Here is a 72,089-nt window from a genome sequence, read left to right on the forward strand (position 1 = left end):
GACTTCATTACTTAACTAACTGAAATAGAAAATATTTCCATTTATTTTTTAACATCTTCTAATCTAATAAATTGCAATAAATAATGCTCTTCGTTCTAAAGATTTACTGATGTCCAAACACTATAGCTCATATTTTATTGAAATTGTTTTGTTGCTACAAATTACGCATAAAAATACGTCTAGACAGACATTTTAACCACAATAAAATAATATTATACTCTTTAGAAAACATATCCATTGCAATCTAATACACAGTTTTAGGTTTAAAGCAATATACATTTCAATATTGGTGGATATTTTTAGTTATAAGCTAAAATTTTATGTTCATGTTATCTTCTAAAGATAAATAGATATTATTTTCTTATATTTATAGTTTACTCTCAACTGACACTTATTTGAAAACTACTCTTAAAAAGGTTAGCTCCGTGAGTTTAACATAATTTGTGTTAATGATTCTTCATAAAAGAATAGAACTCAGTTCACGCATTGTGAAAAATTGTTTCGAATACAAATTACCGCTGTTTTATTTGACGTAAATTTCAGTAAATGCTGAATTACATTAAAAAATAATCCCATGCTCCGATTTTTAAACTTGATTTAGCAGACGCTTAAAGAGACTAAATATTAAAAAGTATTTTGTAAAAGCTGCTGTAAGTAAGAATGTTAGTAAAATTTAATGTAATTGTGTAGACTTTATACTAAAGGAATAGTAAGTATTAAATTTTTAAACATTTTTGATATTACAGGGTGCGGCATATCAAACTCCTGTATTTAGAGAGGGCGCTGAGTGAGGTTGTGGTAAGAACACGGTGGTGGAAATGGCATCGATAAATAGCAGTGTACGTGCCATTTGCAGTAGTATACCGATGCGATTCCTCCAGTTGTTTGCTATTTCGATTCAGTGTGGGGTCGATCTAGAAATTCATTTTTAGCTGTACCGTTTCCACCTCTTGTGTAAAGATAACAAGAGAAGCCATGGTCTTTTATAGACGTTTAATGCGATCAATATTTACAGCTATATTACAAATTACAGATTATTTAATGTTACAAAGATATTTTGAACTGCGAGAGCCATACTCCGTGACTTCCAGCTCTTTGCTCTTCGAGTGTCCCCTTTTAACCTCTTTATTTTTTCTTATATACGGGGATTCGTTTGGCGGGGAATGCACCCCTGTTTACAACAGTCAGACGGTGTTGACAAAATGCGTAAAGATCTTCTCCTTCTGCTGTCTGAGGTTTCAACTGCGTTGACAGGGTGGTTGAAAAATGTTCCCTATAGTGTCACAGACATCATCACACCAAACGGAGAAATTTTATGTTCACAACAAATGTCCAGCTCCGGATAAAGTTCAGCTATTTTGAAGATCTCATTTCGAATATTTCTCAGAAAAGGGGTAGCAATGTCATAGTGTAGCAGCGTCGTGTGTTGTGGGGCAGTAAATTCACAACACACACAGTAATGTTTTAATTACAACTCATCAAGCATAGCACACAAGGCTTTAACTCGGCAAACACGATACTGTTAGGCTAGAAAATCTTTCCAATTTGTTAAACTCACTCTGAGGGACTTTTTATTCCTCTTTTATCAGTAAATCGCATGGCAATTTCTGGTTTATGATGACATATGCGCATTGGGGAATTCTATGAGAATGCTCTCAAATACGCCACATTTTTCAGCTTTGTTAAAGTCTGAAGTTGGCCAAGGGTTTTCGTTTCTTGTGTTACCTGTGGCTTCTAAAGCTTACTATCTAAACATGATTGTTGTCTCTCTCAGACCTGATTACGTCAGCCAAATTGGAATGGGAACGTGAAAATATTGCTGCGCGGTAAACAAAAAATCACTTTGTCAACAACTCTTACACAATACACGACAACATTCAAGAAACCATGGAATTACTACTCATGTAGATGGCATACTGCAATGCATTAACAACACTTCTACCATCTTATCCTTATTCGTCCTCCTCTTATCCGTCTGCTATTTTTTAATCGTGTACACTACTGGCAGTAAAAATAGCATATTTTTATCTCGCTAGCTATCAAAAATATATGTAAGACGCAATGCCTTTTGTTTTCTTCTGGAAATATTTTTTTTTCCTTTCTTTGTATACGATGCTCCTTTTGCAGAATAAATTTAATTTTTGCACTTTTTTTTGGGGGGGGGAGCGATGGATAGTTTTCAAAATGGCTGAGGTTCAATACTGAATCTTATTGAGTCGACTGCACGCAGGGTAATGAATTAATTGATTCGGAGCCAAAATTTGTGTAGCAGTCTAATGGATTTAATTCTATAAGAATATCCATGACTTTTTTAGCAAAATATTGCAACAAAATATCTGCCTGTCTTGAGGAAAAACACGTCGCAATATAAGTCTAAAAATCAAGAAAGGCCTCGTTTCAGAAAATACTTTTTTTCTGCAAAAAATATCCTGTGTTCTATTTTGAACCCCTGACAAAGTGTACAGAAAACATAGATGTTATACTGCATTTATAATACAAAATTTAATCTTGATCGATTGTGTATTTAATGTGTGAAAACATTGCAAACAAACAAACAAATGAACAAACTCAATTTCGCATTTATAATATAAGAAAGGCTTCACTCGATACGCTTTTCTTTGTCAGGCTCTTTCATTTCAATGAAAGTTATAGTATGAAAGCAAACAATCAAACAACAACTCCGGTCAGAGTCCAGCAACATCTGTGGGTTTTTGAGTAAACTTTTAATTATATAAAATCAGATAATTTTTTTGTGAAAGAATAATTCGTAAATCAGTTTAAAAATGTTTAAGTTAATTTAAAAGTGGATTATTTTCCTCCTCACGAAAAGCGTTTGGAAAGATGTGTTAGGCAAAAAGTTATTAAATATAAAATTCTAAAAAATGTTGATTTCTCTGAAAATATTACGGTTTTCCTCAAAATCTCTTGAGATAAACTGAGGAAGATGTTTATCTCCTATTAATTAAAATTATTAGTGGAGAGTATTAAGACATTTTGGTGCAGCAGTTAAGTCAAACACTCCAACTAAAATGTCAAACTTTGGCCAAAAAAAAAAAAAAACATATGTTTCTAAAAAACACGAAAAGTTCCACAAAATTTTACGTAATCATAAAAAAAATAAATTTTATATAAAAAAAATTAAGTAAAATTAAAAGTTCCATTAAAATGGAAAAGAATAATGTGTCATATAATTGAATAATTATATGACTATGTAATCCGATAAATAATTTAAAAATCATGCTAAAATAAAAAAGTTCCATTAAAATGTAAAGGAATCTACCAAACTAAATAAAACAACATAAGGAAACATTCAAAACCTCATAAGACGCGTATCAAGAGGAACCTCGATACAGTGGTGGTCAGAATTGCAAGGATAACCGAAATTTGCACAGTAAAGAAATATTCCTCAAATAGTTCAGTGAATTTTATGCACAAAATGGCTTTTTATGATAGAAATCATTGTGGAATGCAGAATATTTGAAAATACGAAGCATAAATGTTTAACCGTGATTAATAAAAAAATGTCATTGGTAAAAAAATAGGCAAAATTATAAGGACAACTAGCGTTTTGCCCTGAAAATCATTAGTATATCAATAATATCCCTTTTTTTCAGTCACTTTTATCAGTCTTGATGACAGTCTTGATGGAAGTTGAAGAACGTTCTTGGAAATTTTTATCCTGACTTTTTCGATGGAGAAAACGAGTTCTAGTTTGTTTTGAAAGTGAATGTCAGTTCTTCACGCTTTGCGTGCCAGAATGCGTCACAAAGTTTCTATTAAACTTAGATCTAGCCGGTCAGTACAGTAATTTCACGAAATAAGCAAAAAGTATTCATTTTGAGGTTTGAGGATTATCCTGCTGGAACAAACTGCTTAAACTCGTAATCAACGTTGATTTTTGTTTAAAACATATTGCTCAGTACATCAACATTACTCTCAGAACCCATTCTGCCCTGCACGAAAAATATTGGTGTAGTTTTCGTCTGTTGCAAAACTTCCTCAGACCATTACTGAGCCGCCTCCAAATGTAAGCATTGAGATTTGTTTTTTCATTCACAGAGCTCGTATCGGAAGCAGCAAGAACCATCTACACAATTTTAATTAATGTTTTCTCATCAGAAAAGATTACATTATCCCAATTTTTATCCATAACAATGCATTTTTAGCACGCTCAACTCTTGCTCTCTTGTGAACCTTTTTCAGAGTCACTCGTGACATTAGTTTTACATCATGAAACTTTTTCTCTTTTCGTAAAACATGTTGAATAGTTCGAGAACTGTATCGTAACTTGAATTCCCATTTAATATCTCATGATGTTTGTTTTTGGTACAAGCTCCTCTCTCTCTTATTATCATGTGTTCCAAATATGCAGAACCAGAAGATTTCCTATCTGTTTATCTTTGCCGAGATAATTAGAGACCTTATTTGCCGAGATTTTTGAGAAAATTCTAAATCGCTAATATCTAAGTTTTCAGATTTGTTGTTATTTGACGTACAGTAAATCGTGAAGTTTTTCAATCGGCCCCTTTCCTTTTCTCAAATTCTTTAAATTTAGTACCTAGCGGCATCACTGTAAAAATAGAATGTGACGACTGCAATCTATTTCTAAGAATTTATACCGTTATGAAGTGCAATCTGCGGAACACAAAATAAGCAAGTTTTGTTTTCTAAAACACACAAATCTAATTGTCCTCTGAACTTTGTTCATATTACAGGGATGTGTAAATTCAAACTTCATTTTATAAAAACGAAATTCCCATGCATTTCCAATAAAAGTAGTTAAAAATGCTTCTTTTAACATTAGTTTCTAGTCATAAAATTTGCATAACTTCCCGACCAAACACTGTCAGGATTTTTGGGATTTATCTTTTGTCCTTATAATTTTGACCACCACTGTACTAGTTAGGATCGAGGTTTAGCATTCTCTAAGCAAAAAAGGAGAGGGATTTCTATCGAAAGAAACAAATAAATAAAATAAAGTGTTTTGACTTCGTCCGAAAATGTAGAAACAGGTAAGCTCAAACTTATGTAAAAATTTGAGAAATAAATAAAAATGTTTTTAATATGTATGTTTCTTTCATGTTTTATGTGGATTCTTCATTTAAGAAAAGGTGAAAAAACGAATTACATTAAAAAATAAAAAGAGGGTGTTTTCTCTTTTTGAACAGTGCGAAAAAATATAAAAGATTTGGAAAAAAGAAATTTCCCTTCGTAACGGCTTCTGTGTAATTGCAGTTGGTTCAAACGTAGCTAAAACTCTTTTACTCGTTAAAATTCACCATAGTTCTATTAAGATTTTTCCCTGAAAAAAAAAAAGAAGTTTAACGGAAGTAAATTGTTTAACAAGTTCTAAAATTGAATTTTAGCTCTAGAGCCGCTGTGCATAAATTTTTAATTGAATTCAATTTAGAAGATTTCTTTTTTCCTTTCAACTATAATAGTTATTATTCAAACAAGTAAAAACATCATGACAGCAAAACAAAGCCATTCTTCGTAAAAAGATTTTTTTTTACCCAAAACTGTCTCACTTACAAAATACTTTTTGTATGCGTTGTAAGTAATCCGATACTCAGTAATTGGACATAGTTAACGTGAATGCTTAAAGAAAAAGAACAAGCTTCCTTTTTTTTTTCTTTTTCGATAAATACATGGCTGAAGAAACAACGTGTTTAAAATACAGAGCAAAACGTATACGCTGCTCTGTTTTATTTCTCATCCTTAACGATTGCGTCTTTACCCACAAATTGAGGAAAATAGCTCAGGAATGAATTACTTCACAAAGCAGTTTTATGCGATAGTTAAAGAGTTGAATAATGCTTTTTGTGTGCATAGAAAGTTTTTTTTCCGATTCTACAAGCTTTTGTAGTGTGTTTTTACTTATCATTGCATAATATTTACATTTATTTTTCAATAGCACCTGAAAAAGATAAATTATTTAGTTTTTTTCAGCAGTCACGATTGCTTATTGTTCTCATTTGACCGTTTTTGGTGTCCGTGCCTTTTTCAACTTGGACCAGAAGCCTTTGCAGCACCACCGCCCACCGTCCTCTGCTGGCGGCGCGGCTGCTCCAGTTTTGAGCTATCCGCTTCTCCTGGTCGGAGGCGTCCATGTCCTACACACACGCACGTTCACACACACACATACACACACACACATACACACACGACTTCACACACATACACTCACACACACCTACGTGCATACACAGGTCTACGCACACACAACTATGCGCAAGTAACCGCCCAGGAGGAGAGGGAGACTTGGGGGGAACAGGAGCCGTTTCTAGAAACAATAACTCCAATGAGTAGGGTCCTGTCTCATTTCGTGATTGCGAAAAACATAATTTGAATTCAAAATTTCAGAATTCAAATTAATTTTCTTTCTTTTTTTTTTTATTCTTTTTACTTAAACATACTTGGGGAAGGTGGGGCACAGTGAAGCAAATTTTAATTCTTTTTATTTCTAATCGGTAAATGATGATCGATACTTATGAATGTACCGTAATTGGCTGGGTGGATTCTGGGATATGAAGTATCTGCGTGTGTTTGTAATAAAATGACTGTTATTTTTCTGATATCAGTTAAGCAATGTTTTTTTTATACACTTTCAGGCGTACCTTTTCAATGTGAGGTCACCTGGTTAGATTACGGTCGAAAGTTATGCCTAGAGCCGCTATATAAATAGGCCGTCGCATCACCTCAACTTAAGTTGAGTCATTTTGGAACAGATTTTTCATTGTTGCGCTGCTAGGGTTACCACAGTAAAGTTTCGGGTTTCATCAAATTTGCCGAAAAAAATATCCTCATATATATTATAGCCAATGATCGAGTAACCCGCGAGTTTCAACAATGAAACTCGTGCCACGGCATGATAATTTGATAATATGTTTTGGGTAATGTTTAACGTACAGGGAATGGCTTTACTGTGACAAGGCTAAACTCGATCCGTTTAACTTAACTGTTTTACTGGTAAGACTCATTTCAGGGGATTGAAGAAGCGAAAAAATGGCCAACAATGAACGCTATATACTGGAGATTAGGGTTAATCCACTGGAGTTAGGGTTAAAATTGTAACTATTAAAATATCTCCAAACAGGCAATGGCTATGTTCAAATCTGGAAGCCATTTTCACTCTTCATACCTTGACGGGCGATTTTTCAAGTTTCATTTGATTAAAAATTCACGTGCCGCTAATAATTGTTTGCGGGGAAAAATCACCCAACCCGATAACTCGCCAGAAAGGACAACCACACAAACACGTGCTCCGATCCAAAAAAGCGGATCTTAAGATGCTGTGCCGGCTCATATATATAGGGGGCTTAGTTATGCTTAAAGGCAATCCACTGGCGGCCTGAATGTTCACGCTTGCTGTCCACCGCGTTTCCAGGTAATGATAATTGAGAAGCGAATCAAATAGTGCTCTCTACGCTTGCTATCAACCATATCGTTGCGACTGCATATGAGTAAAGATGCGAATGAAATATTGCGCTCTGCGTTAATGGCAACAGTGAGTGGCATTTTATCACTTGTAATGTCATGTGCAGGAGCGTAAAAGAATAAATTGAATCAGCGCACCATTTAATTTTTTTTTTAAATATTAAACTTTAATATTATTTAAAAAATGGTCATCCTTTGTTTTTAAGTATTTTCTTTCAGAAAAGAAATGCTTTTTAACTTTCGGAAATGACCCCATTGATGAAATTTTTGTAACGCTGTAGGCTGCAAGTGGATACTTTAATCCTATTGGTCTATGAGTAGTTGAGATGAGCAGGTTATTTGTTATGTGCAAAAATACGAATTTTATACCTTGCGTTTTTGCACCGCCTTCAAATTTTTAAGCAAACTTTAATATTACTAGTAAAATAAATATTCTCCCAAGCACAATATCACTAGGCTAACTAATACTCTTGGCCTCTTCGTAATCGCATCTTGCAAAATAACACGTTCTATATGTCATTTAAAGTTGAAAGTTTAATCATATTTTCAAAATCTATTCAAGTAGTTCATTTCAAAGCCATCCTTGTTCGTAAGTGTAGCTATCCATATTTTAACATCACTATACTGAAAAACAAATTATTTTAAGTTTTTCGAGAAATTTATTTTAGTTTTTTGTTTGTGCTCTGACAACGCAGCTCTTAATATATAAAGATTTGAAAGCTGTTAATGAGATTTTAAACCTTTTTTGTTTGTTTGGCGAAACATTTATGGGGATATTTCAATAATTGAGAATCTGGCGATCTTTCTTCATTGGCGTCAATTTTTAGCTCCAGCGCCTGCGCGAGAGGTATTTTTCTTTGCAAATCAAAACTAAGAGATCGGAAGCATTTATGCAAATAGGGTTACTACAAATCAGCAGGGTTACCAAAATAAAATTAATTATACCAAAAATGGGTAGAATTACGGTAACCCAGTCGCGGAGATAAATATTTCATTCTGGCAACCAGCTACCTTACCTCGGCGACCGAGCAATTTTGGCAACCCTACACCAAAGCTTATTCGCTATTCGTTTGGCCAATCAACCGTTTCAGAGTTCACTACACAAAATTGCAATGTATTTGTTTAAGAAATCTTTTTTTTAATTCCATAGAATAAGATTTTTAGGTATAACTTTGATATATCCCCACAAAAATTCGACGCCAAATCTGGCACTCCCTACGAACTTATTAGGGTTACTGTTTCTTATTTTGGTGTTGCCAATTTAGGTTTTTTCAGCATTTAGGTTTTTGCTGTTGCCAAATTTAATATTTTCTTGTATTTTGTACAATTTTTTGAGTGATTTTTTTTTTTTTTTTTTGAAAGTTTTGTGGCAACAATTTTTGGATTTCATATATGTTTTAGCGCCATTTCATTCATTCGCCATTTCATTCATTCGCCATTTCTTTGTGAAGTGATCAAGCAGATTCTGACTTGCTGTATTTTGCCGCAAATCTGGTTGTATTTTCCAATTATATTTTTTTTCTATTAATTATTTTTATCTTTTAGCTTTCAATATGCCTACTGTATATAGTGTTGTTGAAAACCAGGTATTTTGCGCCAACGCCAAATACAGGTATTTTGCTTGGCGAGGAAACAAAGTCGCCATATTTCCGATTTGAGGGGGTATATCAAAGTAGTTCCAATGTAGGTGGAACTACTTTGATATACCCCCCCCCCCCCCAAATCGGAAATTTGGCGACTTTTGGTAAAATTACGGTAACCGGGTCGCGTTGGCGTATGTTTTCAAAAACAGCCAAATTTGGCACCTAAGACGCAATGTAAACAAAGTACTACATTGTAAACAAAGGAAATCATCCAATGGGAATAGACTTAAAGAAAAAGAGTGGAGCTTTGAATGGCTCCAACTGTCACCTTGGTAACTAGAACTGTTTATTAACTTTCTCCTTTCTTTGATTATAGCCGTAAGGAAGCAAAAAAAAAGTAATAAAACATTTCCTTTTGTAATTGATGAATATATGCAGAAATATATTATTAAGCCTACTTTTTTTTTAGAATTTTATTGCTTTTCTTATTTTAAAATTAAGTTTGCAGAAAAGAGAAGTGATATGTAACGTTTTCCAACATGTTAACATAATGTGCGTGGGAATATAAAGCGCATAAAACGAAATGGTTCATGACAAAAATGATGTTACACTTTTTATGTTTAATTTCCTAAAAAACATTAAAATGAAACATACATTTCTACCAAATTAAACAACATTTAAAGTTTGATAAAAAACGACATTAGTCTGTAATAGTTTGTTAAGTAATTAGAAAAAGCCCTTACGTAGATTTAATGTTCAATTAAAATTTGAAACGATCTACTAAATAAGTTAAATCACATCAAAAGATCCATTCAGAGAACATTATCATAACTAACATTTTAGTTCAAACTTATTGATTAAGTTATTGCAATAAGTAATGAATTAAATCAAAGACGGAGCAGTAAAACACAAGGGAAATTACTCACTGCGAACAAATTTCAAAAACGTATCCAAAGATATGAATAACTGATTTTTAAATCCAACTTAAAATAGTGACAAACATTCTGCGATGTAAATTTTTGTAAAATGTTTCAAAGATCTAAAAATTGAAGAAACGCAATACATGTTGTCATTTTCTGGAAAAAAACTTTGAGAAAATTAAAAATCTTATTCTATGGAATCAAAAAAAAAAAAAGATTTATTAAACAAATACATTGCAATTTTGTGTAGTGAACTCTGCAATGGTTGATTGGCCAAACGAAGAGCGAATAAGATTTGGTGTAGGGTTACCAACTTACCAACATTGATCCGTCGCCAAGGTAAGGTAGCGGGTTGATAGAATGAAATATTTATCACCGCGATCCGGTTACCGTAATTCTACCCGACTTTTTTCCTCGCAAAGCAAAATACCTGTTTTTGGCGTTGGCGCAAAATACCTGTTTTCAACAGCACTATATACAGTAGGCATATTGAGAGCTAAAAGATAAAAATAATTAATAGAAAAAAAATATAATTGGAAAATACAACCAGATTTGCGGCAAAATGCAGCAAGTCATAATCTGCTTGATCACTTTACAAAGAAATGGCGAATGAATGAGATGGCGCTAAAACATATATGAAATCCAAAAATTGTTGCCCCAAAACTTTCAAAAAACAAATCACTCAAAAAATTGTACAAAATACAAGGAAATACTAAATTTGGCAACAGCAAAAACCTAAAAGCTGAAAAAACCTAAATTGGCAACACCAAAATAAGAAACAGCAACCCTAAAAAGTTCGCAGGGAGTGCCAGATTTGGCGCGTAATTTTTGGGCGGGTATATCAAAGTTATACCCCATTTCGTTTTATGCGCTTTATATTCCCACGCATATTATGCTAACATCTTGAAAAACTTTACCTCGCACTTGTCTTTTCTGCAAACTTAATTTTAAAATGAGAAGAACAATAAAATTCTATAAAAAATTAGGCTTACTAATATGTTTCTGCATATTTTCATCAATTACAAAAAGAAAAGTTTTATTACTCTTTTTTTTTTTTTGCTTTTGGCTATGATCCAAGAAATGAGAAGGTTAATGAACAGTTCTAGTTATCAAGGTGATAGTTGGAGTCATCCAAAGCTCCACCCCCTTTTCTTTAGGTCTATTCCCATTGGATGATTTCCTTTGTTTACAATACAGTCTTTTGTTTACATTGAATCTTAGGTTCCAAATTTGGCTGTTTTTGAAAAAATACTCCAACGCGACCCGGTTACCGTAATTCTACTCAAAAGGTAGAATTACGGTAACCGGGTCGCGTTGGCGGATTTTTTCAAAAACAGCCATAGTTGGCACCTACGACTCAATGTAAACAAAGTACTTTAATGTAAACAAAGGAAATCCACCAATAAGAATAGACCTCAAAAAATGGGCGGAGCTCTCAATGACTCAAACTATCACCTTGGTAACAAAGAGTCTGTTAACTTTTTTCTTTCTCTGAACGTAACCGCAAAGAAAAAAAATATTAAAATTCTTTTTCCTCTTTCAAATGATAATGTAACAAAATATACAAAGAAACATATTATTATTAAACCTAATTAGGAAATCATAGAGTATAGCTAGCATTTTTTAAAGAGAGAAAACAATTAAATACATGAAAGAAAAAATAAAGGGTGGGGGATTCGATATTTGGAACTGATAATTTATAGTTTTCAAAAACATTTAATGTAAAAAACAATAACTTCAGCTGTTTTTGGCAAGCGTGCACATTTTATTCGAACAAAATACATAACTAGCAATAAGCGAAATAAGCAAAAAGGAAACGAAACATTATGTAACATTAACATTGTATTAAAATTCAAACAAATTGCTAAATAAATTTAAAACACTACAAAATGACGTTAAAGCTCTGTTAAAATGTGAATTAACATTTTAATTAAATGATTCAACAACTCCATTAAAATTTAAATTACTCTACCAAATCACATTGAAACAAATTCAAGGAACAAAAAAATGTAAAATAAATTCTAGCAAAATTTAACAACATTTAAATTTGGATCGAAAACAACATTAAAGTATGAAATAAATCGTCGTCAACAGATAACGCCATTAAGTACAGTTAAAGTGTAACAGTAAAACGAAAATAATCTGTTAGATAAATTAAACTACAAAAAAAGATCCAGTCAGAGAACGTTATCATATAACTGCAAATTTTAATTTTACCTTACTGAATAATTGCAATAATTAATAAATTTTAAATTAAGGATGGAACAATAAAACATGAAGGAGAGCACTTAGGGCGAGCAAAATCTAAAAAAGAAGGTATCCAAAAGACATGAATGACTAAATTTTAAATCAACAACTTAAAATATATAAGAGTGAAAACATTCCACGATGTAAAATTTTATAAAATGTTTCGACGATATAAAAATTGAAAAGATACAGTTTACGTTGCCAATTTTCAGGAAAAAAATCAACTTTCAGAAATTTAAAAATATAATTCTATTGAATTAAAAAAAAACAGATTAATGAGAAAAGTCAATTACAATTTTGTGTATCGCCGATTGGCCAAACGAATAGCGAAACGAATAGCGAAAAACGAATACCGTAATTCTACCAATCTTTTGAATTGTTTTTATCCGAGTGAAATGTACGACATTTTTTTCTTTTCTTCTGACGATGATTTTTGAATTTTCCACTGTATTTTTTTTTTCGTTAGACGCATGGATTCGTCTAACGAAATCGCCCCAGAGGGAGGCGGACGTTCCCCGCCTCCCTCTAGGGAGGGGGAAATAAAATCATAGGAACGCCATTCAAAGGCCAAGTGAGAACAATAAGCAATGCGATTGCTCAAAAAAAAAATTTTGAATTTTGACATCTTGAATTCAAATTATGTTTTTCGCAATCACGAGTGTGTGTATGTAGGCGTGTGTGCTTGTGTGTGGGGGGTATGTGTGTTTGTGTGTAGGGGTATGTGTATGTGTGTGTAGGCACGTGTGTTTGTGTGTGTCTGTGTGCTGGCATGAGTGTGTGGGTAGTTGTGTGTATGAGTGTTTGTGTGCGTAGGGGCGGGGTATGTGTATGTGTGTGTAGGTATATGTGTTTGTGTCTGTGTGCAAGCATGAGTGTGTTGGTAGTTGTGTGTGTATGTGCTTGAGTGTGTGTAAGTGTCTGTGCGTGTGTATATATGCGTGTGTGTATGTGTTTGTGTGTGTGTATGTGTTTGTATGTGTGCGTGCGTGTAGGATATGAACGCAACCTGGAGACGGTTTTCGCTATAGGAGCAGCATCGTGAGGAGCCGGTCGACGGTGGTGCTGGCAGAGGGTGCTGGCGAGAAAATAAAATGAAAGCACATCAAAACAGTCAAATGAAAGCAATAAGCAATCGTGATTGCTCAAAAAAAATAATTTGAATTTTGACATCTTGAATTCAAATTATGTTTTTCGCAATCACGACTATGTGTGTATGTAGGCATTTGTGTTTGTGTCCAGGCATGAGTGTATGGGTAGTTTTGTGTATGTGTGTTTGTTTGTGTGAGGTGGTATCTGTGGGGGTGTGTATGTGTTTGTGTGTCTGTATGCATGTTTGTATGTGTAGGTGTCTGTATGTATGCGTGTGTGTGTGTATGTGTAGGTGTCTGTATATATGCGTGTGTGTGTATGTGTTTGTGTGTGTAGGTGTATGTACGTATATATGTGTGTGTAGATGTATGTATGTATATATGTGTGTGTGTAGCTGTGTGTATGTATGCGCGTGTGTGTAGGATATGGACGCAACCTCGAGACGGCTTTCGCTAGAGGAGTAGCATCGTGAGGAGCCGGTCGACGGTGGTGCTGCAGAGGGTGCTGGCGGGAAAATAAAATCAAAGGAACGCCAAAAACAGTCAAACGAAAGCAATAAGCAATCGTGATTGCTCAAAAAAAAATAAATAAATAAATTATTATTATTATTTTTTTTAGCAATCACATTGCTTATTTATTGAGTAATCACATTGCTTGTTTCGCTAGAGCACCACTGTCGACCGGCCCCTCCCGATGCTGCTGCTCTAGCGAAAACTGTCTCTAGGTTGCGTCTATATCTTATACACTCACCTACACACACACGAATACATACACACACGCACACACACATAAAGACACCTACACACACACGAATACACACACACACATAAAAACACAAGCCTACACACACACACACAAAATACATACACACTCGTAGTTGCGAAAAACATAATTTGAATTCAAGATGTCAAAATTAATTTTTTCCCCTTTGTTTCTTTACGGTTGCGATCAGAGAAAGAAAAAGGTTAATAAACAGTCGTAGTTACCAAAGTGAGCAATCCAAAGCTCCACCCCTTTTCTTTGGGTCAACTCTCAATGTATGATTTTATTTGTTTACATTGTAGTACTTTGTTTACATTGAGTAGATGCTAAATTTGGCAAATTTTGAAAAAATACGCCAACGCTACCCGGTTACCGTAATTCTGCCATATTATTCCATTGAATTGAAAAAAAAAATATATTGGACAAATAAATTACAATTTTGAAAAGGTGAATTCTGAAATGGTTGATTGGCCAAACGAATAGTAAATCAGCTTTGGTGTAGGGTTTCCGAAACTTCTCCGTCGCCCAGATAAGGTATCGGGTTGCCTGAAGGAAATATTTATCGCCGCGACCTGGTTACCGTAATTCGACCTTAATTTAAAATGAAAAAAAAAAAGCTTAAGCACGGAGATGTTGACAAATGACTTGTTTATTATTACGATAATACGTTATCATCAATTAAATCCAATAAAGTGAAATTTCTTTAAAAATACTTTTCGGGAAGATTTTGATAATTGGTATTCTGTCGATCTTTCTTCTTTGGTGTCAATCTTTGGTTTCAGCGCCTCTGCGAAAGGTATTTTTCTTTGCAAATCTATACAAAGAGACCAAAAGCAGCTGTTCGCATAGGGTTACTATAAATCAGCAGGGTTACCATAATAAAATTACTTGAGCCCAATGAGACGACCGCACCAGATTCCCAATTATCGAAATATCCCCAACTTTTGGAAAATTGTTGTATGATTAGAAAATATCTAACTGCTTAAACTACGTTCAAATTTATTTAATATTTTGTTCTCTTATAATTGCATTAATCTTAGTTAGCCCAATAAAACCTTTTCAACTTTATCTGTAAATATCCTTAAGTTTTCCCGTTTGTTTACGTTTTCAAAGGAAAACTTTTCTTCCTGCATTCATTGGCGCCAAATATTTGACGCCAATTTAAACGTATTACAAGATTCCCAATCATCGAAATCTTCTCCAAACAGATGGCTTGGCGTTAAACACGATCATTGCCATACAATTGTTGAATCTCGCGAATTATAAAATGGGGTCGTTTCCAAAATTTTAAAAGTATTTTTTTCTGAAAGAGCATGCTTGAAACCATAGGATCTGACCATTTTTTTTGATAAATTTGTTCACTTTTAATATTTTTTAAAAAATTACTTACATCGAAGCGCATTCATTGTTTACGGTTTCTGCCGATGAAATCACAACTGATAAAATGCCATTCCGTGTTGCCCTTCACAGTGCAAAACATTTAATTCGCATCTTTACTTACGTGTATTGGCAACGAAATGGTTGACAGAAGTCTAGTGCGCAATTTTAATTCGCTGCTTGATTATCATATCATAACGTTGACTCAAAAGCGGCCTTAGAAGCAATCAAAAACGGAGCAACCAACATCACCTCTGCCATAAATGCCCTACTCGAAGACTTGCACGGCAATGGAAAATCCTGCATGCTGCAATGGATACCGGCACACGTGAATATTGAAGGGAATGAGTGTGCGGATTCCCTAGCAAAAGAAGGCAGAAACATTGGCAAACCTTGCACCACCATCACGCTAGCAGACTCATATGCTGTCGCAAAACATAGACTTCTGCCACATACCTTTAAGAAGCCCCTCATCACCGACTTTGATTGCCCCAGAATCCTAACATCTACAATTGCAAGATTAAGAACAAACCACTATAAAGGGATGAAAATTCTTCCCGACAAAACGAGAACTTATATCCCCTGCAAGAACTGCACCGATGCCCAACTGACTCCGGATCACATTCTTGAGTGCCCGGCCCTTATCCCACATGTTCTGCAGCTGGGTATGGTGCCACTGGCTTCAGAACTTCGAGAGGTCCTCTACAGCACAGATGCGTTGCAGCTAGCGGGCGCGGTCTTGAAGACACACGGAGCCATTTAATTGTCCATGGACACGACAAAAAAAAAAAAAAAATTATCATAACGTGGAAACGTAGTAGAAAGGTGCGGCAAAGTGCATCATGTGTGACGTCATCAATACCACGCCTTGTTTGAAAAAAACGGACGTTTTAAGAAAAATAATTAAAAAATACTGTTGGAAAAATGAAAGGATTTTCTGTGTCCAAGTTTTTTTTTTGTTAATTCTATCCTTTTTAATGACTAAAAGTAGTAGTAGTTTGTAACAGCTATTATCGCGCACGAAAGTTGCCCAGTTTGAAAATGAGCTAAGTATAGGATCTATAAGAGGCGGCGCAGCATAACTAATTTAAGGTTTTTGCACCAAAAAAAAAAGGAATAAAAAGACACATACACAACTATCAACTATACAACAACTGAACACGTAACCGCCCAAGAGGAGGGACAGGAACCGTTTCTAACAAGCGAGTGGGGTAGTAACCAATGAGTAGGGTCCTGTCGCAACTAGTGATTGCGAAAAACATAATTTGAATTTAAAATTTCAGAATTCAAATTAATTTTGAAAATTCAAATTTTTTTTTTGGTGCGTAAGTGTTAACGCAATCGCTGCAGAAGTTACGCTAATGCGTCCTTAAAAATTAATCATTTGGCGCATTCGTTGTTCGCACGCTCAAGCAGTTATCATTCGGATTCCTTGTTGACTTGTTTTGACAAAAAAAAAAAAAAAGAACCGTCTAATCTGTTAATATTGTGCGGCTCTGACAAATTGAGCTCCGACTCTGACAATGTTTACCTCTGTTTTGGAAAATAAGGAGAGTAACTGGCGCTAAGTTGAGTTGAGAAGCTTTCTTAGTAGTTTTTCAAAAATATTCCAACTAAAATCCGAGCCAATAACACGATTATTTTCCCCTAAACTCCCCTAAAACAAGTAAACATATTCAAAGTCACAGCTCCATTAATCAGAGCTGCACAATACGTAAGTACCATTTGTTTAACTCCATTTTGGTGGTAGATACTTCGGTAGAGACTGATTTTTACTTTCTTCTATATTTAATACATAGAAGAAAGTATTGGATTCGTGCAAATTTTCGAATTTCGAATTTTGACGGATTCGAACGTTTTGAGGTGTGCTGAGTCCATTTCGACTATTTTTGGAAAATGTCTGTCTGTCGGGTTGTGTGTATGTATGTGTGTGTGTGTATGTATGTATGTGTGTGTGTCACGTCTGTGTGTGACCAGTTTTTTGTGGCCGCTCTACAGCAAAAACTACCGCATGAAATCGAACGAAATTTGGTACACATATGTGCCCCTATGTGAACTTGTGCCCATTGGTTTGTGGCGCGAATTTCTCCAAGGGGGGTGGAGCAATGGGACGTTTTTTAACTTACGCGTGCTTGCTATTCCTCAGGAAGTAACTGGCGAAATCAAACAAAATTCGGTCCATATGTTGCCCTTAACAGGAGCAGGTGCAGATTCAATTTTGGTGTCAATAGCTCAAACGGGGGTTGAGTTATAGAACGTTTTTTGTCGTCGATTGTGACTGCTGTATCTCAAGAAATAACGAACGGAATCAAACAAAAATTTTTTGACAAGTAGCCCTTAGTGGGTATAAGAGCTGATTTTATTTTGGTGTCAACAGCTAAAAAGGGGGGGTAGCGCAATCACCCGTTCTTTTTTCCTATTGTGAGTGTCCTATCTCAAGAAGTAATGCTACGTTCTGGTGGAAATTTGGAATATATGTGAATCCATACGTAAACAGGCTTTGGTTCAATTTTGACTCCAATCGCTCCAAGAGGTGTTGATTTTTTTTTTTTTTTTTTGCGAATAAAAATAGCTTTATTAATGCAACAATAAGAAAGATAAATCGTAATAGATTGTCGTCTGCGTATTTCTCGTGATTTTAATTGTATGGAAATGATCGGAAATATTATCTCAATGATTTAAAATTTTTAACTGTTGCCATCTTATGTTTGTTAATAAATAAAATATTTGTAATTAATTCAAGTAAGGCTTTTAAAGTAACTTTCAATTTTCGCTCTTTGTTTTGTTTTTACAATAATTCAGACATTGGGATGGTCGTCAAGTTTTTGCATATGTAATTTTGTTTTTGGTAGGAATATTGCTTCCTCGTCAAGCATGGGGAGGGATCAGAAAAAGGAAAAATATAGAAGAAAGTTTCGTGATGGCCACAACATACTAGTTCGATTTAGCGTGAAAATTTCCTCATGAAAAGTCTTAATTCAAATTTCGACTAAAACCTGAATTTTGTTGATTGGTAATCAAGTGAGCTATATTCCCCAAAAAATGCGTCTCAAAAGGAGAAATAATAGCAGAGGTAAACAAAGAGGGTTGCTGTTTGGCACCAACATTTGCTATCTTTGTGAGTTACGCATTGGATTGGCGATTCTGTCTAAGCACTGTTTTCACCATCACTGATTGGCACTGTTTTGACTATCCCAACGCCAAGCAGACGGCGGATTTGCCAATTGTCTGTTGATATGTTTCCTTCCACCAACACTTCTCGCTGAATGCACAAGAGATATTTTTAATTTACAATTCCTTCCCCTGGCGTATTTCCTTAACTTGTTGATTATTTACATTTTGGCTAGATCAAATAGAAAGTAGGAATACATCGGCGATGTAATGTATTTATCGCCAAAATAAAGCGCAAAAATTTGATACTTCACGACATTATATAACTGCACGACAGTCCTAGTGTGCGCTGCGTAGCCTTTCGCGAATTTTCTCTTGCATTCGTACGCCATACGCTATTTTCCCATTTGATCATTTGCTTCTTGCCATACCATGTCTTTTGACGCATTAATGTACATTATAGTGCAAAATTCTTAGTAATGCTGTGAAATTAGTGTACCTGTTGAAAGCACGTAAAAAAGCAAAAATCTTGTGTGAGGTAGCGAGGGGTGAATTTACCGTAGGAAATGATCAGTAATTACCGGATTTGTATTGCACCAGTAAACGGTGTGCCTATTATTGTATCAGTGTTGTAAAAAATACAAATGCATAATTAATATAGGTAGTTTTTTAAGCAATCACGAGTTGTTGAATGTCCTTCACTTGACCAATATTGATATTGCTCTGATTTTTCAGATTTCCATGACGACGGTTCTTTTTTAAATAAACTTAGAGAGCAGAGTTTTTGTCGACTCGGCATAGTTACAAATCGTCTGTGGTTTGATTTAATTCACACTTTAAAGACTTAACTGAAGCACATTTTGCATTAAAAAATTGTTTTTTTCTTGTAAAATTATGTATTAAAAAATATAATGTGTGTGCGTGTTGTGTATGCAGTGCTGTGTGTGTAAGCGTTCGTGTGTGTATGTAGGCATATGTATTTGTGTCTGTGTGCAGGCATGAGTGTGTGTATGCGTATGTGTGTGTAGGAGTGTGTGTTTGTGTCTGTGCGCAGGCATGAGTGTGTGTATGTGTGTGTAGGAGTGTGTGTGTATGCGTGTGTGTGTAGATATGGACGCAACCTGGAGACGGTTTTCGCAGGAGGAGCAGAATCGTGAGGCCGATCGACGCGACAGTGATGCTGGCAGAGGGTGCAGACGGGGAAATAAAATCTTAGGAATTCAAATCAGTCAAATGAGAACAATAAGCAATCATGATTGCTCAAAAAAAAACATACTTACTAGTAGATGAACTTAAAAAGCAAAATTCATTCAACTACAAAATTTCCAAATCCTCTTCTATTTCATTCCATTTGTCGAAACAAGAAAACCATCGAGTAGGATCCTATTGCAATTTGTGATCGCCAAAAAGCATAATTTGAATTCAAGACGTCAAAATTCAAATAAATGCTAGACATTTTTTTTCAAATTTCTGTTACTTTTCTTTTTTAAACGACATTTTTTACTAATTTGAATATGTTTTAAAATTTTAAGTTTAACTCCAATTCATTTTTACAGGAAATTAACTAACAACTTGCTGTGAAATCCAATTTTATCATTCTCTCACGATGGAACAAATGTCAAAATCACAAAAGGCAGAATTAATAATGCCTGTTGCAAGAGTGAAAGCCATGCTGAAGGTTGGAAAGTTTGGTAACCGAGTCAGCGACAAAGCTGCCGTTTTTATGACCGCCACTCTTGAATACTTGATAACAGAAATACTGGAACTATCGATAAATTGCGCTCGATCGGATGGTGTAAAAAGGATTCAGCCTCGTCACGTGAACATCGCTTTAAAAACTGATCCAGAGTACTCTGCCATTTTCAATCACGCAGGAATTAAAGGTTCTACCATGATTCCAAAGCAAATTAATAGTCGGTCCTACACTTCTTCAAATGGACAGATGGACTTAGCCGCAAACCCGGATTTAGAACCTGGACCTTCACGAGAAAGTAACTGATTCTGTGTGAGATATAAGTTTCTAAGAAATCCTATCCATGTAAAGGATGTAAATACTTCAATGCAAATTGCTGAGATCTATCTTAAAAAGAAAAAAGAAGAAAAAAAATATGCACCAATATGTCACTTATTTTTCAATTTAATAAACATATTTGAATAATCAATAAAAGATTAACAGAATGTGATATTGTCACTTCATTGAATGAAAATATACAATTATAGTTTCACTGTGTGCTCCAACAAAGGTAGTATTAACTAGGTGCGCTACCAGAAACCGGTTTCATGGGCAACGAGCTCTTCTAGTGTAGACGGGTAAATGTCCGAAAAGCACATGCAAGCAACAACTTTTGCGCATAGCACTGATCGGATAAAAACAGCATTGATCTGCATGTCGGCTACGTTTTTGCGCTTCTATTTCAAGTTTCGCGCGTTTAATTGCGGCCATTGGCTTTCGCTACGGAGCTGTGCATCTAGTTATACTACATCTATTGTCTATCTGAATGAGGGGGGGGGGATAGAAATCAGATGTTCGTGATCATTTAGTTCGAATGTGATAGTGCTAAGAGGCTACTGTACACTGCAAAAGGCTGGCATATCTGAAAACTAATTTGTCCATTTTCGCTTGCAAACCAGATGATAGCCTTTCCATCTCATCGGTGGTCAGACTGTATATTATACCAACGTTTGAAAATTTTTAATGAATCGCACCGTTTGGTATGAAATGGGTTATATTTACAGCAGATTTCTTCTGGTAAAGCGAGGTAATGAAATACCACACATAATAAGATGTAAATTCAAAAACAAGCATAAAACTGTTTTTAACCGACTTCAAAAAAGAGGCGGTTATCAGTTCATACCGTTTGTATGGGTTTTTTTTTTCCACTCACAGCGTCTCACCTAGTGAACCGATTTGGGTGATTATTTTTTTGATGGATAGGGGATGGCTCAACTTAAGTCCCATTACTTTGTTTGACCACATTTGTTCTTTAGAAAAAATGTTATGGGCAAAAAACAGTATATTTCATTAAATTGCCTTATTAAATGATTAAATATAAAACCCCTTGTTACAAAAATTTGGTGCCATACATTCGTTACATTAATAGTAATTGTACTGATAATTTTGAATGAAGGCTTTTCTGAAGCAAGCACCAAGTTTCTTCAGAGTCATTGCCCTATAGTGGGGGTAAACTGAACCTGGAAGCGAAATAATGCAGTGATTAGGATCTGCTTAGCCTTCACAATGCCACCAGGTTAGGTTTGCCTCAACTATAGTAGTATTTTTATCGTTAACAACTAGGCCAATTACAGATAATCTGGGCAAAGTAAGGAGATACAGAATTATGTCACAAGCAACTTGTAAGCTCTGAAATGTAAATTAGTGGGGGAAAACGTAATATATAAATGGATATAATTAAATTGCCACACAAATGAACAAAGATAAATTTTTAGTGCCAACCCCTAAAGTTTAAGGCGTGTTTATAGTTCATTTTTAGTCTGGAGCATGTTTATGAAAAAAATAAGGTGAAGTTTTGTGATGGTAACTTTTTACTTTTTCTGAAATACATTTGCACTAAAAAGAATGAAATAAAAAATTTTTTGAAAAAAAGAAAAAAAAATAGAACAGACTTCAAAATTGCTCTAAAAAGTGAAAAATAATTTTATTCTTTAAACACTCTTGATAATACTTTTAAACATACTTTTTAAAGTTGGCGCAAAAACGAGCCATAACTCAAATACAACTATACATTTAACCACGCCCAGTTTTTTCACTACCACATACATTATGCATTGATGACAGCATATTTGAGTAACGATATAAATGCTTTGTTCCTAACTTTAGATGATTTTCTGAAAAAAAAATAGGAACGAAACATGGTGAGAGTGTTGTGAAGGTTTATAACAACACCCTAATTTTGTACAAGAATTTGACTCCATTATTTTATAAAAATCGACAAAACTTTATTTACATCACATATACTTCAAGAAGTCGTCATTTTTTATTTTCTCAAGACCAAATTTTTTGGAACACGATCTCGTGCGTCTTTTTCACTTTTTTTAATTACGTGTTGCCATTCGGCAGTTTGTGTTAAATAGAAATAAAATAATTAAATTTAAGAATTAAAAGACATTAAAAATATGGATGAAAATATAATACTAGAGAATTATCATTACGTGGTAATAATTTTGACTGAGAAGGGCACTTCAGTACCCCCTTCCCAGTAATGATGATAATAAATGCGTTGCCGAAAGTCACGCATTAACCACGAATGACATGTCCATAATTCTTTGGGAAGTGAACTGTTCGTCCATATTTTGTCCTATATGAAGTTTCTTCATCTTTTTTACGCATTTCTTCTTCTGGGGGGCTGGTTAACATTGTCCTTGTCAGCAGACAGAAATGCTGGTTTTAGCCTGTCTACAGACACAGTGACATTTTTGCCTTTTATCATTACTTTGAACACTTTCGCGCCGCGCTTGATGACTGCATAAGGTCCGTTGTATGGCGGCTGAAGACTTTTCCGCACCTCATCACTTCTGATAAAAACATGGGTGCAAGTTTTTAAGTCTTGTGATACGAAAGGCTTAATATTAGAATGTGATTTTGTCGGTAAAGGAGCAAAATCGTGAAATATATCTCTTAGCTTCTGTATCATAGTTTCAGGGCTTTTTATAACCGAATGTTCATCGAAAAAATCTCCTGGAAGTCGAAGTGAAGTTCCATAAACAAGTTCGGCTGGTGAAACATTCAGATCCGTTTTAATTGCTGCACGGAATCCTAGGAGTATGGTGAGAAGAACTTCGGTCTATTTTTCATTTCGTCGAGCTTTTAAAGCACATTTTAATGGTCGATGCCAGTTCTCAATAAGACCATTTGATTGAGGATGGTATGGTGAAGTTCTTATCTTTTCGGCACCAATGAATCGAATTAATTGTCGAAATAGCTCAGACTCAAATTGACGACCTTGATCTGATGTAATTTTTTCTGGACAACCAAATCTTGAAATCCATTCAGACATCAACGTCTTAGCGACAGTTGGTGCTGTCATATCACAAATAGGATATGCTTCTGGCCATCGCGTTGCCCTATCAATTACCGTTAAGCAGTAATTCTTTCCTTCAGATTCTGGTAGTGGTCCTATTAGATCAACGTGTATATGGGCAAACCTAGATGTGTTAATATCAAATTTTCCTTCTTCAGTTTTAGTGTGCCTGAAAACCTTTGATCTTTGGCAGTTTAAACACTCTTTAACCCATACTTTGATATCCGTAGCCATTGAAGGCCAAACAAATCTCTGCTTAATAAGCTTAGTCGAACCTTTTATACCTGGGTGTGTTAAATTATGTAGGTTTAAAAAAACTTGTTTACGAAAACTTTTTATTAGAAAAGGTCGTGCTTTTCCTGTAGAAATATCAGAAAATATTTCAGTTTTTGAATCAGGCGTAGTAAGTAATTTTAATACTAAATTAGATTCCTTATTTTCTAAAGCAGATTTAAGTTCTAAGTCAGATTTTTGTTCAACACCTAACTTAGCGTAATCTAGCGAAGTAGGAAATTTAATTGTACTTATTCGAGAAAGGGCATCGGCTGCTTCATTTGAGCTACCTTGCAAATATTCAATGTCAGTTGTAAACTCAGAGATAAAGGATAACCATCTACTTTGCCTATTTGTGTAGGTATCTCGTTTCTTTTGAAAAGCAAATTTTATTGGTTTGTGATCAGTGTATTTTATACATTCTTTCGCCTTGATGAAATGTCGAAAATATTTTACTGATTCATAAATGGCTAATAATTCCCTATCAAAAACCGAGTATTTTAACTGAGCAGTATTCAGTTTTTTTGAAAAAAATGCTATTGGTTTCAACCCTTCTTCAGTCTGCAGACTTAAGGTTGAACCAATGGAGAAATCACTAGCATCAGTGTGTAATGCTAACTGCCCATCCTGCGAGGGAAAGACCAATGCAGCGCCAATCAAACTTTGTTTAGCTTTCTCAAATGCGTCATTCAAAATTGGAGACCATTCAATAGGAGTGCTATCATTCTTTTTACATCCTCTTATTTGATCTGTTAAAGGTGTAAGCAGTCTTGCTGCATGTTTAACAAATCTTCTAAAATAATTTATTAATCCAATGAATCGTCGAAGCGCTGATATTGTTTTTGGCTTAGGATAATTTTGAATGGTTTCAACTTTTGATTTTGAAGGTTTAATTCCTTCAAAAGAAATATCATGTCCTAAAAATGATACTTCAGTTTGAGCAAAAACACTTTTGGAAATATTCACATTTAAACCATATTTGGCAAGCCTACCTAATACAATTTTCATGTGTTCTAAGTGTTCCGTTTCATTTTCGGAAAAAATTAGTATGTCGTCTAAATAAGCAACAGCGAAGTCTACATTTGAAAGTGCCTCGTTAATAAATCTTTGGAACGTATTTGCTGCACATTTTAAACCGAAATTTAAATATAAGAACTCAAAACTACCAAACGGTGTGGTAACTGCAGTTTTTTGCAGTTCTTTGAAAACTGGAATGTGAAAATATGCCCTAACAATATCGAGTTTAGAGAAAATTTTCTTGCCGTGTAAAATGTTCGTTACATCGTGTATGTGTGGCACAGGGTAACGGTCAGGCACAGTGACCGAATTTAACCTTCGATAATCACCACAAATACGGTAAGATCCATCCGCGTTTGGTACCACGTGAATAGGAGAAGCCCAAGGAGATTTTGAAGGACGGCATATTCCTTGATCCATAAGGTATTGAAATTCTTTTTTAACTTCGATTAATACCTTTGGATGTAAACGTCGGGGCTTAGAAAATAAAGGCGGTCCTTTTGTTTCTATATAATGGACAGTATCGTGACTGACTGGTTTTTTGAAATTTGGGATAGGATTCAATAACTCGGGAAAATCTTTAAATAATTCTTTGTACACCATATTATCCGAGACTAATTATTTTCCACTATATTGAGTTTTAGTTAACTCTCCCTTCGTTGTCAAACCAGTGACTGAATCAATTAATCTCGACTTCTTTAAATCTACTAGTAGTGAAAAATTTTGTAAAAAATCTGCTCCTAGAATTGGGAAAGAAACATTTGCTACAACAAATGGCCACTGATATATTCTACGCAATCCCATGTTGATATTTAACACCTTGTGGTCGTACACAGCTTTTTTTGAATCGTTCGCAGCATACACGTAAGTGATGGGAGTTTTTGCTTTGAATGAAAAATGGGCAGGAATGCAAGAAATATCACTGCCACTATCAACCAAAAAATTTAATCCCGTACTTTTATCCATTATGTGTAATCTACACTGTTTATGTGCTGCTATGTCAGGGTAAATATCGTTATTAGACATAGCAGCTATGGCAAGTTTTTTTGAACTGCATCATAACTGCATGGTTGGCGACATTTAAATGCTTTATCGCCGAATTTTTCATGATAAAAAGAAAACTCAGATGTATTTTGATTATCTGAGGGTGTTGGAACTCGTCTACTCCTAGATTGGGACCTATATCTATGATTACTACGACCTCTTGAAAATGAACGTTTTGATACCATTTTAGTTAATTCAGAAACTCGCATGGTTAAATGCTCAATTTGATTTTGCAAATTTGATATTTGCGTCGTTTGTTCACTATGTTTTAGTGTTTCTGAAATTTTGCAAAATGATGACTCCATTTTTATTTGATGAATTTTATCAGCTAAAATGGACAGTTCAGTCAACTCTGAAGTTGATGCTGATAAAATGGCTTGAATATGTGTTGGCAAACGCTCTAACCAAATGGTTTTTAAAAATTCGTCAGTAATTGAATTTCGTGAAAGTTCTTTCATTTGCCGAAGTAAAACAGATGGTTTTTTATCACCTAATGTAAGTTCACACAAAAGTTTCCGTATTTGGCTTGATTGCGAATCGGAAAACTCTTTAACTAATCTATCTTTTAAAGCTTGATATTTATTTCCCTCTGGAGGAGCTATAATTAAATCCGAAACAGCGCTAAGTGTATTTGCGTCAATGGCGGATAACAAGTAGATATACTTCGTCTCATCATTTGTTATACGTGAAACATTGAAACTAGCCTCCACTTGAATAAACCAAACTGTTATATTACTTTTCCATAGTGGAGGTAATCTGGTTGCAACTCTCAAAACTGAGTCACTTTGTACAGTATTATTGGTAAATTCAACATTATCTAAACTTTCTACCGACATTTTTAAATTTAACTGAGAATTTACAAGTAAAATAAACAAATGCAATTAAATTAAAACAAAGAAAAATTAGTCAAAGATAAAATTTATCTTTACACGAAAATAAAATTTAGGCCAGAGCATTTCCCTTCAAGTGAATGACTTTAAGTGAAGAGCATACCATAGAATAAAGCATTGTCCGTCTTCTTTTCTTTTCCTTTTTTTCTTGTCCAAAACGTGGGTCACCACTGAGAGTGTTGTGAAGGTTTATAACAACACCCTAATTTTGTATAAGAATTTGACTCCATTATTTTATAAAAATCGACAAAACTTTATTTACATCACATATACTTCAAGAAGTCGTCATTTTTTATTTTCTCAAGACCAAATTTTTTGGAACACGATCTCGTGCGTCTTTTTCACTTTTTTTAATTACGTGTTGCCATTCGGCAGTTTGTGTTAAATAGAAATAAAATAATTAAATTTAAGAATTAAAAGACATTAAAAATATGGATGAAAATATAATACTAGAGAATTATCATTACGTGGTAATAATTTTGACTGAGAAGGGCACTTCACATGGTTACACTGGATTTTACTTTTTGTTTTTGCACCAACTTAAAAAAATTATGTTTAAAGTATTATCGATGGTGTTTAAAGAATAAAATTATTTTTCACTTTTTAGAGCAATTTTGAAGTCGTTTCTATTTCTTTTCAAAAAAAATTTTTTATGACTCTTCTAAACAAATACAGGTTCGACATGATAAAAATGTTTTAAAAAATGGTCACGGGGAACAAGACAAAGTTGAAATGTCGAAAGCCTTGCTTATATACCCTCAGAAGTGCATCGTGCACTTTGAAAGATTCTTCACGATTTTCGTTGTTTATAAAGATTCCTTCCTCCATTGGTCAGAAGCTCATGTTCTAATACCCCGAAATGCTTGTCAATCTGACAAAACATTTACCCAATTTAATGAAACGTTTGAACGAAAAGTTTGCTATTTTGTCAAATTAATGAAAAATTGCGCGAGATTTTAGAATGCGTTTCTGAGAAAGTATACGACAAAAAGCTCATATTTATACTATTAAAACCTGTGCGAGTCTTGCTCTCTCTGTGTGTACGTGTTTTTCTAAGCCTCTTCTTCTGATTGTGGGGTTGGAGATTAGCGCCGGAGATCCAGGGTATCCTGAGGACATCCAGAGAAAAAAAAATATTTTAATGATCAATTCTCACTTGAAGTAGGCTTCATTGAGCCACAGCAGTCGGCAAATGGGGGTCGGTAAACAAAGTGAGCAAGGAGAGGAGCCTCCTAGTATGTGAATATTTTTTGATCATCTTTTCTTCCCAATTTTTTCTATGAAAATGAGGCCAATTCTTGCACAAGTTAAGCATCCCTCTATCACCGTCAGTTCATGGCTAAATACTCTTACTATAAGAATTAAGTGGGGCCATGGTCAGTTTCAACAAGTCACGTGGGAGAAATCTAATCCAAATAACCAAAACTAGTTGATGAACTGATTGAATCGAAATCGCTAGCGAAGTTAAATCAAAGTTGCGTTCAAACCACTAAATGCCTATCACGTGTTCCTCATAAGGTGAACCAAGGCTTCACAGAATTTCGGATTCAGTCATTTAAACAAAAATTGTAGTATGAAATCAATTAATCAAACAGAAACTGGTCAGACTCCAGCGACATCTGTTGGATTTTGTGGCAACTTTTAACTATATTTTAAACGTCAGATAAGTTTATTTTTAAAGTGAATATTCAACAAAATTGAGTTTAAAAGTGTTCGAGTTAATTTAAAAGCGATTTTTTTCTTCCAGAAGAAAAGTGTTTGAAAAGATCGTTTAGGTAAAAAGTGAAAAAATAAAAAACTTTCCTTTCAAGAAATATTAAATTTCAAAACAAATCACATTAATATAAGCCGATAAAGTTGTTTATCTAGTATTAATTAAATCAATGTAAATTCTGTTAATGAAAAATATTTTGTGATAAACTATTCCAATTTTCCGCAATGAAGCATTTTCAAAATTATTTGAGTAATGTAACTGCAAACATTCGATAAATATAAAAAGGAGCTAGTGATATTGAATATTGACTGTTGATCATTTCTTTTTTTTTTTTGAAATTTATACATTAAATAACAATTTCAAACAAACTTAAAAAGAAGTTTGCTGTTTGAAAACATATGTGAAAATGATTTGTTTATACTGTTTTTTTTTTGGGGGGGGGGGAGAGGTTGGTTAAGTTTCCGCTTTCAATTAATAAAAATAACAGAAAAAAAAATACTAAGCAATTTTCATACCGTGCTCAAAAAGACAAAATAAATTTTCTGGGTCAAAAAGGACAATATTTAAGTATTTCTGAAGATTTTAATAATTCCAAGATATTGACTCCACAAACGACGAAAAGTGCGGTTTAAGTCAGTTAGAGAATTTCTTTTCATCATCTAACTTTCTGTCATAAATTTGAGTGTTGAAACATGCATATTTTTCTGGGAAAGTTTAAAATGACTTGAGCCGCACTTTTCCTCGTTTGTGGATTCATTCCCTTGGAATAATTGAAAACTTCAAAAATACTTAAATATTGTCTTTTTTGACCCAGAAAAGTTATTTTGTCCTTTTGAGTGCAGTATGAAAAGTTCTGAGTCTTTTTTTTTTTTTTTTTAATTCTGTTATTTTATTTTATTTTTTTTTTTGAGTGTAAATAGATTTCAGAAATAGAATAATGTTACCATCACAAAACTTCACCCTATTTTTTCATATAAATGCTAAGTACTAAAAGAAAAAAAAACAATACTATAGGTCTAAAACTTTAAGCAGTCGGCATTGAAAATTAATTTTTGTTCCTCTCTAGGATTCATTTGTGTGATAATTCAATTGAAACCATTTAAATATTAAAGTTTTCTCAAACTAATTTTTGTTTCAAAACATACAAGTTACTCGTGATCAAGATCCGAATATGTATCTTTACATGTCCCCGTTTTCTTTCATTGGTACAGATGAGGATAAAAATCCTAAGAAAGCAATGACAAAGCAATATGGGTTTTATATTTAAACATTTAATTTGGAAATTACATGAAAGTCGCTGTTTTCCATCGTAACCAAAATAAGAATTTTATTTTAGATACGAATTTTTTAGTGCTAAGTAGTACTTTAAGATTAAGCAAATCATTTAGTGAAATCCCGAAGTCTCTAAGTGGTCTAGTTGGTAAGATATAAGCAAAAGCATGCCTCAGATTTTTCCGTGACAATTAGGCCAAGTATTGAAAAGTGCTTAAAAATCATTGAAAATTTGGTTCTGAATAAAATTATGCGTAACATTATAAAATCAAGCATTACATCTTATGCAAAAAACCAAACCATAGTCTCTATTAAATATATGAACTGCGTTCAATAAATTGTATCAAGGAAACATTTTTTTTTATTTTTAGTTTTATTATGCAAGAATTAATTACATAAATGTTTCATCAAGCACAATTGATAAATATATTTATCAGTTACAACAGAAAACAAATGAAATTAGCGATTGTTCCGCATAATTATGACCGACCCATGCAACGCCGGGTATTTTTCCTGGTCGATAAATATATTTATGGAAACATACAAAGAGCTTTTAGTTTTTTTTTCTTACTTTAAAGTTGAACTCTCAAAACTAGTAATTTTTTAAAAGACATATTCTAAAATTGGTGAATAACTCAATTTAATATCTTTTTTTTCACATTAAGAACTAATACAAAGCTCAGTACTATTATTTGAAAGAAAAATGTGTAGAAAACATATCGAATAAAATGTTAGCCATGAAACTGATCGTTAGTATCGATCAATATGGTATCGATCAATATGCATTACAATTTATATTATTAAGAAGTACGTTGTACGTTAAAGAACAAGAATTTAAATAATTTAAAAGCACATTGAAACAATAATGAATTCACCAGGAAAAAAATGCCAATAAAAATTTAGAAAACGAAAAGATGGAAGCTTTTCATATAAAGATTTTTATAAACCTACTTTCCAGCATTTACAAAAAAAAAAAATAAAAATTCCCTCAAAAAAAAATTTTGGAGCATAACTTTTGCATGTTTAAAAAATAAATAAATTAAAATAATAATAACAATTAAAACACATAAAAACAAATTTGTTGAATATGTTAAGGGTGTTCTAATGCTTACACATTATGAGGAAATTTAATGGGAGAAATTTTCGCCATATAAATAAATTAGGCCACTAAAAACATGAAAAGTTCCACAAACTTTAAAATTATTTGCACAGTTTGCTCATTGCAAAAAGTGAACGCCAGTGAGAAATAAATGAGTCAAGTAAATTGGGGCCAGCTTTACCTGAAAAAGGAATTTATTTTCCCTGAAAAACAGATCTGGTACGCTGTTCTGGCATCAATTCACCCTATACTTCACATCGGTTAACCGTATCAATGAAATTTTACGTTGAAGATTGAAAAAGCATCACATTTTACAACAGAAATTGTTATATCCATGCCTGAGGTGTGTCGAGTGTGTTTAATTAACACGGATGCAACAAATACGAAAAATGGGTTTATTTTTACAAGACATAAATTATGAGCTGTTACTTTACACCGACGGATGCAATCGCCATGTTCTCGACATCCCACAGCAGTCCGGCTGTTGCCAACAGACTCTTGCTATATCCAACATCTCCCTCTTTTAGGACATGACGAAGTCCTTGTATTTTTGAGGCAGTTTTCTGGCTCTTTGTGGTCTGACTCTGTTCGGTACTGCCGATATAGATGGATCAACTCGCCCGGTGTCAGATGAAGAAGAAAACTCACTCAGGAGAGATTCATCGATTTCTGAACGGTCGGCAGTAACGAAATTGAACCACGTGTCCTGATCAGGCCGTTCGGTGGTTCTGAACTCTTCAGTTAAGACATTGGAGTTAGAACGTGTTACTGTGTCGTCATACCGGAGGCGTAGCTGATTAGCATGGGAACGGATGAGTCGTACTCTGTCATTTAATTCGAGAAATACGTTGTAAAGTACATTCCCTTTACGTTCGATTATTTTCCCTGGCTCCCATTTCCAGGTGTTATTTAGGTACACTTTAGCATACACTAAATCGCCTTCCTTGAAGTTTCTATTTTCTGCTTAATGGTGCTTGTTACATTGAGAATTTTGCTTTTCATTGATCCTGGCAGCTGTATTTTTAGATGGACGAACCAAGTCCAGGACAGTTCTTAATTTTCTTCCCAGCATCAACTCGGCCGGTGATTTGTTTCCAATGTATTTATTTGGTGTATACCGGTAAGTGAACAAAAATGTATTTACAGCTGATTGAAGATCTCCTCCTTGTTGAATTTTCTTAATTCCTCTTTTGAAAGTGTCTACAAATCTCTCTGCTTGTCCATTTGATTGAGGATGATAAGGAGGTGTTGTACTTTGCTGGATACCATTTTGTTTACAAAAATGATCAAAAAGATGACTGGTGAACTGTTTACCGTTGTCAGAGACTATTGTTTTCGGTACTCCATATCTGGCACAAGTTTCTTCCATAAATTTTACAGTTGCCGGTGCAGAAAGATTTTGTCGTGAAAATTTCTGGCCATTTTCTATGTGCATCGATAATAAGCAGGAAATAATAACCTTCTATAGGCCCTGCATAATCGACGTGTACTCTTTCAAATGGTTCTTTTGCTAATGGCCAAGAATGCAGTAATGTTTTGGTGGGTGATTTTCTAGAAATTTGGCATGGATGACATCTCTTAACGTAATTTTCGATGTCTTTATCCAAAGAAGGCCAAAATACATAACTTCTAGCATATGATTTCATGCGTTCCATTCCAGGATGTCCATTATGCAGCTCTTTTAGAATTCTGCATCGGAATTTCTCTGGAATAAAGACGCGTTCACCTAACGTTAGGCATCCTTTTACAACTGAGAGGGACTCTCTTCTGTTAAAATATGGTTTCAATTCTTCTGGAATTTTATTTTTCTGAGAAGGCCAACCATGTTCAAGAAATTCTATTACTTGTTGAGCTATTTTATCTTTTTTTAATTTCAGCCTGAATAAGCTTGTGTGTTATGTTCACTGCTTCAACTGAGTTATCCAAAATTTGATTTACTGTTGTTTCCAAATGAACTGAAGCGATGACAATTTCTTCCTCGGGTTGAATTTGTGAATTAATTAGTCTTGATAAAATGTCCGCGTAGCCGAAAGAATCCGTGGAAATATATCTAATTTTGAAATTGTAGGCCAATAATGTGCAAGCCCATCTTTGAAGTCTGTTTGCAGTATGAGTTGGAATGCCTTTTGGTGATCCAAAGATGCGTAAGAGAGGTTGGTGGTCAGTTTCTAGGGTAAATTCTCTCCCGTATATCATCTTATGGAATTTTGTTACTGCAAATATTAATGCAAGTCCTTCTTTTTCTATCTGACTGTATTTTTGTTCTGTAGCCGACAAAGTTCTTGAAGCGTGGAAAACAGCTTTTCTGGAACCGTCTGGAAATTCATGATAAATAGTAGCTCCTATTCCAGTGTATGAAGCGTCAGCTGCAACAATGATTGGAAATTCTGGGTTGTAGTGTGTTAAAAGAAAGTTACTTAGCAAAATTTTCTTTATATCTTCAAAAACTCGCTCGCATTTGTTTGTCCATTTCCACTCAACATCTTTTCGAAGCAGATTATCTAATGGTTGTCTGATTTTCTGTAGTCTGGGCACGAATTTTCCATAATAATTTATAGCTCCCAATACAGATCTCAATTCCGAAATGTTCTTTGGGGGAGGCATTTCCTTAATAGCTTGAATTTTCTTTGGATTTGGATGGAGACCGTTGCCATCAATTATGTGACTCAAAAATTCCATTTTCGGTAAAAATAGTTGACATTTTTCTGGACGAACGACAAAACCGTAATCTTGAAGCCTTCCAAAAAGTTCATTTAATTGCTTTTTATGCTCAGAAACAGATTTGCTTGCACCCATTATGTCATCAAGATAAGCACTTGTGTTTTTAAGTCCAGAAATCATTGCATCAATAATTTTCTGAAATTCTCCAGGTACTTGTTTCACTCCTAGGGGTAATCTGTTAAACTTATAAAGTCCTCTATGAGTGTTTATAGTGAGCAATTTACCCGAATCTTCATCTACTTCAATTTGAAAATATGCTTCAGATAAATATATCACACTGAAAATGCAATTTCCAGCTAAGTTTGCAAAAATATCATCTGGAACGGGTAACGGGTGCTTGTTCGTTTCCAGTGCATCATTCAGTCCTGTTGAATAATCAGCACATATTCGTATTTTCCCATTTGGCTTCTTGACGACTACGATAGGAGCTGCCCATGCTGAATAATCAATTGGTGAAATTATTCCTAACTTTTCCAATCGATCTAACTCTTCTTCAATTTTGGGAAGTGCGGCATAGGACCTGGTCTCTTGTTTCTGAATACTGGTCGAACACTTTTCTTTAATTGTAGTGTCACCTTTGTTTTTGTACAGCGACCTAATTCTGTTGAAAATACTGCAGGAAATTCCTTCATAAGTTGCGGGGTAAAATTAATGTCCGGAACTGAGCGAACACTGCAACATATACTTGAAATCGGAACGTCCCACAAATCAAACAGTTCGATCCACTGAATTCCAAATAAATTAAGATTTTGTACTTCTGTTACGAAACAAGTCCCAGTCTTCGTAGTGTCATTTATTGTTATTTGACAGTCAAATTTATGGGTTAACTTTACAAGATTTCCAGATGCACTGTTGGCGGAAAATTTTGTTTTGTTCGCCGTCGGTTTTCCTATTTGTTTCCACGTATCTTCGGAAATAATAGTAATGTCAGAAGCTGTATCGAATTGAAGTTTGACCATTTCATTATTTATTTGCACGGAAATGTATTTTCTTTTATCTTCAACAGAAATTTCATTTATGGCAAAAACTGCTTCTGTATCAGGCGAAAAATACTTCCTTTTTTTCTTCCGTCCAGCCGCAGTAGCTTCGCGTCCGCTGTTACAATATCCATCTTTATGCCCGATTCTGTGACATTTTTGGCAATGATGTTTTGAATAATTACAATTCTTTGCAAAATGCATTTCACCACAAAACCAACAAGGATATTTTGGCATAATTGGATTATCATTACGTGGATTTGGCGATGATTCACCAAGCTTTGCGCTTTTCTTTTTATCAAACTTGGAAGCAGACGATCTTTTGTTGCGGGTTTCTTGAAATTTTTCCTCGCCAAATTTTGCTAATTTATCGTTCGAAACTTTATTAATTGATGATTTTGCTGAACTGCACTGTTGTATCATGGCTGCATCTTCTTTTAATGAAGTGAAAGTTTGGCATTCTTCTACGAGTTTGCGAATATCAACTGGTGAATTAGGGGATTGTTTATCCATTAATTGTAACAGTCTAGCACGAATTTCATAATACTTTGGTGCGTTTAGTCCACTTATGAAAATTAGGCATTTGAACTGTTCAATGTCCAGTTGATTATATTCAATATCCTCGCAATTTTTATTTACAATGCCTGCATATGAGGCGAAATCATCGAAGTCTGATTTTTTTATTTGAAGACAGTTGTATCTTTTATGAAATACTGACTGTTTAAGACTAAGAATAGATTTCAATTGACTCACTGTATCGGCAAATGTTACGTCTTTGACTTTCTTTGGAAGAATGTAGTTGACGTATTTATTATACGACGGTAGATCCAATTTCCTTAAAAGTAATCTAACTTTAGCGGCGTCATCCAATTTAGCTGCATCGGTATTGAAAGTTTCTTCGTACCGTGTGTACCATTTATCGAATGTTAGTCCGCGATCTGCGTCGTAAATAAAGTCACTAATACCTTTCGCCAATGTTTCCATTAAAAATTCAACGTTATCAGGTCCATTGGACGCTGTAGTTGCTGATGGGCCTTGATGTTGGCGAAATGCTTCTTCCAAAAGTTCCAGCCGTTGATTTGTTGTAAATGCCAGCTGTGTTAGTTGCTTCAGTAATTCATCAGTGTTAGCCATTTTTTTATGCTTGCAGAATTCTATTCAATTTAATAGTCCATAATTCGTGAAAATCCTCGTCGCCACTTTTGTTATATCCGTGCCTGAGGTGTGTCGAGTGTGTTTAATTAACACGGATGCAACAAATACGAAAAATGGGTTTATTTTTACAAGACATAAATTATGAGCCGTTACTTTACACCGACGGATGCAATCGCCATGTTCTCGACATCCCACAGCAGTCCGGCTGTTGCCAACAGACTTTTGCTATATCCAACAGAAATAATACGTTAACTTATGTAAACTAAGGATTTTCCGATTATACTACAACGCTCTCTTACTGGCAAGATAGAGCACAAAATTATTCGCAAAAAAAAAAAAAAAAAAAACTAGTATGGTGTGGCCATCTAGAAACTTTCTTCTATATCTTTCTTATAGTTCTGATCCCTCCCCATGCTTGACGAGGAAGCAATATTCCCAACAAAAACAAAATTACACACGCCAAAACTTGAGAACCATCCCAATTCCCAATTTATCGTGAAAGCAAAGCAAAGAATGAAAATTGAAAATTATTTTAAAAGCCATGCTTAAAATAATTAAACATTTATTTGTAAACAAGCACAATATGACAACAGTTAAGAAGTTTAAATGATTGCTATTCTCTGGTCATTTTTCATAGAGTAAAGAGTAGTAATCTCGCCAAAGGGCCAAATGAAGTGGCTGTTGGATTGTTTTGCATTTTAATTCATATTTTAATGCAATTTCAAAAACGTGCTTCAATAAATCTAAATTTAAATTGACAACCAATTGAGTTTCAGTTATGGAATGTTGTGAATCAAAACGTATTTCAAGAAAATTAGCAAGAAGCTAAGGATCTTGGGAAACAGCGGTGCAACTTCCGTCTTCAATTTCTTAGTATAGCGGGGCTTTTCTATGTAATTTCTTTACTCTAAGTAATTTTCCAACAATTAAAATCACGCGAAATACGCACACGACTGTCTAGGTAGAGCTAGAGCCGCTATATAGACAGACCGACGCATCAGTTCATGGGTAATCTTAAGCTGATGCGTCGGCTCGTATACATAGGGGCCTTAGGGCAAGTCGGCGCCATTGATTTTTTGAGTAATGACTGAGCCTCATGAAACGCGTATCAAGTGAAGCCTTGAGTGAAGTAACCCTATATGGTAATAATTTGGAAAACAGCGCTTCCCAGCGGCCATCCAAAAAGGCGTTGCAGTCACAACGGAGTCAAATTGTAATTTGGTTATTTTTTTGAATTTATAAAATAACCAATTATCAATTTCTATTGACATAATAACTATAACAAAAGCAAAAAGCTTCAAAATAGGTTCAGCACACCATAAAACGTGTATTTTTTTAAAAAGTTTCCAAACTCACAAACTTTAATAAATTAAAACTGTTTTCAGCGTATTGATGGTCGACAAACTTTATTAGACATTGACAATTAGTTATTTTGGCTAAGAACAACATTTAAAATACTTTTTACTGCTCCATTTCCTATTTGGACTGTATAAACGTTGCTTTGCCTAAGTCTGATTCTTACGTATTTAAAAAAAATATCCTTTTAATTTCGTTTTCTCGTTTCCTTAATAGGTCATTCTTTCATTTTCTCATGCATTATATAACTCTTTGAAATTAGTTAGCTATGTACAAAAAAAAGTCAAATAACGTTCAAAAAAAAAAAAAAGGTTTATTTCGAAAAGAAAACTATTAGCTAAACTACTTTAAAACATTAAGATATGAAAAAAAAATATGTCTTCCCATATTACTAATAATCCTTCCAAACTCGTTATCAGGAAAACATCTTCAGAATTCGGGGGGAATTAAAAAAAAAAGAAAGAAAGAAAACTGCTGACTGGGATAAAATAAAATCATATTTCAAGTAGTTTTTTCTTCGGATTTCGTTATTTCCTAATTCGATTTTAATATATGGAAGCTTACTTAAAAACTCTGTTTTTCTGAGTGAATATTTTTTTCGCTGTCAATAAAAAAATTTGTCTTTATTCTTAGTAAATCAATTTCTTTAAGTTTCCTTCTCTTGGGTTTCTCTAGTATAGGAAGTAAAAGATTTTCGCAAAAAATGGCAAGAAATATGCGAACATGTGTTGTTTTAAATTACCCAAATTTCGGTTTTCTTTTCAAGAGTTTGTAAAGTATACATGATATTTATTCATTGAAGTTCTTTGGAAATTTTTTTAAAGTACTACATGCAAAAAATAGTAAAACATTTTATCAGAACGTTACTAGCTGCAGTAGTATACTGCATGACTGAACATAGTTACTTGGTTGCTTATAAACTCCAATATTAACAATAAAACGCTGTAACAAAGAGATAAATGTCTGTATAAAATGTTCCAATTGTTTTCTTTTCTAGTTTCATTTCAGAAAATGCTTGAATTTGGCTCATTTAAAATTTGAGCTGAATAAGAAACGTACTGAAACAATCAGAAAACATGAATTCTTCTGTATTAAATTACGAGAGATATTACATCGTTTCTTCTTGAAGATAAGAGAAAATATCAAAATTTTGTAATTTCTAGTGATGCAACTATTTGTAACTTCAGTAATAGATTCTTACCCCCCCCCCCCCCAGTTTAAACTTAAAATTAAATATATACCGTTAGTTAAGTAGACTTTGACAGAATGAAATGATTTTAGGTCACATCATGTGTACCATTACCAGTAAAAAGAGTTTAAAATAAACTGTGTGAGAAGCAAAGTAAAGCTTTTATATTCAAGGAGCTATCTCAAACCGTCTGTCACAATCTCACCCCATTTGACCACAGGGAGAAGGAGTTTCTTAAAAAAAATGAAAATAGGATTAACTATACATATTACTTTAGTACGAAATATGACCCTTAAGTAGATAATATCTCACATTTATGATGTACACGATTATACTGTGTAGTTGATTTGCTTCCGTTGATATTTTTTATATATGCAATTTTAAAATACGTTTTAAAAGAAGACATATATTTTCAAGTGACTTTTTTAACAAAATCCAATAATTAAAAATATTTTTTATGCTAAGTTTAAAAACGCTTTAACGAGCTGATCAACATTTCCTCCGTAATAATAAAACACAATTTTAAAACTTTCCAAGGATCTTCATAATGATCTTTCTCGCCTTGCTTAAGTACTTTAGTTTTTCAATACTTCCGATAAAATATTCGATAAAAACCCATTTTCAATTTGTTTTTGGCTAGCCCTAACAGTACTACTCAGCAAAGGTTAATGTTGCTGGTCTTACCGTGAAGCATATATCTCTGATGTAGAATATAAAATGACTCCACCGAAAATTAATGAAGCCTTTAGAAAACTTTTAACAAAAGGATGAGTAATGGTTTGCCTTCATCGACTGCAAGAACTCCTTCAAGAGGATGAGCATTCTTTTCGCGCAATAGTTTCATTTAGCGAAAGTTTATCGTAACTTCAAGTTCTTTTACAAAAGGAAACGTTCCTTATTCATAAAAGGTGCCTGTAGTTTGGGTAGACGAAGATTGAGGTTTGTTTGCAATTTCGTAAATATTTTGAGCATTAGTTATTTTAGGTCGAGCATTCATTAAAAGGCGAATATGACTAATAACTGACAGTTGAAATGATGTAAAACATGGGCAGCAAATCACGCGCTTTAATATAACTTCTGTTGTTCCGAAGGAATGGCAATAAAAATAATGCTAGCGAGGTTCGACACCTGCGACCCCACACAGAGTGATGAGCTCATATACTAATAAAGTCTGGATTTAACAAGAAATTTAAAAGATATCACGAAGTTGGCGTTATTTCGTCATCACTGTTCCGTGACCATCAGAAAGGTCAAATGACAGCAGTCAATTAGGGGCGACTTAAACCCGTACATACATACACACATACATGCGGTCAGATATTAGCGTACACCAGTGATTCTTAGCCTGCGGGGCGCGCCCCCCTAGGGGGCACGAGCACACTCAAGGGAAGGGGGCGCGAAAATATCCAAGAAAAAATATTGTTTAAAAGAATTTATTAACTGACTAAAAGGAAAAGCAGACATACAAATAGAAAGGAAAATGCATTTCAACATATTTAATATTTATCTTATTACAGTTACAATTTCTGAATCAAAACTTACTTAATAAAAACTTACAAAATTAAAATGAAATTTCGTAATTATTAGTGACTTCCTTTGTCCTGTCTTGAAGAACAAAGTTTTTCGAAGGAAGCCTTAATATTAGAAATTGTCACTATCAGTTCTGTTTAAATATTTAGCCGAGATCTACATTTTGTTTTCAAAGAAGCCACAGCGGAAAATCTACTTTCACAAAGGTAGGACGTTGAAAATGGTAACAGAATGCAAAAACCCAGTTGTTTTAGTGCGTAAAAAGAATCATATGCACCTGGCCAAAATTCAAAGAGTGATTTATTATTAAATTGTCTTTTGATTTCGCCTTATTGTTAATAGTATTTTTCTTCTTCACCAATGGAGAATCCTTCGAAAATCTTATGAAATGGATTTCTAATCCAATCGTAACTAGCTATTAGTTTGTCATCAGCAAGAAAATACTGTTTAAGATTCTCTGCCTGCATGTCCATATGATTTTCAATGGTTACAAAAACAACTTTTACATGTTCTTCTTCAACTTAGTATATTTTAGTAAAGTTTGAGTTTGATAATCAACTTCATCTAGGTCCTAGAGTGCTTCCAATTTATTTGCATTCAGTTGTTTAATTTTCTTTATTCTAGTAAGATTATGCTTCAAACAAAGCTATTTGCAATAATATTTAATTTGTTTGCGAAATTTTCAATTTTTTTTTACTTAATAACCTGTTACAGTTATCTAAAGTAGCTTCAGTTTCAAATTTTGACTGTGCCCTCGTATTGACGGGGAGGGGGGGGGATGATCTCCCGTCAGTGTTTAAATGGGCGCGCAGAGCCTAAAAGTTTGAGAACCCCTGGTGTACATCACTATTATTTTCTCGTTTAAGCAAAGGGCGGACTTATTTGGAGTTGGACCTCGGTTATTGCTTGTGAATCATAATATACTTATTGTCATAAGAAATAAGATTCTTGGGTGACGGTCGTGAAACGCCACTGTCATCATTACATAAGTCATCAATAGGTTTCAGCAACTTAAGATTAACAATCAGAATGCGACGTTAAAGTGACGCTGCAGTAACATCTCCATAATGTGTTTAAATAACCGGTCCCAACTTAATTGTTTCCATGACATCTCAGTGAAGTCACTCTAAATAGGTGACATATATGTCATGAATTTACTCCTATGAGACGTCACAATTGGGTTGGTCATTTTGTGACGTGTTTATTATGACTTTCATCAACCTCCCCAAAAAAAGTCTGTGACATGTTGTGCCGTGTCTCCCAGGCGTCAGATCACCTGTTAGACAAAAGTAATACATTGGTGAATAATTTTAAAAAAATACGTGCAGTATATCTTATATCTTTAAACGAGCAATTCTTGTGGGTATGTATATATTTCGTATCTCGGAAACGGCTCTAACGATTTGGATGAAATTTCGGACTTAATTGTAGTTTAGCATTCTAAGTTCATCTACATCAGAGTTTTTTTCTGTAAAAACGCGATTTTTACAAAAAAGGGTTTTTTCAATATAAAGTCTAATTGAGTTCAGCCCGGAAAAAAATTGTAAATTGACACATCAGGCAGACGATTTGCAACCATAACAATAAAAATGTGTCCCTTCTCGCTTTAAAATTTTAAACTTGCTTAGGGTTGCCAGGTTTGGCTGATATTAGCCACTTTGGCTAATTTCAATCGCACTTTGCTAAAAACAAATTCAAAAGCATTATGTAAGTCGATGTAAAACTTTTTTTTAAGCAGAACTATTGCTTGACCGTCTTATTTTATTTTATTTATTTATCTTTTTTTTTAACATTTCAAATAATTTTCTATGTTTTTTAAATCACGCATCTAAATTTTATTTCGAAAAAAATGTGTTGAGACCCTTTATATTTTGTTAAGACTGTTGTTATAATTTGTTGGTGTGGTTTGTGGATTATCAGTTTTTATGGACAGCATGTTGTATGTAGCATTTTCTGGCGTAAAGTGACCAACTACACTAAAAGTACTTATTCCAAGTCCAAATGCTTATCTTATGAGAGAAAAATTGTATAGTGGAAACAAAAATGTAACAGATAGTTTAAAGCAAAATGTTGATTTAATTGCATTCAGAATCTTTGTTTGGTACTTTAGTGTCATAAGATGGTCGCGGCGCATTTTCAATCCTAGCAATGTTTTCATATTTAAATGGTGTCCCAAAATTAACGCAAGATTTGAATTTGCCGCCATTTTTGCAATAAATGGTTGGCAACCCAGAAAAAAGAACAATTTGACAGCTGAGAATTTAGGGTAATCAAAAATGGAGCGTTATACGATACAATAACGCGCTTTCATTATTGAACAATTGTTTCAAAAATAATGAAAGTTGAGGCTGGTCAAGCAGTTACTGTTATTGGCGCTCGGTATCGCAACACGGTAATGCACGGGTGGTTGTGGGCTTGTTGACATAGACCTTTGAATTCAAATAACCCCATAAGAAGAAATTTAAAAATGTTAAATCATACGATCTAGGGTGCCAATTCTGATCACCGAAATCAGAGAGTACGCGACGATTAAATGTCTTATGCAGTAATTGAAATGTTTCAGTCTCTCTAGCTGTATGGTACAAGAACACCCCATTTTTACCAACCCTAAACTCTCAACTGTCAAATTGTTCTTTTTTCATGGCTGCCAACAATTTATGGAAAAAATGGTGGCAAATTCAAATCTTGCGTTAATTTTGGGAGAATCTTTATTTTCGCAATGTTTGGTCTTAGAAACTACTTTTTTGGCAATACCGTGCGTTAAATATGTATACGAAACCAGCTCAGAGCTTCCCTATGTGGATGACTGTGGGGGAGAGGAGGCCTGTATTCAGTAGTAGACTTCTTATAGCTGAAATGATTATAATGCTGATGAAGTGATTACACATGTATATCTCTCGGTTTTTCGGAAGCATACTCAACGACTGGCAAGAATCTTAATATTTCGTTAACGTGATGCGTTTCAAGTATATTTAAAAAGTATCGAACCTTAGAAAAACACGAGTCGACAAAAAAAAAAAAAACTTTTCAAGCAGAGCGAGGCTCGGTCGTCCATATACTAATGTTTAAACCAGCATACTTTTCTTTATTCGTTGTCTTCCGAAGTTCACATAATGTGATATTTTACAAATAAAGTATTATTGTCACTTGTAAAACTTCAGATTTTCAGTCATTAAAATCTTTTTATCTGAACAAATAATATTATTAACGTTCGACATGTTTGTAAACTGATGTAATAAAGCTAGAGAAGTTAGTATGTTGATTATGAAGTTCAGGACTGAAGAACTTAGTTATTTAGTTACAACTTACGTTACGTGTCGAAAGTTGTTAACTTACAAGAAAAAGCTATGGGGTCTTTTTGCCTGCAGAGAAATTGTGAAATTATGTTTGTCTGCCTTCCTCATTGCACAAACTGCCTGGAAACTCGAGGTTAAGAAAAGTACAATTTTCTTCTGCTGAAATTTATCGTTACACCTTAATACAATAAACTTTGCAAAGTTTGAGCTTCGAAGATAGTGATATGATCCGTTAAGAATGTGGGTTTTATTTTTATTTTTAAAATAGCATATTAACAATTTTGTTAAACGTATTTTCAATTATGAGTTCTTTTTTTCTTCGAGTGTAATCAGGATTTTAATTTTATTCTAATTATAATCATATCTGCACTTAATTCTGTTTTTACAGGAGGGGGGAATTCATTCTGTCCTAACCGTAACACTTATTTACTCTGATTTTTCCTAAAAGACGATGTAAATCTTTACGAACCAAGTAAGATAGAAAAGCAATTTTTGAGGATTGTTGAGAATCAACGAGCAGGGAGCGGAGTCCCCTGTTGTATGAAATGAAATCTATATTTCGTAAAATTCACGTGCTTCAAATTCATTTATCAAGACACATTAGGTCACATATGAGACTCTGTTTTCGGCTCAGATTAAATTGCCATTAAAAGCAATCGCAGTCAAGTCTTCAAAACATTTCCTTAAATTGTTTTGTCACAGTTTTAAATATTGTAATTTTATTTCTTAGCCGCAGAATAGTATTTAAATAACACGCAAAATACAATTAAGAAGTGCATTACATGAAATCTCCACATCATGTTGTCGACACCCTGCTGAACTAACGAATGTGAAAATTGTCAGTATTCCGGAGAGCCAAAACACTGAATATAAATTTTTTGCGTTTAGTTGCGGAGCGTTTAGTTATTTTTAATTGTTTTATTTTTTTTATATAACTTTAAGAGTAAACAAAAAACAAATTGAAGTAATTATAGCCAATACTTCTTTTTGAGCACTACGGCAAACATTAAATCTGAAAAAACGCGTTTTTCACATTAATTAGTTTAACATGGTGCCGACAATGTGTATGTAAAAAATTAGTTTTAATGACACTGATGAAACCATGCAAAATGAAACTTACCATCTGTCGCAGTACCTATGAAATGAAGAAAAATGTGTGAACACTACTTTACATTAAAAGACGACCTCATTTGTTGTAAATAATTAACGACTATGAATCATTATGAAAAAGCTTTAGAAATACGAGATTATTTTAAACGAAATTCTTTTGAGATTTAAGTATCACGAAAATGTCATTGGGCCTTAAATGTCCCACTTTAAAAGGTTTTTAAAGGAAGCACGTTGAGTTATTTAAATTATTCTCGTTTCAGATTTGCTTAGGAATGGTGACTTGAGCTTCCACCCTTTGAGAACAACCTTTCCCAGGATGTGTGCTTTATCTTTTCATGCAGTTACGAATTGAGACAGGTTTCCTTAAGTGCTTCCCAAGAAATGTGCATTATTACGTACTTTAAACAGTACAATCTGAAAACTATTTAAAGATTTGAGTGTAATCTCCCACAAAGGTACTTTACATTAAAAGTTACTGTCACTTTTTAAAGTAATACGCTGGAAAAAAGATGTCCGCCATCGCGGAACATAAACAGTATTGCAATTATTTCTCTTTTTACAGTAAGTTGTTATAACTTTGAAATTGATTTTAAAAATGAAATCTTTCAGGCTGTTCAATGGCTTGTTTTATTTATTTATATATTTTTTAAACTTTATTATTTTTAATTTATTAGTTTATTTAACTTATTATTATTAACTTAATGAAAATCAGCAATTCAAGAAAAAATACGGAGGATTTGATAGTTATGTTTCTAATAATTGATACTGAAATATTGGTATTATAACATCGTATCTCTTATTTCAATCATATAAGTTAGATGTAAACGCACTAGTAGTGGCCACAGTTAAGAATATTTTGTCTTTTTGAAACTGTGGGTTACTATATTATTTCCAATTTTGAAACTCAATGAGCGTATTGTAGCCCAACTATTCTTTAATCGTCCCATTTTTCTAAAATACCCAGAACTTCAATTTTTTAAATTTTTTTATCCATTTTTTCTCAAACTTCAAATTTATTTCATTAGTGGCCACTCCAAAATCTGAAATTTTCAGTAGTGGCCACATACATGAGTCAGTAGTCGCCATCTGACATCATTTCCCTATAATTTACATTACTTACTTTAAATTCAAATAACTGATGAATAAAATTGGTTCGGTATGATAGCTGCATTAAGTACCAATGCATTAATCACGTTTTTATTGTACATTTCTTTCTTCAATGTACATAAGTACTTAGGTTAAAATAAAAAATTTTAGTAGAAAATTTGTATTTGTATTTTTTTTTACGCTAATGTAAAAATAAAGCAAAAGAAAATGTATGCACTTAAGTAAGTATTATACGTAAAAACTTTGGTAAATATAAACTGAATAATCACTATGACTTCAAAATCATTCATAATAAAATAGTTAGGTAAGCACACCATTCAATGTAATTCTAGGACATTTTAGTTCCAACAACTTACCAAGGCACATCAATGGATATAGGAAGATGGTTAAGTTTTCAATACTACTAAAGACAGGGTACCTTGAAAGTCATGGATTTCGACTATGATCGAAAATGTTCATGGAAAGTCATGATTCTCGGCAAAATATGCTCAAAAAATCACGAAAATTGACAATTCGTCAAGGATTTTGAATTCAAGAACATGCATATTTATCGAATTCTACAGATTAGATTAAACATATGCATCTAGGCCATTTTTTTACGCTATGACGTGTCAATCCCAATTTTTCACACATTTCGAAATACGATTGCATTCGCTTCTTTAATACTCGCTGGTTTTTCTTTTCCATATGATTTTACCGTTTTGTCATTTATAATTATGTATTTAGCATTATTTTTAGCCATCCTTATACGTCTAATTGTGTAGTTGAGGACTTTTAGACTTTTAATTTTGCCGATCTCATTCAATGCGAAAATTTTAAGTCATTCATCCGTGTTGATTCAAGAGAATCATAAAAATTGTTATTAATGTTCAGCTGTGGTCTAAGTTAATGAAGATTTTAGAAAATTAAATATGGGCTGAAGAATTAATTACGGACGTTTTGGACATCGATAAAATACAGAAATCAGGGAATTTTCAAAGGTAAAATTTTTAAGAAGTCCGTAAATGTTACATAATATTTCTAATTCGGAAATTTTACAATTTTTGTAACCTATCCTAAAACTTTGGCGTTAAATATCTGGAATATCTGGTAATGTCTGGTAACTTATTTTTCAAGTACTTTAATTTAATATTTTATGTTGTTTCTGATTATTTATGTTATTTATTGTAAACATAATTTTAGTAACTACTAAATTATTGTTCGTCAAAGATATTTTAGAAAACTACTAATAGTTCAATGCTATTATTTTATTGTTCAGTAAACTTTGAAGTTTTATTCGATAAACTAATAATTTTCCCCTTCCCAAAAATTTAAATTTTGGGCGCCCTTGACTATTGGCAATCACGAATAAATATGAATCAATAGGTTATTAATTCCAAAACACAAACTTACTAACATGATTTAAAGACTTCCAAGAGAAAAATTGTTCCATAAACAAATTTTATAACTGAAAATTTCATATATCATGGCTTTTACGAAGTTTACTGTGTGTGACTTAATTCTATTATGTTTTTTACCTTAAGAAAATCTGTATTTCTAAGAAATGATTGCTTAAACCTAAGAAATTAAAAATAACCTACTTTGATTAGAAAAGGGATTACCTCGGTCAAGCATTATGCCCACCCTCCTCATTTTTTTTTACCTGCTCAGCGGGCAGGTTGCAATTGGTTCTAGTTGAATTTTTCTCCTCTATATATACTCACAAGCCAAATTCCTGTCTTTTTTTTTTTTTATTGCTTTTTCTTCCTTTTTTTTTTAATTTTACCAACAAGCTATTTAATAACTTTTTTTTTCCTCCGTGATACGCTCCCCTACGGCAGGGCCTAAGATGTTTTGATGGGTAATCTGAACCTGCCCATACAAAAGATAAACGCACGAGCAGTCACCACAGTAAAACATAGTTTGTAGCTATTTTAAACTGTGAGCCTACAACATTAACACGTTTAAAACTCAATGAGCATATTAAAGTCCTACTCTTCCTTAATCGTCCCATTTTTTAAACATGCCAGAATGTCATATTGTTCATTTTTTCCTCAAACCTACCTCAAATTTGACCCGCCAGTGAAATTGTACATGAGTCAGTAATGGCCATATTGTTGTTAAGAAGTGGCCACCGGGTGGCCAATACTAGATCACACAGTATAATTATATCAGAAATGAGAAAGGTTATTATATAAAGGGATTGCAACCTATTAAAAGGAAAATCAAGTTGATTTATGAAAAACCTTCCTGATTCAGTAGTGGCCACCCTGTGGCAACTTTTGAATTACCCAATTTTTTTGGCACAAGTAGTGGCCACATAAACTGTCAGCCAAGAAAGCAACTATTTCGGGTTGAAAAAGTTTCAAACATGATCTTTCACATTTCATAACATGGTTACAGCTCAACAAATATTATTTTTGAGCATTGCTGTATTCATAATACAACACAATGTTTATGTACCTCGTTATGGAGAAGCGTTAGAAGACAGCTGAAAAAACATGGACAATCCAGACTACCATACTGAATAGTTGATACCATTTTTCCATGATGCTCTACCTACTCCTCCTCGACCTGCTCACTACAATATAGTCTGAACTCTACCTCCTACAAGTTTGAATCCATTGGGAGACCTTAAATCCTAATTTTTCAAGTATAAACCTTAAAGTGACCACTACTGCTGCATTTACCTTACGGAGGTAAACTTATAGTGTTTCATTTTTCGTTCTTTTTCTCTGGTCTGTCTTTAGCCGCTTGAGATTTTAGAACATGTTCCTTTCTCTTCCGCACCCTTCTTTTAAATGAATACAAATTACCATTTCCAGCAAATTTGGTTCATTTTAGCTTATACACTTGGCCTATTTTTCATATGCTTGCCTACTAAATTACTTAGTTACAAATAAAATAGTTAAGTTTCATTTTTTCCTCACTTAATGATATCTTTTTCATAAGCCAGTTTTGGTTTCTACTGTTTCATAACGATTTGAATACTCATCACTAAAACTCGACGGCTTGCCGTTTGAATCCAGAAAGCAAATTCTATGTTTATGATAAGTGAGAAAATCTTCTTATGAACAATAAAAAATTACGTACTCAAAACTTTTTAATTAGCAGCAAAAACAATTTATTAACTACTTTATTTAACGCATGCCTTATTTCTAATACATTCGGATATGTTTTATGCACTTTTATAGAAACCAGACGTATTTAATTTTACTTCAATTATAATAGGATAAATGGGCGGATGTAGACAGAAAAAAGGGGGGGGGGAGGCATTGACTCCAATAAAAGCGGTTTTTTTTTTGCTAAAGAACAATTTACGTAGACATGCTTCAGACATTCAGTTTTTCCAAAATTTAAATTATGTGTTTCGCTATCCCGTGTGTGTGTGTGTGTGTGTATGCGCATATGTGTGTGTCTGTAAACGTGTCTGTATGTGTATGTAGGCGCATATGTGTGTGTCTGTAGGTATGTATGTGTCCGTAAAGGTCTGTGTGTGTATGTAGGCGTATATGTGTGTGTCTACAGGCATGTATGTGTATGTAAATGTGTGTGTGTGCAGGCGTGTGTGAGTATGTAGGCATGTGTGTGCGTGTGTGTATAGGGCATAGACTCCATCACTCAGGAATGGTTTTTGCTCGCAGAGGCAAGGGAACAGTGTATTACACAGAGGTAAAGGGCTAAAAATCTTAAGTTGAGCCCTGAATGAATGCAAACGGTTCGTAACCATGGCAATGTAAATTTGTCTTCTTATAAATAGAGCTAGACTCATTGTCGTCGCCATGGTGATCTGAAAAATCAGAGCAATATCAACCTCGGTCAATTAAGCTAATTAAGCAATCTGTAAGTGCTCGAGCCCGCCCAAATTGACATTTGCAATTATGTACGCCGTAAACCTTCATTTTTAGTTAAAAAAAAATAATTATTTTATATATGTTTTGGCTAAATGTTAAATTTTCCATTTTTTCGGATTTCTAGAACTCTGATTTTCGTAATAAACATACTACCCGCCTTCCGCTATAAAATTGAGCAATAGTGCGCTCAGAAAGAGGCGTTATTTATTAAAAGAATGTATAAAAGTATAAGTTACATGCAAAGAAAGTGAAAAAAATCTTATAGTGGTAAAGGATAATAAATTTTTACTTCAAATATTAGCGTCACGGTTTTAATATAAAGATAAAATTTTACGATGTTGTTTCCTTGATATGCCTTTTCTTTCTTCTTGCATTTTAAATTGTGTACGCTCATGGCTTTCTAAAATGGCAATTAGCGGAAGATTAATGAAGGGTTGTAATTTTTTAAAGCACATGGCTAGCGATCTCATATTTTCTACGTTTTTTAGAGGAGCATTTTTAACATGAGTGATTAATTAAAAACGTCATTTTTTTTTCTTTTTTGCAGTATATGTTACGCCTTTTAGCTTTTTTAAAAAATTCTTGTCAGAGTGCTTTTCTTAATTCTACTCTACATTTTCATTTAAGCTGTCAACATGTACAGTGAGAAGAAAAGGATTTCTACCGCATTACAAATGTAACTAAAAACGTATTATTAATTTGTTAACGCTTATGTATTAGGGTGAATCCAAAATACGTGTGAAAAAAAAAGTTTCTCCTATACAACGGGACACCCCCTCAATATTTTTAGACTTGTGGATAGCAATATACTGGTAGAATTTTAACTTCCTATTTCAACAGAAAGAGTCTGCTCATCCTCCTCCCCCAAACTTCATACGTATGGGGAGGGGGTTTAAAAATACATTGAATTGCCAAAAAAAAAGCTACCTATTATAATCTACACTAGTAATATGCATATACATTGCAATAAAATAATTATAACAGCTGAGGAAATTAAGTTTCTAAATTTGTGGCATTTTCTATGCTACGGCTAATGTTAAATTAAGGGGTCATTCAGTACCCTCTTAAAATTTGAGTAAGAAGCTAAAACTTTTACAACATAATACTATTAGTAAGTTAAAAAGAAAATAGGTGTTGTCCTGGACTCTAGTTGAAAAAAGTTTTTTTGAACCACCCTATTACATTATATGATTAAAAATTGAGCGTATGTATCTATGTATGTACCTATGTATGTATCTATGTATGTCCAAGTTATTTCTCCCGAATGCCAGTGAACTGATTGTCAAATCAGGTGTCGATAGATTCGTTTTTTTCCCGTCTTTATCTTTGGCTATTTAACGTAATCTTCCGATTACAATTAGCGAGGACATCGATCAAAACTATTCATTTTGACTTTTAGATTTTGACATAAAATCCTTATTTTTTTCCCGAATATGATCAAATAAAATTCTGGATTTTGTTTTGAGCTGCGGCAAAATTTTACTGATTCTTTTTTTTTTTTTTTTTGTTCAAGCCTGATTGTTGAACACGCGTCATTTGACGTAACTGTTATTTTCGAGGTAGACCGTGCAAAGTCAAGCGACGCAGCTAATTTATACTTAAAAAAATGAGCATTATCATTGGCACTCAAACATCCTTTTGTTTCTGAACAACCACTAATCGTTAATTTTCCTTACCTGATTAAAAATGGCGTTCAAGGTCACTTTCGAGGTTCTTAAGCCTTCTAAGTGCTCTTCTTGGGAGAAGGCGTTCATGTCCATCGGAAACGAATTAGTCCCTCGAAAGTATTTGCTTGAAAAAAATATACCGCATTTATTTTGCCTTGAAGACCACTTATATGTTATTTCTTTAATTTGCAAAAGAACTCATTTTAAAACAAAACATTTTTATGCCCTTATTTTATATGATTTTTATTCAAATAACTTGACATACATACTTTTTTAAAAATCGAGCTATTTTAATTCATTGAAATCCTTTACGTTGATCACTTTTAATGTTATCAAAAGCATATTTTTCAATGTTCTAATACTATTTAATGGGTTTAATTTCCTTGGAAGTGAATGCTTAAGTTTTTTTTTAAATAATTTTTCTCTAATAAATAAGTTTATAGAAAAAATAACCTGCGCTAATCTTAATTGTAATTGAATAATTTTGCCTTTGAGTAAAAAAAATTATATTAAACTAGAAAACAAGAATTTTATTTATAACATGCTTGCTCAGTAAGAGCAGCATTCAGTTATTTTTTGTGAGATAAAAATCTCGTCTCTTAATTGGATTAGCTTTAATTTTCTTAATTTGGAACGAAGCTGTTGTGCTACATTAACTTGTAGAAAAAGAAAATGGTTTCTAAAATTTTTGCATCATAAAATGTTGATGATGAACTTGTGAAACAATTTTACCATAGTAAACAATATATTGAAGTTTAGTTTTTTTCGAAAAAAAATTACTTGTCCTTATGTCTATTCATTGTCAGATAAAAAGGAATATATTTGTTCAACTACATTTTTGTGAATCTGAAACTAATTAAAATTTAATTAATACCTATTTTTTTACATTAAAAACAAAACCTGTTAGTAGCTATACCACTAAAATAAGGATATGATAATTTGTTTCAAAAATAGGATTGTTGGAACATTTAAAATCGTAGTTTTTTATTCTACTTCTACTTCATGACATGAATATCACTCAGCATTAAGAATCCCTTAAGAAGGGTTACAGTATATACTAGTAGATTGCAGATTTGAATATGGATTTTTTTAATCGTTTCTTTTTTTTCGTATTTAACATGTTTTAAATTAATAAATTGATTTAAGAAATGATTAAAACTTCATGAAAATTTTTAATGCAGTAAATGACTCCCTGACAAAATTTGTGAGCATGATATAAATTGCAAATGTATGCTTCTTTTGGTATTGGGTTTAGCCACAGCCTAAGAACGGCTTGTGAGAAACAATTTTCAATAAATAACTCTAATAGTGAAAAAAAAGAGTGTTTATTGCCTCAGATGTATTGTTATCTGCATTAAAAATGCCTGCTACACAAAGTTCTCTCACCATAAAACAATTCATGATGCACAACCATATATAGGTTTACTTCTCTCTTTAGAAGCGAATTTTTTGGTATACTTTGATATGCGTTAATTTTTTATCGTACATTTAAAAAAAAGTTATTACGCTTACCTAATAAAGAAAAAAAGTTTAGAAATTATCAAAATAATTATGTCTAGGTTTCACTAACTTACTTTAAGCATGTAATGCGGTAATATATACATTTCAACTGAAACGAAATAAATGTTGAAATTTAGGAGTTCCTCTAATTTTTTATAAGATCGATTCTTTCTTTAGAACCGCTGAAAGGCAGAAAATTCTTCAGGTGTAGCATTTGACAAATTTCTTGAAGTAGTTTTTGCCAAAAAAAAATGCTTCATAGAATATACTGATGCGTGAACTACAGCCGAAACTTTCCAGAACAAAAGTTAAGGTATCAAACGAAAAACAATCGCTACACGTTGGGCTATTTTACAGTTCTTTGGTTTTATAATTTTGTTACTTTCTTTTAAGAAGAAACATATTTCCTCTAAAACGGTGGTACAGATGTTAAATGCAGTAGTTTTATTTTTCCAATGTTTATTTTCCGTTAAGATTTTTAATGGTTAATTTACTATTTAACTGTAGTAGTCTGGAGTTTTATTTTGTACTCTTTCGCATTAAAATTTTACAACTCAGTTATACATTAGCAATTAAATGTGCTTTACTTATTTCTTCCTATCATTTAGTAGTTAGGTGTTTAATGAAACTCGCATGAACCACAATGTAAATAGTAATCTCAATTCCACTAATTTAAAGGAAAAACTATTGATCTTTTGTAAAAATAAAGAATAAAAAATAGTTATTTCAGTGTTTTGCAGTGTTTGCTTTGTGTGTTTTGTGGCATAAATACCTATTTCTCACATCATAATGCTTTTTCCAAATCAAGTATTGTCAATTAACCATGGAGTTGATTGATTTTAATATTTTTAAGAAAGTTCTCTATGTAACATTTTCTTATTTGTAACTTATCGTTTGAATTCATCGCTCACCTCGCTATTTATGTTAATTTTTGATAGGTTTTAAATTCATGTAGATTCTCTTTATATCTCTATGAAAAAAAGCGCTCTAAGTATCTACTTTAGTAAGGTATAACAGATCCTATGAAGGGGTAATAAGCTCTATTTATAAACAGTTCGTAAAAAAAGTGTACTTTTGGTCAGATAAGAGGAGCTATGACCTTCTTTATATTCTTTTAATTTTAGCGAGTTCAGTAAAAAAATGATTTGTTATTGGTGCAAATTTAAGTTAGAATACTTTTGCAAAATTACAGAAAAGTAACCGAAATCAACTTAGTGCCATTTACCCTTAGAATGCTCAGTTTCATTTACTTTTATCTCTCCCTCCCTTTTAGCTCAAAAAGAAGCGTATGTTATCGATCTCAATACGTAACGTATCAGAGCCACACTATAAATAATACATAGAAGAATATAGTGACTAATGAATTGGCTAGTTTGTCAAACTTAGACGAATTCTAACGATCTGTTGACAGTTAAAACGTTATGTAAAGAAGGGCAGGTTAAATATACCTCTTTTCAAAGAAAATCCAAGCAGTAAATGAACCTGTTCAACTTCAACTCATATCCAATTACCTTTAGAATATTCAGTGTCAATTATATTTGCCCCTCTTTCCAATGTACTTCTAAAAGTGGCAAATATTGTGAATATTATTAATCAGCCTATCACAACCATAGTATACTTAATAAAAATCATGCTGTTGTGAATAATGAACTGGCTACCTCGGCAAAGTCAGACGAGGTCTAACAAGTATTTTGATTGGTACATAGAAATCTTAGAAAAAATTTCAACGTAAAGAAATTACCGTTTCGAGAACAGTTTTTCTGCATCAAATGCGATCATTGACACCATGTGATACTATTTATTTAGTGCAAGGTTCCAGATAAGTAGCAAGAATCGCTCATTTTTAAAAGAAATATCACGCGAAAAATATTTTGATGCGGGTCTTTCTTACGATTTTATCACGTCTGTTAAATTAAATACTAAGATTTGAAAATCTCTCTCAGTGTTTAGAAATCTCACTCTAATTTCAACAGAGGGGGATCATTTCCTACTTACTTTTTTTTTCATCTAATGGTGTCACCCTGCTGGAGGAATTTCCCTGCTGCTTTATTGATTACACAGGGAAACAGTCGTTTTAGTGCCCGGGTATTTCAAGCTGATTTTGTATTAGTTTGGTGCCCTGAGTTTAAATATGACTTCAGTCTTTGCCCAGGAGCTCGCATTTTTATCATTCAATTACGCATGACATGGGTTTAAATTTCATCCATAGATGAAATTGAAAAAAAAAACATGGAATTTTCATTCTTATTGTATAACACTAATAATCAAAACTCTATTATCAAACAGACCAATTAGGCTGTTGGCCATGGGTCACCGATTTTTAAGGGCCCCAAGAGAACTAAAACTGTACCAGCCTATTATTATTGTGGTTCAACACTTCAACACTCCTGAAACCACCACTCCTGGTTCTCTATTAGTGTTTATGTTAATAAGGTTTGATTGCAGAGGACCCCAAAAAATATTTTGTTTTGGGTCGCCCTCTAAATTAGTCAGGACCTGAAAATAATATATACAAAGATCCAACTCCTCACAGATCACTCGAAGCGAATATATGCAAAACAAGAATTTACAAATTGATCCCCACTCGTTGAAGCGTTGTTACAAAACGTCTTATATATTTACTCCACGTACTGAATTTTCCTGAACGTATGTGGATTACAGACTAACAATAGGGCAAATATGCAGGAAGCAATCTTTGTTTTAGAAGCTTACATTTGTTTTGGAAGTGGGAAAATGGAGTTAAAACTGCACATTTTGGGTAAAACAGCAGCTTCTATCTGAAAAAGTAGAGCTGCTAGAGAATATCATATTTCGATTCAGAAACTTAAACATATCTAAAATCAATTCTCAAACTCTGGACTCCAAAGAAAAAATTGTATTTCGTCCTTCTATCGTTCAACTAAAATAAATTTGAACCATCCCAGATAATTTAATCTGGATGATTTTAATTGATGTATGTTGCATCATACAGACTCTAAATTTAAGACTATTTTACAAAATCGGAAAGGATCTTTCAAATTACCAGTTCTCTTATATTCGTATATTTCCAAAGTATTTGTGAAAATCAATTTGTATTACACCTCTAGAAAATTGCGAAGTGGTTTATCTGAGTGAAAATCTTTTATAAGACAATATTTATGTACAAAAACCGTTTGCATGATTCCATTTGAATTGAGCCGCTATTTACTTACAGTTTAGACTGAAAGATTTGTTTTTAGAAATATATTTATTGTTCCGGACGGTAAATGGATCTAAAATATATAATTATTCATCATTTAATCAAAAAAAAAATATATATATATAAATATCCTTAACGGTTTCTAAAAGCTCCTTGTTTAAAGAAGGATATCGAATTGCTGGAGTTATTTTCTATTCCCTTCTTTCAAGCAAAAGATCATTTCATTAATATCCTCACCGATATAAGGCGATACTTATATCCTATAAAAACCTTCTGAATAAGAGTTATGTTGCATATTGACTCTCAAAAGCAAAATTCCAAAAAGTGTTTTTTTTTTTTTTTTTTTTTTTTTTTTTTTTCACGTTTTTAGAAACATAGATATCTGCAAATCGTCACGTGTTTCATTCTCACAAAATCTAATCTTTTCATTTTCATATCACCATTCATTATATATGTTTTAGTGAAATAAACTTTATCCATTATGAGCACTGTTGATTTCTGTTGAGTTGCGCATCGAATGTTCGTTTTCTAAGAAGTAACAGCTGATAAGATAATAAGCAACGCGAGCTCATTTCTGTCAATATGAGTTCCTTTTCCAAGACAAATTGATCGGATGACTAATGACTTTTTCGATAGGCAGGAAGTAAGCTATGAAATGAAATTGCTGCTTCCTTCTTTTTTTTTTTTTAGGGAATTCCAAAAAAGGTGATTTTTATTGGATGGTACTCAATGTCAAGTTTTTTGGAACTAAAAAAATGCTGGAGCATTTCTTACTTCCTTTCTTATTTGTTATTCATTCATTTGTTTTATCATTTATTTATCCCGCTATCAACACTTGTATGAACTATTAAATTTGTTCTGCATTTATTTTCGTTTCTTAAGTATCATGTGCGTCATTGGTCTTATTTGAAGCATATATTTATCGCATCAGTGTCCACGAAAACTATTGTTACCTTTGACATCATTCTATGTACGATGCATGAATTACGGTTGTTGCTTTTTAGGTTTGTGTATGTACACATACACACACATATAGAGAAAAAATAAGAATGGAAGTAACAAAATTAATAAAAGCAGTACAAATATAAGTTGACAAAGCTGGTCTCATCACCAGTGAAAACTTCATTATATGGTTAAAAAAAACTAAAAACTTGAAACTACAGACTGCGAAAGACAGAATAGTAACGGTTGGAACTATGTACTAAGTATTTTTTATATATATTGCGGAATTTGTTGCTATTAGATTCGATTTCTAACCTAATGTTTTTTGGATTGTTTATTAGGGTGGTATGAAAAAAATCAAAAACCTGATAAGCGCTAAGTAATAGTGCAGAAAAGTTGCCTTTTATAGAGATATTCGATCGTGCAAGGGTATTTCAACAGCAAAAAATATCTTGAGGTTCTGCTTACCATTTTTGAATGAAAATTGAAAAGAGTAACAATAATTTCGTCAAAAAATAAAATTTGATGGATTAATATATTAAAATATGAGTGATGAAATTCGGTTGAATATTTGTATGACTTATTTTGGTCGTATGTATGTAAGGATTGATTTAATATGAAAGCAAATTTCTACAAGTAATAACTTCTAACACTTTTCCTCAAGGTACAGAGCATCACGATGTTATTCAATTTTGACACAATATTGGCCAAATTCAAACATATATGGAACTTTAAAGTATAGTTTATTATTGAAATAATAATATGAGGTGGGTAATCTGCACAAAAAGCCTATTCTTAAAAGTTATCGCATCAAATTTATGAAACTTTAGTTTTTGATAAAATTATTGTAACACTTTTTTGAAAGTTTTTTCTTCCAATAATGGTGAACTTCAAGGCACAAGCGGAACCTCAAGATATTTTCTGCTGTCGAAATCCTTTTGCATAATCAAATATCTCTACACACGGCATCTTTTCCGCACTATTTCTTAGCGTTTATCATATTTTGATTTCTTTCACTCCACACAATTGTGTATCGATAAGCATACAAAAGTACGTTGTGAAATAAAACTTTAGTTGTGGTGTGTTTTTCGGACTATAAATATGCACTTTTTGTTAATAGGGGATTTTAGAAAACTGCCTTTTATGGACAATGAAAATCGAGTTTCTTAAAAGTTACTTTGGGAAAATTCTGCCTGCGAAAGTTACTACGTTTTGTTTCAAAAAAAAAAGTAAATAAATAAATAAACATCTTCTCCCTGTCCCCTTATTTATTTATTTAATCATATATTTTGACTATTTTCGTTAAATGAAATATTGTATTTAGTCCATCGTCCTTCTTTGTTTCGAAGTTTTGAGCTTCGTAAGAAAGTAGGAACTGTTTCACAGAACCTCTAATCGATAAACCAACTAGAACCACAAAAGTATTTAGTCCTGAAACGTGTCCAACTAAATTGCTCTCTGCCTCGTCGTCAAATAGCTGCTTCTTATTGGAGTTGGTGCGTTTTCTTTTTGTTTGTCTTAAGAAATTTCAACTTATTGGTTCTATTTTCTTAGATTTACAGATAAGTCCAGTAAGCAAACTATAAAAGTTTAATGAGAAATTAAAGAAGTAAACTTTTTTTCGTTTTTGGTAACATTTACTGTTAGCTAAATAATAAATTGTCAATATAAAATTCATTTCGGCAGTGAATGAGCTAGGTGCGATAATCTTTACTAATAATAAAGCTGAAAGTCTCTCTGTCTGGATGTCCGGAGGATATCTGGATGTCTGTAGGATGTTTGGATCTCTCTGACGCGCATTGCGTCTAGACCGTTCTGCCGATTTTCATGAAATTTGGCACAAAGTTAGTTTGTAGCATGGGGGTGTGTACCTTGAAGCGATTTTTCGAAAATTCGATGTGGTTCTTTTCCTATTCCAATTTTAAGAACAAAATTATCATAAGATGGACGAGTAAATTACGAAATTATCATAACGTGGAACTTTAACATGGGTACAAGACAATTGGCGAGAAAATTCACCATTCATTATTTGTAAATAAACAGGCGAACCAAAAGACCTTTTTAATTTTTCTATTACGGGCAAATCCTTGCGGGTACCACTAGTCAATCATAAAACTTTACATTAAGTGCACATTTTTTGAGGCATTTTTCAAAAAAGGTCGTTTATTTTCTTCTGTACATCAGTCTAGTTATAAATATCGCTGCCCTGCGAGAGAAAAAAGATAGAGCTTCAAAATATTTTTGACACAGTTCTTGCTTAGTATTGAGTAACGTTACTAAATGATCCCCTGAATCTAAACATCAATGCAACGTTTTCCAACATCACTTCCTACTTTTTAGAACTGTCAAAACTCTTTTTTTTTTCGTTTTGGGCAGTTTTATAGACATTATTTTTACTTCGAGAGGAAGGGAGCCTTTTATTAACAATTAAAATTCATCTGAACGGCAAGAGGGGTGCAAAAAAAAAAGCTTGTGCATTTGGAATAAGTTGTATTACTCTTTGAAATATTGCTCTCTAAAATGCATTTAAAATCATCAAATTTGATTTTTTTCCCCAGACTTTTAATTTATTTTTTTTTTACTTCTTGGCAAAAAACCCAGTTATCAGATTCACTCCTATGGGACCGAAGTAAGAACGTTTTTTTAGCTTGAAATGAGTGAAAAAAAAAAAAAAAAAAAAAAACAGATTTTAAACATCGCATGTTGCATTGCCAGAGTCGCATTGAAATATTCTTTAGAGGACCTTACTGTATTATTTATATTTATTCAAGTTAAATCACGAACATAATTAAGATAAAAACTGAACTTAAGTATACTTATCAGGTAGAATGTATATATATATATATATATATATATATATATATATATATATATATATATATATATATATATATATATATATATATATATATATATATATATATATATATATATATATATATATATATATATATATTGTACAGACAATTCAGTCTATGTACTAACGTTATTGTACTCCTATTGCTACTATAGAACTTTTGCTATGTACAATTGTTGACATATTGTACGAAGGAGCAGTGTATGTCTAAAAACAGACCATGTACTTGGAAATTTACATCTTTTATTGATTTAACAAGAGGGATAAATCTTTGGTCTTTACATAAGGATGTCAACAAAAAGCTAGATGCCGGTACATATAGGCACGTATGTGAGACGCAATAACCATCAGGTTCATTGGAATGAAGGTGATTCATGGCCAGATTGTATCTACTCACCCTGGAGCATTCATTGGGAGCCGGTTTCACCTACACTTGCAGGTACCCGGTCGTTTCCATTTCCAGGGCCACAGGTTGGCCAGCCGAGCAACAGGTCTATTCCTTTGGGAATACAGAGAAATTAATGCCAGATTTGGCGAGAAACACAAGTTTAAATACCCCTAAAATAACCCTAAAGTAGCCTCTACCATGTAAAGCAAAAAGCCTGGGGTTGCAATAACGGAAAAGAAATCCGACTATTACTATAGCGCCTACAAGCCGTCAAATGAAGCCCCCGCGCCAAGAGACGAAAATTGAAACCCAAAGACAATGGCAAATTCTCAAAACATATACAAAACAAAGTCCATGGAAGTTGAAACCAATACCCCCGTAAAGATATTCCAAAATTAAGGTACCAGCCACGAAACATGACAAACAAAACCTGTGAACATATTTTAAATACCCAAAACAGCATACGCAGCCAAACAACGTGCATCACGCAAAGTTTACGTTGATATTTACACTAACATAACCTCACATCCTTTAAAATGATGACACGGAATAATAACATTCTTATGCTACCTTATTAACACTAATTGTTCACCTTAATGCAATGAAACAAAAATCAATAAAATCACATCATTGCATCAGCTAACCCTAACGTAGCGAGTACGAAAAATAATTCCAACATCACTTCCAGGACCAAAAACAAAAGCAATTCGCAACTCCAACGAACTATAGGGGGCACTGCAGTCACTGTCTAATGGCCGACTTAAAAACTAAAACAAACGCATGTGGTAACGAAGAAAATGCTAAAAGTGTTGTGATTTTTGTTCGTATGTATGATATTTTTCGCTTTATTTTTTTTAAATTAGTTTTCAAAGTCTTGTGGATATTCTGGCCCACGTAGAAAGAAATGAGAATTCAAGAAGCATTACTAAACGTCAAAGATTAATGCAAACTACGTAGTTCGTAGTTCTAAGCAGCTATTTCCACGATGTTGAATTCGATATTTATCAATTCTTGATAAAACTAAATAATAATAGTGGCCTGACAAGAACAACAATTAATGTTAGAAAATTCAATATGACATTACAAATTATTATCGTAAGAAGATGATACTTCTTTGCCTTTCTTGGTTAGCGCTTATTGTTTTGCATTTGTTGCTGAAGTATTTCTCTCGAATTCCCGAATTGGTTAATTTAAAATTTTTCTGTTTCGATTTTTCTAATTTCTGAGTTACGATTTAATTATGTCAAGTTATGCAAATCATCTACAGAATTCTTACGGATATATGGTGGTAGTTTTCTTTTCAGTTGATTGACCATTATTTCTTTTTACTTATCGAATTCTGTAATCTTACTACCATTTTATTCCACTCATGGTAAAAATTAAAAATGGTTTAACTAAAAACGCGAAATATCGCCAAGGCTACTTTGCTCGCACAATACTAAAACTATAACCCTAAACAAATTTGGCGAAACCTTTCAGCTGAGAATAAAAGGAATAAAGTAAATTCTTTCTCGGTGAAACATTTTTCATTTTGTTCTACGATAATATATTCAAGAAAATATTTTGCATACCGTCCATTCCAACTAAATGCTGCTGTAAAAGATGGTTAGTTAAATTAATTTAAGATTAAAATAAACTCATATTCTTACAAATTCATACAAAACAATAAAATTTTTTACCTTGTATAACGTTATCCAAGTTTGTTAATCCTGTTTTCGCTTTCACTATTTTCAATCAACTCATATTTTAGAAGGAAATAAGGAAAACTAACATTATTTTGAGAAGCTCGAGAATACTACTAAGGGACGAATTAATTTCTGTAGCTGAAAGCAAACTAAGACTCATCGATTGCGTTAATAAATACTCAGAACAAACTGCCTGTGTTTACGTCAACAGACACACGTGAAACGCAACGTGGCAATGTTTTAGTTTCATCGGCAGTTTTGTAAATCACCGCAAGGTAGCGTATTCGAGCGCTGGAGTTCCAAATCAAATACGTAAAGATGCGCAACAAAATAAAGGACGAAAAATTACTATAAATCAAAGAAGGAAACAAATAAAAAGCAAAGAAACTTACTATAATTATCCATTGTTCTTTCAACAAACGCGGCAGCCGGAATTCTAGACCAAAAACTGCAATGATGCGCAATCAGAGAATACAACGTGGAGAGGACAAAAGGTGGAAGAAGAAGCGAAATGGGCGATAAACATTAAACACCACTTCCCGGAGTCACATGACAGCGGAATCAAAGATGCAATATTCAAAGACATTGTGAGCAACACAACATATATATATATACATTTCTTAACATAAATCGCATCCGTTGTTTCACTTCTTGATACAGTGAAAGCGTTTTTTGGCAACGGGATAGAAGGAAATTCATGTGTTTTATTTCGAATGAACCGAATGAAAGAGTGTAACAGACGGTTTTTTTTCTCTTCATTACATGCATTTATTTTAACGAGTTTTTTATTTTTAATCCTTAATAAATTCGGATGATCTATATTTTACCTTCTACAACTACAAACGATGTTTTATATTAAAAATGTATTTATTTTGATTTTCATTTCCTTTCTTTTAAACGATTGAAGATTTTTCGTTGAATAAAATATATTAGCTGCATTGTTTAAAAGGTGCTTACTTTATTTTCCTTTTAATTATTATTATTATATTTTTTTAAATCAGCTATGATGGTAAAATGGTATGTTTGACAAAATTTGCAATCTTAGTTAATTTTATTAATACTGATAAGATGCTAGGAATTCGATGTTGTACATGGAAAAGTGAGCTAGCTCATTTAGTTCTGGACGGAATTTCTTGTTTCACACAGAAATTGTTTCGTCCTTCTTCCCTCCCCCGTCCTTAATATTCAAAATATTCCAAGATGCTATCTCAAAATTACAATGTATTTATTGCGTGGGAAAAACAATACTATATTTTCTACAAAATGGTTTTTGCACACCAAAGCATTCTTATTCGTTATAGTATAGTAAAATGAATAATGATAATTATATTACATTTAGCAACTGATACAAAATGTCTTAAACCAGAGTATCATTGTATATTACGACAATGTTACGATGATTTGTGAAGTATCTTAAACCGTATGCCACAACGACTACGTATTGCGCATTCATATTTTCTAACACCGATTTGATTCTGTATGAAAATATAGGTAGCTGCTGTGTTTGTGCATCCCCATCCGTCAAAATTATTCTATGCAACCTCAAGGGAAGGATGCCCCTTAGATAGGATACCACTGCTGGAAAAAGTTTAGCTAATTTGAATAAGCAAATAATTTACGTTTCAGAAGGTAGTTTTAAAAAAGAGTCGAATGAATATATATTTTCAGAAGACGGAAAAAAAATCAACAAAAGCAGAAATACATTATTTCTATCTGTTCCAATGATGTAGAATTCTTTTTGTTATTAGCTCCTTTGATCCGATCATCCCGGATTGAAACTCGGCGAGAACTGTCAAGAGGAAATATACAGTTGTAACTGTGAAGCACAATGTGAATAATTCAACAGCCCGACTTTCTATTTTTCTAGCCATAAACAACATGTGAAAGGAAAAATCCTCTTTTTCTGCATTAAGCCTTCACTCGCGCTTAAAACAAGCATATCTTATTTTACCTTTTTGAATATAGGGCATTTCTTACGGATGCGTATTAGAATTTGAGCTGAAACGTTACATACATTGATACTTTGTTATTGCGTTGAGAAAAATATTGATAGTTATAATTTTTTATCAATTAGTTAAAATGTTGCTAAAATTGTCACTTTTAAATTTTCAAAAGCGCCTTTTTTTCACACAGCTCTAACTATTCTCAGTTCATTTTATATTTCTTTTAAATGATCTTAAATTCTCAGTTCGAAAAAATTTTGTTTGATTGTGCGCACAACAATAGTTTAAATTCGTTCTAAAATTTAAAATATAACAAATGAATATATACGTTATTTCAAGGAGAATTTCTTCAAGATATATAAAAACCTAAAGCATGTTTGTCTATGTTAATATGAAACGCAGTCTTCAAATAGATTCATTTATGACACACAAATAAGATTAGTTTCTGTAATTAATTCCAGTACAAAAATCTGTGTACCATTTGGATTTTAAAACTCATTTTGGAAAATCATTAAAAAAATTTGTATTAAAATTCAATGTATCTCCAAAAATGAAACAAAACCGGATGAAAATTAGTAATAGGATTAACTTACTTCATTAAAAAAAAAAAAAACAGTTTTTCTTTCACAATAAACGGTTATAAATTGATCATACTATTCGATAAAAATATTTTTGAAGACATATGAAGGAACCTTATTGTTCCTAAATATTGATAGCGTTTTACCCCCACCGTTGGAGCCCGACTAGCTTAATGGTTAGAGCCTTCGGCTCCCAAACAAGCAGTGTCCGGTTCGAGTCCCAGTTGGAACGATATTGTTTTTTTTTTCCTTTTGAGCAATCACGATTGCTTATTGCTTTCATTTGACTGTTTTGATGTGCTATGATTTTATTTTCCCACCAGCACCCTCTGCAGCACCACCGTCGACCGGGGATCGCACCTCACGATGCTGCTCCTCTAGCGAAAACGCAACCTGGAGAGTATCTCCAGGTTGCGTATGTATGCGTTTACTTACACGCATACGTACACGCACGTACACACACACAAACACATACATACGCATACACACATACACACACTCAAACACATACACAAACACACACTCAAACACATACACACACACGCATACATACAGACACCTACACATACATACACGCCTACACACAACTACCCACACACTCATGCCTGGACACAGACACAAACACATATGCCTACACACACATACACATCCCCCCCACACACAAACACTCATACACACAACTACCCACACACTCATACCTGCACGCAGAAACAAACACACATGCTTACACATACACATACCCCCTACTCACATACCCCACACACATAAACACACACACCTACATACACACACACTCGTGATTGCGAAAAACATAATTTGAATTCAAGATGTCAAAATTCAAATTATTTTTTTTCTTTTTTATAATTTAAAAATTATTTTTTCTTTTGCAAGCATATTTATTTCTGTGAGGAAGAAAGTTCAATGTAAATATAACTATGCGACCTGCGGATTTCAAGTGCTGTAATCAATAATAACCAAGGTGTATTTTTTGTTTTTCTTATGTTTGAAATTCCCACTTTCTTTTGCAATTAATATATATTTCGGTAAGGAAGAAAATTCTACGCGGATATAATTATGCAACCCACGGATTTTAATCTACCTATTATTTTTTGTTTTTATTAGGTTTAAGTTCCCACATTCAGAGCCGGACTAGGTTAATGGTAAGAGCCTTCGACTCCCAAGTAAGTAGTCCCCGGTTCGAACCCCTGTTGGAACGATAATCTTAAAACTATACACATTTTTTAATTTGAACTTTTTTTTAGTATATTCTTTTGCAAATAAACTAACTTCTTTCTGTACTTAATAACTAACTTACTTACTAACTGTACTTCTGTACTTACTAACTTTTCTTTCTGTACGGAAGAAAATTCTATGTTTATATAGCTATGCGACCAGCAGATTTTAAAGTGCTGTAATCAATAATAACCAAGGTGCATTTTTTTAATGCATAAGATCCCCACCGCCAGATTCCGACTTGCTCGATGGTTAGAAGGTTTGACTCCCAAGATAGCTATATTCCTTTTCTCTTAGTCTCTTTTTTATTTTTTGAGAATAACATTTATTTCTGTAAGGAAGAAAAGTCTATGTTAGTATAATTATGCGACCTAGAAATTTCAAAGTGCTTAAATCAGTAATAAAAAAGATGTATTTTTTAAAATTATGTTTAAGATCCCCAACGCCAGAGCCCGACTAGCGCATTGCTGACTGCGTTCGGCTCCCAATCTAGCAGTCCCAAGTTCGGGCCCTGTTGAAATGGTAATCTATTTTATATTTTTTATTTAAAAATTCTTTTTTTTTCTTTTTTTTTGCGATTAACATTTATTTCGGTAAGGAAGAAAATTCAATGTTGATATAATTATGAGACCCGTGGACCTTAAAGTGCATTAACCAATAACAACCTAGGTGCATTATTTGTTTTTATTATATTTAAGGTCTCCATCGTTAGAGCCCGACTAGCTCAATGGTTAGAGCCTTCGGCTGCCAAGTAAGCAGTCCTAGGTGCGATTTCCTTTCAGAACGATAATCTTAATATATATATATATATATATATATATATATATATATATATATATATATATATATATATATATATATATATATATATATATATATATATATATATATATATATATATTTGAAAAATATATTTTTTTCTTAGTTTGTTCTTTTGCAAATAATATTTATTTCTTTAAAGGAAAAAAAATCTATGTTACTATAATTATTTGACCTGCGTATTTTAAAGTGCTAAAATCAATAAGAAATCAGGTGCATTTTTTGTTTTTATTATGTTTAAGGTTTCCACCGGGAAAGCTCAACTAACTAAATGGATAGAGTGTGCGAGTCTCAAGCAAACTGTCCCAGGTTCGAGTCCATGTTCGAACGGTAATCTTAAATATTTATTTATTTTTGTTGAAAATTATTTTATTTATTTATTTATTTTTATTTTTATTTATTTATTTATTTTTTTATTTATTTATTTATTTATTTATTTTTTTTGCGAATAATATTTATTTCGGCAAGGACGAAAATTGTATGTTAATATAATTGTGTGACCTGCGGATTTTAAAGTGCTAAAATCAATAATAAATAAGGTGCATTTTTTTATTATTATGTTTAAGATTCCCACCGCCAGAGTTCGACTAGCTCAATAGTTAGAGAGTTCGGCTCCCAAGCAAGCAGGCCTAGATTCGAATCTCTGTTGGAAAGATAATCTTAATCTATATATATAAAAATGGAGTTTGGTAAATTTTTTCCCTAAGATCTCAGAAACTACCCGGCAGATTTGGCTGAAACTTTCACCGTTTGCTCAGTTTGGTACTGGGAAGGTTTATAGACCAGTTCGAAAAAAATCCGATTGATAGTTCCCTTTTAATTCCAATATTAGTCCCAATTTTCGCATAAATGCCCCAATGTGGGGGTGGAAAAAATGTGCATATATTAACATTATCTGTCCATCGAAAGCGCCAATTTTTCTGCTGAAGATAGCATCTGTTCGAAGTTTCTAAGTTGTATAAAAAACGAGTTATGAGCTTTTTCATTCCCTGTTCGAAGGCTTTCATCAACCCAAGTCATTATTTAGTGTGTCATCTCAAACTCCCAAGAAATGTTGTTTTGTTGAATATTTTTGCGTTTCGTCTGACTTTTTGAGACTTTTCTCAAGTCAAATCTTAAAGTAACGTTTTCCCACAAGATTGGCTAAAAATAAATGGATTTGGCTGATCATTTTACTTTTAAACGGAACTTATGTAATTAATGGTTTATTATTATTATTTATGCTGATTGGACACTCGCTCACTATATCCAACCAACCAGCAGAAATATCGCCAGAATTTTTTCAGAAAGATTTCAATAGCTGATGCATTTGGCAGTTTTTCCCACTGTCGCTGTTTTTGAGCCCAAAGACTACGTAATAATGTTTCTCAGCTTTCACCATATAAACAAAATATCGCCAATCAAAGATACTTGAAAAAAAAAAAAATACTGTGTAAAGTAATTCGACAACTAAATTAGGCAAATCCATAAACCGCACAAAAACTTCCATTAATTTTTCTTTTTGCACGATTTCAAACAATCGCCAAATTTTACTACGTACTTATTTTGGAAACATTTCGGATGAAACCGTTTAGCGCCATTTTTTTTTTTTTTTTTTTTGACCAAAAGTATCTCAGCATCTGGTAACAATATTTCTATAATAAAAATTAGTAAGGAGGGGGAGTATTATCGATATTGTCCCGAAATCATTCTCGCAAATTTGGTAAGATTTTAAACCGCACCAAGTGCCCACAAAAATTGAAATTTCCCAAAATAACTAAAGCAAGTGTATGGGGAACACGGGCGGCTACATTTTTAAAAACAGTTCGTACATCAATAACCACTCAGAGAAGGTTTTATATTTAAAAAAAAAAGTACTAACAGATAAATCTTTTTAAACATGTAAAGTTTAATTTCATATTTCAGAAATTCTTCAAATTTGTATATGCTTAAATGTCGTGCTTTCGTTTCTAATTGAATACTATTTTGTTCTTTATACTTATTGCTATTTTAGTTTAATGAGTAAGGAAGAAGCTCGATTTTTAATCACGTCAAAAAGGTTTGTTTTTAATTCTTTCGCTTAAAACAGAAAACAAGGGCAAGTAACGATTGTTTCTCATAATTATTACTGACCCAGGCAACGCCGGGTATTTTTGCTAGTAATATATATTTTTTTAATTTGAAAACTATTTTTTCAATATGTTGTTTTGGGGTTAATATTTATTTCTGTAAGGAAGAAAACTCTGTGTTAATATAATTATGCGACCAGTAGATTTTAAAGTGCTTATGTTAAAGATACCCACCATGTCTGAGACCATCTATCTCAATGCTTAGTGCCTTCGGCTCCCAAGCAAAGAGTCGCAGGTTCGAGTTCCTGTTGGAAAGATATTTTTTTTAATTTGAATATTCTTTCTTTCTTTTTATTTTTTTCTTCATTTTTTTTTAGTCTGTTCTTTTGCGAGCAAATTTTCTTCTAGACTAAGTTAGAAAGATCCCTTTACTAGAATTAGAAATGGTTCGCATTTGGTTTATCTGTATTGAAGAGAATAAACCCTGTTTATCCATTGATTTTATTCTCACTTATATTAAAATACAGAAAATTTGTTTACAATTCCCTCTAGAACTGGTTTGAGTTTATGTTACCTTTAAAAAACGTTATCATTGTAAATTTATATTTTGCAACTGCGTCGTCAAAGCTTTTCTCTTTTTGGAAACAAAAAGAACTTTTAGTGAAAATACTAGTACAAAAAATTTAATGCTTTTTATAAAAATTTTCTAAAAAACTATCTAGTTCATCCCGCCAATATATTTTTCAACTATCTGTATTCTATTGGATAAAAGCTTAGAGATAAAACGGCTGCATTCAGTCATTTATCTTCTCCCCCCCCCCTCTCTTTGACGTAGAGATTATTTCCGTTCTATTGAGAATCGTTTTTGCCTTGTATACAAACTTTTTTCTTAATAGCAGAGAACTGAATTTCCTGCTGCTTTAAAACACCTTTTTACACGTAATAAGTAAATAGACTTTATTATTCTGCCCCACAGCTTTGAATAATTACTAAAAGAGGTTCAGTGCGAACATCAGAATACATTCAAATTCATAAGACTTCTGTTGCTTGTAAATTATCGTTCAAAACCCAAATATTAAAATACATATAAATTCATAAGTGATCTGATGCTTTTAAATTATCATTTAAAACCGAAATATTAGGAACCAATCAAAAACCAATATAAGAGTAAGTATGATTTTCACTAGAACAAACATTAATGTTGGTCTGATACACAGTGACAATAATAGTAACAATGTTTGTCCGTTCAAATGAATAAAAACCAAAGTAACAAAACGTAAACATTTTTTCGTTTTTAAATATATTTATCTACTTTGTCACAACATATTGTATTTTTTTAATGTAACCAAATAAAACGCATATATTTTTATTTCATTTTATGCCTTTATTTGTAGTTAAAGTGATTTATTTGATATTAAAATATGTCTTCTTCAAGAAAAAAAAGATTTTCCTGTAGAATGAACAAAAATAATTTTTCAAGCTCTGATGCCTTACCAGAAATATTAGATCGTTAGTTTTTTCATTCATTCTTGAAAATTAAATATATCAGCATACATAATATGTATTTAAATTGTTATTTGATGTAGGTGTAATAACAAACAAGAAAAAGAAAAATTCTCCAAAATATGTAATAACCACTTAGAAATACCTCGTTTAATAAAGATGAAAAGATCCAAGAGAAACCTTATCTAAATTGAACTTCCTGCTAACGAAGTACGAAGTTGCAATGTCTCGTACATCCGGAAAGATGATATTTATCTCATCCAAGAAATACGATTCAAGCTTCAGGAGATTACTTGCTGCATTCTTTTCTCAACGGACTGAGAACTGGGATACTATTGAATAAATCGTAGTGCACCTGCTCGTTTTGTGGCGCTGGATTGCAAATCACAGTTACGCATTTTCTTACTTTTTCCACCTGAGACGTTTGTTTTCTACGTGTTGAGTTAACAAGGGATGCAGATGTTGTTAGGAAGTACCATAATTATTTCCTGGGTTATATATATATATATATATATATATATATATATATATATATATATATATATATATATATATATATATATATATATATATATATATATATATATATAATATTATTATTTGTAGTATTATTTTACGCAGCATTTTATTTACAACTTTTAATCACTTTCTTTTAATACAAAGCTTGATCATATTTTAAAATTAATGATACATAAAGTAAAAACGAAAAAAAAAGCATTGCCCATATTTTTAATTAGTCATAATCCAAGCTTAAAAAAATGACTTTAAACTGACATAAAACTCTTGTAAGCAGTGAAAAAGAAAAACATCTAAGATTTATTATATATGCTTTAAAACACAAGTGAAAATGTCGTTTTTACATAGTAATGTGTAGCAGTTTAGGCGGTAAAAACATTTTTTTTCATTTTCATTAACCTTTGATAAATAACTATGTAACTGGCTTGTATTTTTTGTCTTTTGTGATGAATTTGAATGTAATTTAGAGTAAGGTCAGGGACATAAATATAAAGGATTATCCTTTGAAAAAGTTACTCTTTATATAAAAAAATACTCTTTTGTGAGGTGGTTGCCTTATTTAACAACCTGAGTTAAAACATGTATGGTAATGTGTCAGAAATGCGAAAAATGTGTTAATGCTTATTGTATTAAAAAATCACATGCGTAGAGTTTAACTATGCACGCACTTAAATTTTGCATATTTCTAAATACGTTGTAAATTATTTTTAATCTTTGAAATTCAAAGAATTAATAAAGCAAATATGTAATATGGAAGAATATGATTTCTCTTAACCGAAAATTCTCTAAACGAATGCGGAGAAAGTTGGCATCTGTCGAACAGTGGTATGTGCAGTGTTGAATAAAACATCCTTTCGAGATGAGATATCTCACAAATATTTTTGTGATTAGATTTTACATTATTCTTCAGAAAATATTAGGTATAATTTTGTTCTTAGTAGCTCAATTCGTGTCCAATTTAACAAATGTCTATGTATTTTCCCTATACACTTACAATCGTCTTTCATTAGTTAAGAGAATAAGTCAAAACATATTTGGGGTGTTCAAATGAAAAGGCTACAAACGTTACAACAACATAACCGCGTATTGCGTATACCGCATAGATAAACTAGCATTAACTGTTTAGGTAGAAATATATATACAGCAGGTTGGTGCTTAAAAATGTTTTCCTGAATTTTGTTCCAACCATGTAAATTGTTGTGTGTATCAAGTTACTAAATAAAGCATATAACGGGTCATCAAAGCATTAGCTAATGGATTAAGTTTAAGTTTATACCAAATAGAATCATTTAATGAAACTTACCAATGAGTGACAAAATAAAACTAATACACATGAAGAAAACATGGTAAAATTCAAAGAACCAGAACGCTTATGTCAGTTTGCACTTAAGTTTGCCACTCAGTGGTTATAAAAAATAAGACATAAATCTCTCAAAATCAGTGAAATGTATCGTATTCGTCTACCTAATTTTCTAAAAATTTCTGAAACCGTTTGACCTCTCAAAGCTAGAAAAGACATGAATGTGGTACGTTACGAGTATACAATGAGTACTGTGTCAGCCGTTACGATGGCATGCATGTAATACAGTAATGTGTTATCTGTGAAGTATGATGATCATGTGTGTTATACATATGAATGAAAAGAAAAATGTTTATTTAAGAAAAAGAGAGTTGGCCTGCCAAATAGTATGTACTTCAGAGTCAGATGGAAGTAAATCACATTATGATAATTTTATAGTACAGAGGAATATTTTTTTTTCTGTCGCATGAAAAGGATGAGACACGTGCTCTTTTAACCCATGCAAAAATTTGAAAATGATTTTTTTAAAAAAGAATTACGTTCGCATTGCTTAATGCAGGACATACTTCTGCACACAATGGACTAATAAATGGAAAATTGCAATTTTTGGACTGACGTCAGTTTCGCTCAGAAGAAATATCATCTCCAGAGTTTCCTTTCAACAAAAAATGCCAAACAAGAACTTCATAAGATAAATAAATACCTTTGTGCTGAATAGTAAAGTCAAACCAAACAACGTAAGTAGAAGCACAAATTTGTAAATTACAGCAGACACGTGTTTCGG

At 32.9% G+C, this 72,089-nt stretch overlaps 3 protein-coding genes across 3 annotated transcripts; 1 reads left to right on the top strand and 2 right to left on the bottom strand.

The window, feature by feature from the left end:
• The first annotated feature begins 20,132 nt into the window (after positions 1-20,132).
• Positions 20,133-20,525, top strand: LOC129223107 (histone H2A-beta, sperm-like). The gene has a single exon (XM_054857674.1). It carries the CDS (start codon positions 20,133-20,135, stop codon positions 20,523-20,525), a length of 393 nt encoding a protein of 130 aa, XP_054713649.1.
• Positions 20,526-31,838: 11,313 nt separating this feature from the next.
• Positions 31,839-32,309, bottom strand: LOC129223109 (uncharacterized protein K02A2.6-like). Its single transcript, XM_054857675.1, has one exon. The coding sequence runs from the start codon at positions 32,307-32,309 to the stop codon at positions 31,839-31,841; it is 471 nt and encodes a 156-aa protein (XP_054713650.1).
• Positions 32,310-32,731: 422 nt separating this feature from the next.
• Positions 32,732-35,706, bottom strand: LOC129223110 (uncharacterized protein K02A2.6-like). Its single transcript, XM_054857676.1, has 2 exons — positions 34,649-35,706; positions 32,732-34,190 (listed from the first exon to the last, which is right to left on the bottom strand). The coding sequence occupies exons 1-2, from the start codon at positions 35,704-35,706 to the stop codon at positions 32,732-32,734; spliced, it is 2,517 nt and encodes an 838-aa protein (XP_054713651.1).
• Between the last annotated feature and the right edge of the window lie 36,383 nt (positions 35,707-72,089).

This window comes from Uloborus diversus, chromosome 5 (genome assembly GCF_026930045.1).
Source record: "Uloborus diversus isolate 005 chromosome 5, Udiv.v.3.1, whole genome shotgun sequence".
Taxonomy (NCBI): domain Eukaryota; kingdom Metazoa; phylum Arthropoda; class Arachnida; order Araneae; family Uloboridae; genus Uloborus; species Uloborus diversus.

Excerpts from the sequence above, each read along its gene's own strand:
- LOC129223107 (XM_054857674.1), top strand. The coding sequence starts at position 20,133 with ATGGAACAAATGTCAAAATCACAAAAGGCAGAATTAATAATGCCTGTT.
- LOC129223109 (XM_054857675.1), bottom strand. The coding sequence starts at position 32,309 with ATGCACATAGAAAATGGCCAGAAATTTTCACGACAAAATCTTTCTGCA.
- LOC129223110 (XM_054857676.1), bottom strand. The coding sequence starts at position 35,706 with ATGGCTAACACTGATGAATTACTGAAGCAACTAACACAGCTGGCATTT. Across the intron at positions 34,191-34,648 it reads GGACGGAAGAAAAAAAGGAA|GTCGCTGTACAAAAACAAAG; the intron begins GTATTTTTCGCC and ends CAACAGAATTAG.